Source organism: Prionailurus bengalensis, chromosome A2 (genome assembly GCF_016509475.1).
Source record: "Prionailurus bengalensis isolate Pbe53 chromosome A2, Fcat_Pben_1.1_paternal_pri, whole genome shotgun sequence".
In the NCBI taxonomy this organism is placed as follows: Eukaryota; Metazoa; Chordata; class Mammalia; order Carnivora; family Felidae; genus Prionailurus; species Prionailurus bengalensis.
This window is the reverse complement of record NC_057348.1, coordinates 10,163,302-10,224,249: the sequence shown is the minus strand read 5'-3', so window position 1 is coordinate 10,224,249 and position 60,948 is coordinate 10,163,302. Positions and strand designations below refer to the sequence as shown.

At 55.8% G+C, this 60,948-nt stretch overlaps 2 protein-coding genes and 2 long non-coding RNA genes across 9 annotated transcripts; 2 read left to right on the top strand and 2 right to left on the bottom strand.

Moving 5' to 3' along the window:
• The first annotated feature begins 3,613 nt into the window (after window positions 1-3,613).
• DDX39A (DExD-box helicase 39A) lies at window positions 3,614-12,296 on the top strand. 4 transcript variants are annotated; one of them, XM_043586815.1, is made up of 11 exons: window positions 3,615-3,746; window positions 7,835-8,046; window positions 8,179-8,306; window positions 9,367-9,459; window positions 9,827-10,010; window positions 10,696-10,814; window positions 11,162-11,293; window positions 11,392-11,501; window positions 11,611-11,755; window positions 11,902-12,049; window positions 12,146-12,296. In XM_043586815.1, the coding sequence occupies exons 2-11, from the start codon at window positions 7,839-7,841 to the stop codon at window positions 12,160-12,162; spliced, it is 1,284 nt and encodes a 427-aa protein (XP_043442750.1). In that variant the 5' UTR covers window positions 3,615-3,746; window positions 7,835-7,838; the 3' UTR covers window positions 12,163-12,296. The 4 variants fall into 4 exon arrangements, with proteins under 4 accessions (XP_043442747.1, XP_043442750.1, XP_043442749.1 ...); XM_043586816.1 differs by lacking the exon at window positions 3,615-3,746 and adding an exon at window positions 3,975-4,038; XM_043586812.1 differs by having other exon boundaries at window positions 3,614-3,746; window positions 7,835-8,306.
• An 80-nt stretch (window positions 12,297-12,376) lies between these two features.
• On the bottom strand, window positions 12,377-27,279 carry ADGRE5 (adhesion G protein-coupled receptor E5). 3 transcript variants are annotated; one of them, XM_043586809.1, is made up of 20 exons: window positions 27,024-27,279; window positions 23,844-23,894; window positions 23,519-23,638; window positions 22,823-22,978; window positions 19,589-19,720; window positions 18,865-19,011; window positions 18,259-18,405; window positions 18,124-18,170; window positions 17,902-17,979; window positions 16,709-16,886; window positions 16,531-16,638; window positions 16,084-16,307; window positions 15,342-15,521; window positions 14,440-14,631; window positions 13,972-14,198; window positions 13,804-13,870; window positions 13,590-13,681; window positions 13,333-13,501; window positions 13,108-13,194; window positions 12,377-13,025 (listed from the first exon to the last, which is right to left on the bottom strand). In XM_043586809.1, the coding sequence occupies exons 1-20, from the start codon at window positions 27,061-27,063 to the stop codon at window positions 12,996-12,998; spliced, it is 2,472 nt and encodes an 823-aa protein (XP_043442744.1). In that variant the 5' UTR covers window positions 27,064-27,279; the 3' UTR covers window positions 12,377-12,995. The 3 variants fall into 3 exon arrangements, with proteins under 3 accessions (XP_043442744.1, XP_043442745.1, XP_043442746.1); XM_043586810.1 differs by lacking the exon at window positions 19,589-19,720 and having other exon boundaries at window positions 27,024-27,246; XM_043586811.1 differs by lacking the exons at window positions 18,865-19,011; window positions 19,589-19,720 and having other exon boundaries at window positions 27,024-27,246.
• Window positions 21,666-27,919, top strand: LOC122486988. The gene is made up of 3 exons (XR_006298289.1): window positions 21,666-22,405; window positions 23,509-23,665; window positions 27,604-27,919. It is a non-coding gene; the product is annotated as an uncharacterized LOC122486988 (long non-coding RNA).
• A 24,076-nt stretch (window positions 27,920-51,995) lies between these two features.
• LOC122486362 lies at window positions 51,996-52,893 on the bottom strand. The gene is made up of 2 exons (XR_006298139.1): window positions 52,800-52,893; window positions 51,996-52,369 (listed from the first exon to the last, which is right to left on the bottom strand). It is a non-coding gene; the product is annotated as an uncharacterized LOC122486362 (long non-coding RNA).
• Window positions 52,894-60,948: the final 8,055 nt, after the last annotated feature.

Sequence of the window (60,948 nt, the reverse complement as noted above, 5' to 3'; positions counted from 1 at the left end):
CAGTTATTTGCGTAAGTTCAATAAGAATCTTCTCTTTGTAACAGGACACCATTTGAAATGCTGGTTATTTTATGAAGGCTTTGACTGGAATGTCATATTTGAGAGTCATGTGTAGACCATATAGCTTCAAGGAACTAAGGTTGACCTTATGAAACATGGCAAGTCATAAAGGCCCCTGGAAATGTTGGCCTGATAGCTTGCTTACAGAGTTCCCAGCAGCCTTACCAGGTGACTAAAGAATGTCACTTCCTGGTGGGTACAGGAGCCTCAGGATCTCTTGGGGACCTCGTGAAGAGGAATTCGCTCAAATCAACAGGTATTTCAGGCACACCTGATGGCAAGTACTTGGCTTGGCTTCTGGCCTGGAGAGGCTACTAAACATTCAATCTAGAGGTTCCTTATAAAAAGTCCCAGCAAAGCAAATTATCCAAGATCCATATAACCAATTGCTATTTCTTGATGAACTTAGGTAAATAGGTAGGCCAAGTTAAAATTGTACCTGTTTTACAAATGAGTTTTGACTTGGCTATCTCCAAAACGGGTGATTCTAGAGAGGAAAAACTATGCTTCAACAATGCACCTTTAGATACTAAATTCTAGTTTGGATTGTCTTTAAATGTTTGTTATTTGCCTACGCTGAACAACTTGAGGTAAACAGAAAAACTGTCACAATGTTTCATGTATAGACCTTCTCCTGTGCTTGTTATTCTTTGGGGATAATAACAACACCTCATGGGCATATAATTATTTAAACAACTAAAAACAGGATGGGTTCCCCCAACAATTGTATATCAAAAGCCTTTTCTCACTTTAGACCTATCAATAGATAAAGACGGTGGTGTTTTATTACATTTCTCACTTGAAGCCAGGGTAATTCGTAAATCTCTAAGTGAATATGCAAACCATATCCTCCCTAAACCTGATGGGACCGTTACTAGAAACCCACCCCCTATAAACCGAGGAGACCTGGTTTATTTAAAGGATTGAGGGGCGCCTGGGTGGCGCAGTCGGTTAAGCGTCCGACTTCAGCCAGGTCACGATCTCGCGGTCCGGGAGTTCGAGCCCCGCGTCAGGCTCTGGGCTGATGGCTCAGAGCCTGGAGCCTGTTTCCGATTCTGTGTCTCCCTCTCTCTCTGCCCCTCCCCCGTTCATGCTCTCTCTCTCTCTGTCCCAAAAATAAATAAACTTTGAAAAAAAAAATTAAAAAAAAAAAAAAAGGATTGAAACTCTAATATAGCAGGGGATTTAATTCTAAAACGTAAGGGCCCCTACTGCGTCATATTACGTACTCCCACTGCGGTAAAGTTTAGAGGGGCACTCTTCATGGGCTCACCTACATCGAATAAAACTTGTACCTCCTTCACAGGAAACCAATGAGCAAACTAATGTGCCTTCTCATTCCGGCCAACTCCTCTTCAAACAAAACTGATGGCTGCACATTTTTTTTTTTTTCATTCTCCTTTCCCCAATTTATACTAACAATTCCCTCTCACAATGGGGCATTCAAAAGGATCACCACAGACATTTGAATTACAAACCAGAAAGAATCATCTGATTCCTGCTGCCTGTTTCCACTCCATCTGAGGATGCTTCAAGCTTGACATCTAAAAATCGCACTGGCAGACGCTAAAGTCCATTGCTACCGGAACCTCAAGCCACCAGATGATCCTTTCTGCCCCAGAAGGTTCGTACAACACCGTGGTCCACCGTGGATTCGGCTGCCTCTGCCTTCTGTGACTCTCCTATACCTTCCCCGACTGACCGATGTTGACCCACAGGTAGGGACATCTCTACGCCCCTACTCGGCAGGAAGAACCTAAGGAAGATGAGACCTTCCACCTTCAGCAACCTTAACGATTTAAGGGTCAAAGTCGTTCACGGGGGATATGAGGGAGCATAAGGCAAGCAGAGGGCAAAGCACAAGCTAGCACACGCTCCCCCGCCCATCCCCCCAGGTGGGACACGTGTGACATTCCTCAGGCCCTCCTGGCTGCCCAAGAACAAAGGAAAGGACAGAAAACAAATGGTCAACTGACAGTCTCCATCAGTTTACAAACATCTTAGTAATATTACAAGAAAAGGGCAATCTTCTCAATAGCCTTATCTCCAGGAACCCCCCACTGTCTTACGGAAAATGCTTTGCTAGAGGGAAAAAAACCACCTTAGCTTGACAGTAGCTAGGCCTCCAGTAATCTGGGTCTCCTTTCGCATATGGAAGTCCCTTTAAGAACCTTCCTCTTGGGGCACCTGGGTGGCTCAGTCGGGTAAGCTTCGGACTCTGGCTCAGGTTATGATCTCGCACTCCGTGAGTTCGAGCCCCGCGTCCGGCTCTGTGCTGACAGCCTGGAGCCTGCTTCGGATTCTGTGTCTCCCTCTCTCTCTGCCCCTCCCCTGTTCATGGTCTGTCTCTCTCTGTTTCAAAAATAAATAAACGTTAAAAAAAAATTAAAAAAAGAAAAAGAACCTTCCCGTTGACTTGACCTCCCCCAACTCCCAGTGCAGCTCTTTCTGCCCAGGAGCCCTGTCCCTGTGCTTTAATAAGATCACCTTTTTGCACCAAAGACGTCTTCAAGAATTCTTTCTTGGCTGTGGGCTCCGAACCCCACCATCACTCCCAAACCCCATCATAGCCACAGGGTGAACTACTACTCAGCAAGGGAAAAACAAAAAACAAAACAAAACAAAGCTAGTACATGCAGCACCAGACGTCAAAAAACCAGATATAAAAGCCAGATAAAAGCCAAAAAAGCCAGATATAAAAGACAACCTATTGCATGATGCTGTTTATCTGAAATTTGAGACCAGAACCCATGGATAGTGATAGAAATCCACACAGTGTTTTGCCCGGTTGCGGCTGAGGGTAGACCTGACCGGGGCACAACAGAACTTTCTGGGGGTGACGGAAATGTTCTGTACCTTCACTGGGCTTTCGTCAGTCGGCTGTCAATCTTGAAAAATCAGGGGAATTTTTCCTCAGTAAAGTACAAGACAGGGGGAGGGGGGTAAGGTTGGGAAAATGTAATACAAGGATAAATTAAAATCCAAAACGTCTTATGAGTGAAACATCCTGGTTTGGGTTTTGTGGCCTGAGCCTGCATGGCCACTAGTACAGAGTCTGACCCAGGACAAGACTCTCAGCAAATGGGAAACGTTGATGACGCGCATTTCTCTCTGGGCCCCGAGCGGTCCCTTCCCCACTGCGGGTGCAGCCTGTCCTCTCCACGTTGGAGACATTCCGACCTCCCAGTCCTTCTCAGGACCCTTTCACGGGCTCACCCCGGAGAACCAAGAAGTCGCGAGTTGATGCCCACTTCGAAAGCCTTGAATCCATGCCCAGCGTAAAAACCACGTTAATAGGCAGATGATACACAGCCAACAGGCAAATCAAGCCGGCTTCCGCTGCCAGTACTAAATATGTCGACGCCCACCGACGGAAAAACCCCAATCACGTGACAGCGCACGGGCTCACGTCGGCCTTAGACCAGGGCGCCTACTTTTAGATTGGCCAATGAAGCCGAGGCGTGAGGCACGCCCCCTTTCCTCTCTCCACCAATAGCTTCCAGACGCCTCCTGCAGCATCCAATCATCGCTTCCGCCTTTCTTGAATGAGAAGCCAGCAGTCCAGTGAGCAGAGCCGCAGTCCGACGCAGGAGGCAGGAAGCGTTGTGGCTCGTGTCGGGGCGCGAGACCGGTAGCCAGAGTCGGACGGCACTCCTCACAGCGCGCGGAGGCGAACGGGGAACCAGGTGAGCGAAGCACCCGGAGCGCGGGGCCGCGATGCGGAGACGTCGGACCTGCGGGCGAGCGGGCGAGGGGAGACCCTGGGAGTTGAAGGGAGGATGAGGAGGAGGGGGCGCGAGACAAGGGAGGGGGGCGGTTGGGGCGTCCGCCGCGCGCGGCAGCGGCCGTTGAACGCCATAGCGCATGCGCAAGGCGTGGGGGGTGGGGGGCGGTAGCTGTTGGCGCGCTGGGCTCGTTCCCGCTTCCGGGAGTGGGCTGTCATGGCGGCTCGCGGGTTGAGCCTGACTTGGGGAGAAGGTCTGTCTGTCAGAGGAGACCCCCTAGTCGTTTGGGGAGGGACTCTGGGGGCCGGGCGCCAGGGTCTGGAGTTGCGGTGGGAGAATCCCGACCTTGTAGACGCGTTAGGCTTCTCCGAGTCGAGGGACTTGCCCTCCCTCACCCTGCTGTGCTGTTGCTATGTGGTTAGGGGATTCGGACTTCCAGAGATTTAGAATAAAACAGATGTCACCGAGGCAAACCCTGAAGTGGAAGTCTTCCCTGGGGCACTTGAGAATGAATGGGTACCGTGAGCTAGTCTGAATTGTCACTTTCCGGGTGTCCGCTTTCGAGTTGATCTGTTCCGGGGGCCGCAGCCGTCGCAGCCCCCCCGGGTGGGACAAACGCCCCTCCCCCAGTTCCCTCCCCGTCTCATTTGTTTTCAGTTTTAGAGCCCATGTAGCCACTTCCTAGAGAATTTTGTGCCTCCAACTCAGGCTGTCCCTGAATCTGTCCCCTGTAAGAACAAAAAGACTTCACTTGACGTTTGTGTTTGTTTTGACTGCACCGTCCGCTCTTGGCCACCCAGGTTTGGAGCTCAGGGTAGGCGGCTCCGAGCGGTTATCTGCCCAGGGATTGCCCAGGAGATGGTCCTGCCCTGTTGAGTGTGCCATTTTGTTGTTCCCTCATACCACCCCCACCCTGCTTAATCCTCTCTCCTGGTGACTGGTTTTCCCCGTGGCTGGTCTCATTCCCCGCTCGTCTTCTCCTCTAGAGCAAGTTGCTCTTGGGCCATTACTCCCCTCAGAAACCTCCTTGGTGATTCCCTGTTGTTTCGCAGATAAAGTGTGAGTGCCCTCGATCAGACCGGCTTTCCACGCTTCCTCCTCTGCCTCTGCTTCAGCCAGTCTTGCTCTCCATTCCCCAAAAGGGCGTGGTGCTTTGGAACCGACCTTTCCTGGCTCCTCCCCTTTTCTCGGCTGCCTGGGAAATAGCCCCTTCCTGTTCAGGTTGCCCTTTTCAGCAATCAGATGAGGGCGTACGCTGGCTTTAGCCCCCAAGTTCTGCCTGAAGGCCTCGATTTTAATTTTATTCATTGGGCCTTTGCGAGTGAGTGCTTATCTGTTTTAGGCTCTGGGCTGGGCCAAAGGGCTGGCAGGCATGACCTGAACAAGGGTGCTTTTTTAGCTGGGGCCTGCCAGAAATGTCCTTCTGAAGCAAGAGTCCTGAAGGAAGCGGGGGGACTCACGGCCACTGCCGGCAGTGGGCATGGCAGGTGCAAAGGGGCTGAGGCATGCGTGAGGGGCACAGCAGCAAGGCCGGTGAGTGGGGGTGACGGAGGAGATGAGGTTCGAACGTGGTGTGTGTGTGGGGGGGTCAGTTTGTGTAGGGTCCGGTAGGTCAGGCTGAGGACCCCTGAGTTTTATTCTGAGCCCAGTAGGAGCCTGTGGGGGATTTTGAGCATTTTCCGACTTCGCTTTTAGTGGGCTCCCACTGGCTTTTGTGGGGAGAGACGATGGAGGGGGGTGGAAAACAGGGAGACTGTGGGCCTCATCTAGGCAAGAGATGATGGCGCCCCCAGAGCCACCAACTGACAACGGACAGAGTGGCGGCCCCGCACAGGGGAGTGTTCCGCCACGAGCAGGAGTGAGGTGCTGATGCCTCTCGCAAAGTGGATGAACGTCGAAACGTCGAAACGTGCTGAGTGAGCAAAGCCGGACAGGACAGATGGTTGCATATTGTATGTTGATTCCAGGGAGAAACGGCAGAAACAAGCAAACGGAAAGAAAGCAGGTTAACGGTTGCCCAGAGGACTGAGGGGGGAAGGATGAGAGGTAAAGGGTCTGGTCTTTTTCAAGACTGACTGAAATGGGTAACGAATCCAACTGTGGTGGTCGTTGAACTTATCCCTGACTACATTAAAAATACTAAAAACTGGCTGTCTGACTCTGGATTTCAGCTCAGGTCATGATCTTGCAGTTCGTGAGATGGGGCCCCGAATGGGGCTCTGCTCTGGCAGCGTGGAGCCTGCTTGGGATTCTCTGTCTCCCTCTCTCTCTCTCTTTCTCTCTCTCTCTCTCTCTGCCCCTCCCCTGCTTGTGCACATGTGCTTTCTTGGTCTCAAAACTAAGAAGTTAAAAAAAATACCAAAAACCAATATGTGGGACATTGAAAGTGGTGAACAATATACCATATGAATATCTCAATAAAGCTGTTCTAACTTTATTTTATTAAAAAAATTTTTTTTAATGTTTTTATTTTATTTATTTTTGAGACAGAGAGACAAGAGCACGAGCAGGGGAGGGGCAGAGAGAGGAGGAGACACAGAATCTGAAGCAGGCTCCAGGCTCTGAGCTGTCAGCACAGAGCCCGACGCGGGGCTCGAACTCCCGGACCGCGAGATCGTGACCCGAGCTGAAGTCGGACGCTTAACCGACTGAGCCACCCAGGCGCCCCTAGCTGTTCTAATTCTAAAAAAGAAAGGTGGAGGTAGCTTGGGACGAGTGAGGTAGCAGGGGCAAGCAGTGGCCTAATTGTCCTGTTGGGATTTGTTGGCTGATTGGACAGGGGAGAGAGAGAAAGCCAGTGAGAGAATGAAATTGCCTCTTTTGAGAAGCAGGCCTGCAGGAAGGAACGGAGGGTTTTACTCTTGGGATTTTGAGTTCAGCTTCGAAGGGTCGATGTGGCAGAGGCAGTTGGGTAACGGAGTCTGTTGTTGAGGGAAGCTGTCACCCGATGGAGACACACGTTTGGGAGGCCTCTGCACAGAGGTGGTCAAAGCCCTGGGGCTGGATGAAGTCACAGAGAGAATGAGTGACAGGAGGGCCAGAAAGTGGGCCCAGGACCCTCCACATCCGGCTCAGGGAGAAGAGGGACTACTTCAGCATCCTCGCCGTCTAGACTGGAGGCTGGATGGAGTTGGGAGGGCAGAAGACCATATTCTCACATTTGGGACCCTTGTAGCTTGTGCCCCGTAGGTCCTGTGCCCATACTGGATGAGGCAGGAAGGGAGCAAACTGTATTAATTCTCTTTACCATCTCCGCTTCGTTCTTAGCGGCCTGGGCGCGGTGGGAAGGCTGCTGATGACAGTACTTATTCCCCTGTGCAGACCACAAGTAGCGGGAGGAGATGGGGCAGGGCACGACTCTGCTCCTACAGACTCAGGTCTCTCCAGCGTTCTGGCAGCCACATCTCCTGGTCCCAGGGGTCCTATCCTGTGCAGGCCCGGTAGACTCTTTGCAGAGTGGTGGGGAGGGGGCCTCCTTTGGCTTAGGTGGCCTGAGGTTTATTAGAGTTTTCCTGGTGGCGGCTGCGTGCGGCAAACGCTTGGGGTAGGGGCTTGATGAGCGAGCGGGCAGACAAGGCCGCGGGTGGTTTGAGAGGGGTCTTGTGGAACGAGGTGTGCCGGGGACAACGCACAGGGATGCGAGAGCCATGGGGAAGTATGGGGATCTCACTGTGAGAGCAGAGGGAGGCCCTGGAGCCGGGGGTGTGTGTGCATGTGTGAGTGTGGCGGAGAGGGGCATGGGGAAAGCTGAGGGGGTGCAGGAGTGAAGGTGTGACCGGGACAAGCTGAGGCTGGGAGGTGCTGCCCGGGAGGAGCGGGTGGGACTTTGTGCAGGAGTCTGTGGGGAGTGTGAGGGAGAGGGGTCAGAGCGCTGGCCCCGTCTTGGCTTCATCAGCTGTACCAGCTCGGAAGATGGCTCCGGTGCTTTGTCCCTCCTCGACCTGTGTCCGTAGACTGCAGCTGCTGGGCGGTCTTCTCCCTGGACGGGGGAGTTTTCTTTCTCAAACTCACTCGCTTCCCTCGACCCTTCCTCCCTCCTCTGTTGTCAGCGCCATGGCGGAACAGGATGTGGAAAATGAGCTTCTGGATTACGAGGAAGATGAAGAGCCCCAGGCTCCTCCAGAGAGCACTCCTGCTCCCCCCAAGAAAGACGTCAAGGGTTCCTACGTTTCCATCCACAGCTCTGGCTTCCGGGACTTTTTGCTGAAGCCGGAGCTTCTTAGGGCCATCGTGGACTGTGGCTTTGAGCATCCATCTGAGGGTATGCCTCCTGGGTTCTCCCTGCCAGGAACCTCCTCACCGCCCTCTCTGTGGCCTCCTCAGCCGCCTGGCCAGGAGCCTGCACAGAGGGAGCATCTGGTTTCTGGCCGCTCACACGTGCTCTCTCCCTCAGTCCAGCACGAGTGTATTCCCCAAGCCATCCTGGGCATGGACGTCCTGTGCCAGGCCAAGTCTGGGATGGGCAAGACGGCCGTCTTCGTGCTGGCCACCCTGCAGCAGATTGAGCCTGTCAACGGACAGGTAGGTGGTTGCCCTCCCTGCTGGGCCCGAGCTACATGAGGATCGCTAGCCACAGGTTCCCTTGTTGAAACTTCCTGGTGCTGCGTTCTCTTTGTGGGCTTTTATTTTATTTTTTTTAATTTTCAAAAAAATTTTTTAATGTTTATTTTTGAGAGAGGGAGAGAGACAGGCAGGGTGCAAGCAGGGGAGGGGCAGAGAGGTAGGGAGACGCAGAATCCAAAGCAGGCTCCAGGCTCCAAGCTGTCAGCACAGAGCCCGACGCGGGGCTCGAACCCACAAACAGATCATGACCTGAGCCGAAGTCGGATACTTAACTGACTGAGCCATCCAGGTGCCCCTCTTTGTGGGCTTTTAAAATTAAGTACGGTACTTAGTTGTGACAAAATACTGCCCAAAAATGATAAGCCAAGAGGAGAAACTGAGAAGTGCCCACGATTTTATTCTCCAGATTTTCACAGCTGTTATTTGGTCATGTGCTTTTCTAGAGTGTGTGCGTATTTACCCAGGTGAGATTGTACCTAACGTTTCCTCTTAAGTGAATTTTGTTGGAGGAGAATCAAGGTGCATTCTGGTATTTTGTCACACAGGGACACACGCCCTCGGGCTGCATATGGGTGCACAAGCCCTTGTCTCCTTAGGGTCGATGGAGAGGGAGAGGGAGATTCAGTGGGAGGCTGTGGTGGTTGCAGCCCTTGGCGTCATGGGCCTGAAGGCAGGAGCCGCCTTCGGGTGGTCATGAGCTGACCAGAGAGCAGACTCAGGAAGCTGTTGGTAGGGGCTGCCTCACCAGCTAGGTCTCACTGTGGATCCTGGCAGCAGGAGACAAGTCTCACTCACTAGCTGGGGGGACATAGGGAGTGAATGACAGGCGAAGGGTGGGGAGAAGCTAGAGCATCTGGACCGGACCTTCCAGCAGCAGGAGGTTTGGGGAGCAGCGTGGCAGGCACCCTCAAGGGGCCAGAGCCCGGTGGGCATGGGGCCCCCAGGGAGGGCACTAGAGTGGGCTCTGCCTGGGGTAGGACTTGGGACACTGCCTAAAGTGTCTGTCTTCCGCCTGCAGGTGACAGTGCTGGTCATGTGTCATACTCGGGAGCTGGCATTCCAGATTAGCAAGGAATATGAACGCTTCTCCAAGTACATGCCCAGCGTCAAGGTAAGTCCCTCAGGCTGGACGTACTGCGTGGTCTTCTGCAGCGTTGCTGCCCCGGCTGTAGCCCGGCCAGTGTTTACTAAGCTTGGCCGCAGTGACTGCCTTTGAGGTTTGCGGTGGTTTACATTCCTTAAAAGCTGGATGAATTATGCATGGCCTCCGGAGGCCTGTGCCGGTCCCAGCTGTGGGGCTGCTTTCCACCGGAGTCCTGGCCAGAGTCTCAGGCCACTCTGGTCCCCAGGCACTAGGCCCGGGAGTGCTGCTGGAGCCTGAGCTGGCGGGGCCACGGGCCGGGTGGCCGTCAGTTTGGAGCGAGTGTGAGCCTTCAGCCCTCAGACAGGTGAAAGGAACTTTCTCTCCTCCCACATAGGTGTCTGTGTTCTTCGGGGGCCTTTCCATCAAGAAGGATGAAGAGGTACTGAAGAAGAACTGTCCGCACGTCGTGGTGGGGACACCAGGCCGGATCCTGGCACTCGTACGGAACAGGAGCCTCAACCTGAAGAACGTGAAGCACTTCGTGCTGGACGAGTGCGACAAGATGCTGGAGCAGCTGGGTGAGTGGCCTGCTTGGGTCCAGGAGCTGCTGGAGGCCCACCCCGCCACGCCCCCCACCCCGCCACCCTTACAGCTCCCCTCCCCCTACCCAGACCTCAGAGCCAGGTGGGCCCTGTCAGGGCAGGCCGAAGGTTGCCCCAGGGCAGGGTCACGTGGGTGGCTGGCACACAGGCCTCTGTAGACGACTCCAGGGAGAGTTGTAGCCTTGGCACAGTGACCTGCCTCCGAGCCCGAGCTGAGTGAGTCCGGGCGTGTGTCCGTGCCAGCCCTCGGCATGCTGTGGCCTCGCCGCCCGTTGGGTTAGTTCCGGGCCCCTGCCTGCCCTCCGTGAGCCCCGCAGGGCCAGTGGGAGATGGGGCTTGTGTCCCGGGAGGCAGCTGCAGCTCTCACCCCAGCGGCTGTCTCTGCCTCAGGCTCCCCTCCCTGAAGCGTGGCTCGAGGCGCGCTGGCACGGCTGCTCCGCTCTGGCGGCGTGTAAGTGGATGGCAGCTCCTCCCGCGCCCGCCCCGAGTCCAGCCCCTCAGGCACCTGGGACTCGCCCCTCCCTCCACTCGGCTCACGCCGCCCTCGTCGTGGCGCTAACGACTCCCTGGCACAGGTTGGGAGGAGCTGGGGCTGGTCTCGGGTGGGGGTCGCCGCGCGGCAGGCGCTCACGCCCACCCGTTTCTTGCCCTCTCCACCCAGACATGCGGCGGGACGTGCAGGAGATCTTCCGCCTGACGCCCCACGAGAAGCAGTGCATGATGTTCAGCGCCACCCTGAGCAAGGAGATCAGGCCCGTGTGCAGGAAGTTCATGCAAGACGTGAGTAGGGTGGGACGGCAGCCAGCCACGGCCTCGGCGCGGCACCTCTGGCCCTCCTCGGTTCCGTGTCCTGAGCCGCTGCTGCTCCGGGACGCCCACACTTGCCTCACTGCACAAGAATGCCGGGAGGCCCCGGAGCCTTCCTTCCCTCCTGTGTCTTGTCAGACTAGGAGCTGAGCTTGGTCTATACCTGAGTCAGAGCCGAGCTTAGATCAACGATTGGGAGAGAGGCATTTATCGGGGTACGCAGGCCCCCTGGGAAGCATCGCAACGTGGAGTCCTTCGCCGGAAGGTTCTGGGCAGGCAAGATGCCCAGAAGTAAGCCCCGCCTGCCCCTTCCTGCACAGCCCATGGAGGTGTTTGTAGACGATGAGACCAAGCTCACGCTACACGGACTCCAGCAGTACTACGTCAAGCTCAAGGACAGCGAGAAGAACCGCAAGCTGTTTGATCTCTTGGACGTGCTGGAGTTTAACCAGGTGACACCGCGTGGCTGTCCTGGGGTTCCGGGCCTTGGCGAGGCTGGCGCACGGGGGCTCTGGCCCTGACCGCCGCTTCTTGCCTCCCTGCCTCGCAGGTGGTGATCTTCGTGAAGTCGGTGCAGCGCTGCATGGCCCTGGCCCAGCTCCTTGTGGAGCAGAACTTCCCGGCCATCGCTATCCACAGGGGCATGGCGCAGGAGGAGCGGTGAGTGGGTGCCGCCCTCGGGCCCGCAGCGGGCCCCTCAGCCCCTCACGGGGAGTGCCACTCGGGAACCCCATGTCTAATGGCCGCCTCTTGTTCTTCCTGTGCCCAGCCTGTCACGCTATCAGCAGTTCAAAGACTTCCAGCGGCGGATCCTGGTGGCCACCAATCTGTTTGGTCGAGGGATGGACATTGAGCGAGTCAACATCGTCTTCAACTATGACATGCCCGAGGACTCGGACACCTACCTCCACCGAGTGAGTGCCTCTGCGGAGCTGTTACCTCCCTCACGGCCCTCTCCCAGGGTGGGGGTGAGTGGGGATGTGGCCCTGCTTGTCCTCAGATCCCCATGTTGTGTCCCTGTGACCTGACCCCCCGACCCCCTGCTCCTGTCACCCTGCAGGTGGCCCGTGCGGGACGTTTTGGGACCAAAGGTCTGGCCATCACTTTTGTGTCCGATGAGAATGATGCCAAAATCCTCAATGACGTTCAGGACAGGTTTGAAGTGAACGTGGCAGAACTTCCTGAAGAAATTGACATCTCTACATACAGTAAGTGTTGGGGGCGGGGCTGGGGGGCTGGGGGGCTGGGCCCGGACAGGGGCCCTCTTCCCCGTCTCACTGGCCTCCCCTCTGTGTGTCTTACAGTTGAGCAGAGCCGGTAACCACACGCCTGGTGGCCAGAGTCGCCCTGTTTCCTGAGTGCTGCTTCAAGTCCTCTTTCTAGGCACCAGTGGGGCTTCCCTTTTTACTGTTTAAAAGCTGTAGATTTGTGTAAGAGTAAAGTTTTATTACGGAAGTCTGTCTTCCACCCCGTGTGTTGCTCGGCTCTCAACTTTTCGTGGGTGTAGCAGGCCTGGCCGGGGAGCTCCACAGCAATTTTCTGTATCAGTAGGACTAATTTTATGTGTCGATGTTGAAAAGTTTATACAGATTAAAAACAACAACATACAACATTCACAACTTTCCAAACAAGTGAGAGCCTTCTGCCTCCAGGAGCAGATGGGCTTCTGTACCGTGAGCCTCAGGCAGTGGGGCTGGGAGGGGCCCTGCTTTTCCCCCACCCTTGGCCTCAGTCTTAGCTTAACAGGGAGCTAGAGCCCCAGCACCCTGGCCTCTTGTTCTGTAGCAAAAACAGACGAGGGGAAAGGGCCTGGCTGGGCACAGCGTCCTCAGTCTGACAGGCCTGGGGTAGCCGGGAAAGGCACTGCGGCCCTGGGCCGGACTCCTGCCCTCACCCTGGGTCCTGGCTGGGGTGGGGCAGGGAGGCAGCAGAAGCAGGCCTGGCGGGTCCAACTCTCCACCGGGCTGGGTGTTCTGGGCTTCCTGGGCTTTGGTGCCAGACCACAGCTGCTGCCCCCTGCTTTCTGTGGTGCACATGGGGGCCGAGGCAGGCTGGCGGAGGGAGCAGAGGGGCGAGAGAGGAGGGGACCGTCTTTCAACACGTGCAAAAGCTGCTGAGGCCACAGGACCTCCTGGTCTGGCGGGAGCCGCGCTGTCACATGCCGGACTCCGAAGGCCTGTGGGCCTGGTAAGAAAGGTACACTGAGCACAGAGCCCGGGCTGGGTGTCCTCTGGCCCAGCACCCCTACCCCAGGCTCAGCCCTTACCTGAGTCTGGTTGGATGAGGAGGTGGTGAACTCCGAGTACCTGTTCCCGGTGACCCAGCCGGCCCACTTCCGGTACTCCTCCCTCACCTGTGGGGCCCGGGGAGCCAGGTTAGGGAAGGGGCAGGCCCCAGGCGGGGGGGGGGGGGGGGGGGGGGGGGGGGGGGGGGGGGGGGGGGGGGGCTGGTGAACCGCACCCCCCCGCCCCCCAGCCCAGCCACAGCCCACCTTCTTGTTGAGCAGGCAGTGGAAGATGAAGAGGAAGAAGCCTTGCAGGCAGTTGAGGATGGTGAAGGTGTAGGACAGCACCCAGCTGTGTGGGTTAAAGAGGAACAGGCCGAAGACCCAGGTGCTGCCCAGCAGAAAGAGCTGAGCAACAGCCGTGATGGTCAGCACCCTGCGGAGAGGACAGCGTTGCAGTGGGGGAGGCCCCCCTCGTGTACCCTCTGCTCCCTGCCAGCCCCTTCCCTGCCCTCCACTCTCACCTGGCCTTCTTAAGTTTCTTCATGTCTGGGTTGATCTCAGAAAACTTCTGCGTGAGTTTCCAGACAGTAGTCACGAAGATGACAGCACTGAACTGGGTTGGGGGGAAGGTAGAACTGGCATTAGGGGGAATCCCTGGGACTGTGGGGGCAGGAGGGGCGGGGAGAGCTGGCCCAGTGTGGCTGCGCTCCTCAGGTGTGGGGTGGGGGCAGCTACCAGAACGATGAAGATCACAGGTCCCAGGAAGCTCCAGAGGAAGCCATCTTCTGGGTCCAACCAGCAACTGGGTGAAAAGGGAGGGTCATGTCAGCTCCCCAGAGGGGAAGGACACTGGCCAGGACCGTGGTCCCCTGCCCTCCCATCGGACCGCTCCGCTGCACTCACTAGAGGGAGCGGCCGTAGTGCTTGTGTCTGACGGCCGCCGAGATGGCCACGATGACCAGGGGCACCCCATAGCCGACCAGGTAGAGCCAGCACTTGCTCAGGCCCTGGCCGTGGAACACGCGCACCACCAGGAAGTAGAGCTCCAGTCCCTCGAGGCTCATCCAGCAGAAAGCGGCCAGGAAGCAGTAGTGCAACAGTCCGGCCACCAGGCGGCAGCGCAGCCCCACCTGCGGGGCGGGGGCGGGGCGGGGGCGGGGCGACGTCAGTGCGGGGCGGAGCCGCGCCCCGCCAGGGCCCTCGGGGCGGGCGGGGATGAGCGGCCACAGCTCTGTTATGCCGAGGACCTCGCGCGGGCGGAGCGGGCGGTGGCCACCCAGCCCCGGGACTGGACGGGGCGCTCCCCCTCCCGGGCCCGGCCGGCCTGGGGTTCTGGTGGAGGTGAGACGTTCCCACCGCCCCGGACCTCACCTGGCCGCCTTCGTTCTCGATGCCCGCCAGGAAGATGGCGGAGCCCACGAAGAGGCAGATGCAGAGATGCAGGTGCACGGTGGTGCGCGAGCCCTGGATGGGCCGCACCAGCAGGAAGGTGAGAATGCATAGCAGCAGGCAGACTAGCGACAGCGCTAGCCCCACCTTGGTGATCAGGGCCAGCTTCGGGTCCTAGATGCAGGATGGGGTGCGTGGGGCTCGGTCGGCGCCCTGAGCCCTTCCTGCCCTCCTTGCGGGCCCCACCACCCGGACCCATCAGGGGCCTGCCCTCCAGGTCTCTGGAGATCATGCACTCGCCTCCCCCCACATCCCCTGCCTTCAACGCTTGAACAGGCTTGCTTTGTGTCTCTTCCTAAACACCCACCACCCCACGCAATGCACACACACAACCACGGATGCACCAGGGATCCCAGTTCCTCCTGATGGGCCTCCCCGCGCTAAGCTTCAAGGCCACATTCTTCTTTCTAACACTAATGGTCCCACCTCTCTGACCCTCCTCGCTCATCTCAAGTTCTACCCCTCCTACACCTGGCCACCTCTATCAACTCGTTGAAACCCGCCTTTTTGTCCTTCCTGAGCTTTTGGCTTGGACCAGAGCCTTCCATACTCTGCCTGGCCCATTTCAATTAAACGCGTGGCCCAGCTTCTCTGTGTATCTCTGAAGCCACATACAGAGCGTTGTACTCCCTTTGGAGCTTTTAGCGATTATTTAACCACCGGTTCCAGATGGACAGTCAGAGGGGCGCTAGCCAGAGCAGTTGCTGGGTCCCAGGGAAGGGGCTGGAGGGCATGGGGTGGGACCACTGGGGCTGTGTGACCATACAGCTGTCTGTCTCACCTAAGCCAGGCTTGCCACCTGTGGGCTTTTGAGGGCTGCTCACCTCTATGTCATAGTGGGCCATGAGGACGGCAAAGCTGCTCAGGTGGCTGCACTGGCACGTGGTGCTGTTATTCCTGGTGCCCCGGGTCCAGCAGCCCGTGGTGTTCCAGTGCCCTCCGCCCCTGTCGTCACTCTTCCAGAATGCACACACCAGCCCCTGCCGCGGTCCGGGCGTCTCCATCTACAGGCAGGCGGGAATGGTTGGAGAGGTTAGCCTGGAGCCCACTCTTGGGTCCTGGGCTTGGTTGAGCCCGAGGAGGGCTGTTTTTCATTTGACAGGTATTTACTGAGCGCCTCCTTTGCTGTGTCCCCTGGTCTTGCACACAATGAACAGGGCTGACACAAGTCCCTGCCCTTCTGGGCTCGGCATGCCAGTGGGGGAGACCGATGTAAATAATGAACCTGATAAGGAAACTAGATGGCGTGTTAGAAGGTAGTAAGAGCTTTTAAAAAGAGAAACAGCATAGGGGAAGGTGGGGCATGATTACAGACTGTAATTTTAAATGAGGAGGTCAAGGAAGACCTAAAAGAAGAGGTGACATTTGAACAAAGACTGGAACCAGGTAAAGGACTGAGTCACGTGGGAGACGGTGTGTCTCACACAGAGGGCACAGCAAATGCAAAGGCCCTGAGGTCCATTTGAGGAAGGAGCAGAGTAGGGAAATGAAGGCTGCAGAGGAACCCCTGTGACCCTGGCTAAGGAGTGAGCAGTAGGACTGATTCCTCCCCACCAGAGGACTCACACGGTGGGAGAAGGCAAAGGTGACCGGGGAGTCAAGGTGCTCGGTGTTTGTGTTGCTCAGAAAGACCAAGTTGACAGCTGAGAGGAGCTCGTACTGGGCGCCACGGACAGGACTTTGGTGGAGATCTTTTAGCTTAGCTTTCGTCTCGGGGTCCAACTCCAAGGAGGCGTTGGCCAGCAATTTCTGCATTTTCCAGCTGGAGAGGATGCCCATCACGGTGGGGTCTGGGGGGTAGACAGGCCGGCTACTACCTTCTGCCCTTCCTCCTCCCACGCCTCATCCTCCCTCCCAGGATGTCTATTCAGGCCCTCCAGGACGCCATGATGCCTGGGATCCCTGGCAATAGGCCAGTTTCCAGTTGTTGCATATTTAGAACCTCAACCCTTGCCACATCCCAGCTCCTCCTCCCCTTTCCCACGAGAGTCCCCTCCGGATCCCCGCCGTTACCTGAGTCCCTGGCTGCGGTTGCCACAGCCCAGTCCAGCAGCATCCGTGCATGGCTCTGGCCTATGGTGGCGTATCCGTCCCCTTGCTCCTGGATCATCAGGGACAGCTCTGAGAAGAGAGGGGCAGTGATCGGGGGCTCTGGGTGCCGGATGAGGCCCCGGGCAGGGCGAGGTCTCACCTGTGTCCAAAGGGGAACTGTAGGTGAAGGAGGCTCCAGGCATGGCCTTGGCCAAGGTCCTCAGGACTCTTTCAAGCTCAGAGAGGAGGTGGGTGGCCATCTTGTGCATTTCAGGCAGGGCCAAGGCGTCCAGGTCACTGGGGACTTCCAGCAGCTCATCCACTGACGTGATGAGGCTCTGGGGGGGATGGGTGACAGCTGGTGGGTCACTGCCCCGCAAGGGCTGCCTGACTTCAACCCGCCTCTACCTAGGGGCACACTGCAGAACCACCTGGGGTTGCCTGGGGGACAGGCACGGGCTTCCTCCCAGGCTCTACACCTGCACTGACCAGCAGAATTGCCACAAGCCACACATGGCTATCCAGCACTCGAAATCTGGGTCCACGCTGAAATGGGAATAATTTTGAATCTGCTGGGTTAAATGCGATCTCCACATCAATTTCACTTGTTTACTTTTGTTTATTTTAATGTAGCTACTGGAAATTTTTATTTTTGTTTGCTTTTTTAATTAAAAATTTTTTTGATATATATATTTAATTTTATTTTTTAAATTTACATCCAATTTAGTTAGCATATATAATTAAAAAAAATTTTATAGCCATCTCTACACCCAGCGTGGGGCTTGAACTCACAACCCCGAGACCAAGAGTGGCACGCCCTTCTGACTGAGCCAGTCAGGCGCCCCACTACTGGAAAATTTAAAATGACATGGGCTCACATATTTCTCCCCAGCTTAGCACATAGGCTAAACCTTAACACATCATGCTCACTGTGTGCCAGGCACCGTTCTTTCTTTGAGCTTTACTTCTTTTGGTTCACAGAAACCTTCCAACCCAACTGTGTAAAGCAGGCACTATTTTCAGACGAGGAGAATGAGGCCCAGAGAGGGCGACTCACTACCTGACGTCACACAGCAGAAAGTGGCAATCGGTGGGGCAGGGTGGGTGGGATGGGGGGGGATTTGAGCCCTTGTGGCCTAACTAGGGAGGCGAAATTCTTGACTGCTGTATTCTGTTGGCATTCTGTGCCTCTCCAGTGTGCGTGTGTGCGTTTTAAGGGGTGTATGTATGTTTGTGTTTGTGCTCGTGTAACCCCTGCTTGGGCTGTCTCCACTCACACGGAGGCATCCCTCTGCCACCCCATGCTGTCCACGGGTTCACCCCCCCCCCCCCGCCCCCAGCGCTTGCTCTTACCTGGATGGTGTCCTGAGCCAAGGCCGGCTTGAAGTCTCTGCGCAGAACTTGGACTTTTTTAAAGAAGTTGGAGAGTCTCTGGGAAGAGAGGAGAAGGGGCGGGTCAGAGAGCCTCGCGTATGTGTGTTGGGGTGGGGGTGGGGGGAGCTTGGGGAAATTGGGGGAATTAGGCGGGCGGCACAGAGGGATTCCTGCCTCCTGGTCCCTGCTGGGGCCACCCACCTGGCTCTTGATTCCAGGGGGTTCGGTCCAGGCAGGGAAGGACATCTCTGCAGGCGATAAAACAGCCATTTATTAGGTGTGAGAGTGTCTGTGAGTGTGTTGGGATGGCGGCTGGGGTCAGGTCAGACCAGCTACCTTGACAGGTGGTGTTCATTTGCTTATTCTGGAATCCGGGTTTGAGCTCCCAGCCACGGCGGCAGCGGCACCTGTATGAGCCCACGGTGTTGACGCAGACGGTGGAGTTGTGGCACACAGGCGGCCGGAAGCTGCACTCGTCCACATCTGGGGACACAAAGATGGGACTCGGGCCCTTCTCCTTCTGTGTCCCGCCCCCTTTCCCCATATTAGTACCTCCCACCTTGGCTGGAGGTGACGTCCCCTGCCGACCCCACATCCTGGTGATGCAGGAGTTATGGGAAGTGTGGGGAGGCCTGACACATAGCACGTGAGCCCTGTACAGATGTTCAGGTTGTGAACTATTGAAACACCTTTGTCCCAGTTGGTAATTAGCTGCCGCCTGGGGTCTCCAAGGAGCCTGCTCCTCAGTACCCCGGCTCCTTCCCCAGGATCCCCGCCCCCCACCCCAGATCTTTTCCCATCTAGCCTCAAGAGAATTAACGCTTGGCACAGCAGGGCACCGCCAGCATTCATTCTGCTTGGATGGTGTGGGTGCCACTGAATACGCATGCAATCAGCTGTTCTGAGTGTGGGTCTCCAGGATGTGGCATCTGAGCTCTGGACCTTCACAGACGGTGTTGTTTGGGCCGTTGGGGGACCCAGGAATGGGCTTCCAGCCAGGGCGGCAGCGGCACTCATAGCTCCCAATGTTGTTGAGGCAGTGGGTGGTGTTGTGGCACGGGTTTTGCCCCGAGGTACATTCATTCACATCTGAGGACAAAGCCAGAGGGTCAGGGTCCCCTCCACTGGCTGCACCCACCTCTCACTGCCCAGCATCAGGGACCCTGCTGTTATTGCACGTGCTGCCCCCTGGTGACCTTCAACCTCAATCTCAGTGCACCTTATGATGGCCTCCCTGCAAGATGGGCGTGGCAGGGACCATGGTCCCCGGTTTACAGGCTGTGAAACCAGGGGGGAAACTGAGTCATGGGGACCGGACTTTCTTTCCAAGGACTCTCAGCTACTCCCTCCCCAGCTCTGGCCCAGGCTCCCTTTCCAGGAACTGTAAGCGACACCCTCCCCCTGCTCCCAAGAGGCAGGTGAGGAAGGGGCGAGACCAGGGGATGCTCACAGAGGCGGGGGGCTCCACAAGGGAACCCCAGGCCCGGAAGGCCCTGTTACCTCCCTGCTCTGTGGTGGGCCTTCTGGGGAGGCAGATCCTTGGGCAGAGCAAAGCCCTAGTGTTTCAGGAACCCAAGGCTCTTCTCCCTGCTCTGTGGGCTGCGGGGTCCGCCTTGGCCCCGCCCCAACTCCGGCGCAGCCTCACAGCGTCTTCCGGGGCCTCTACCTGAGCACACGTTTGGGTCGCTCAGGTTGAGCTCCAAGCCGGGTGGGCACCTGCAGGTGTAGTTGCCCTGGGTGTTGATGCAGATGCTGCGGCCTTTACAGAGTCTGGGTTTCCGCTGACATTTGTCCACATCTGCAGGGGGAAGGAGAGGGTGGTGGATGGCTGCCTGCAGCTGTTTCCTGGGATAGAAGCATCTGGAAGGCCCCGCCGTCTCTTCCTCAGCGAGCGGGGGTGCCTTTTCTAATTCACATGGAGGCGTCCTAGGGGCGAAGCATGGTGGCCCAGATGTTCGGTTGTCCAGATGTAGCAGGAAGCAGCCTGAGTCCTCCCGTCTGCCTCTCTGGGTGGTTCCCAGCTGGGGCAGGGATGCATGACCACCTGTGTCCCAGCCTGAGGACTTGGACAAGTCCAGGGTGGGCCTTCCTGGGAGCCGAGTGCCAGGGAAATGCTGCACACCAGACCAGGACCTGTCAGGGCTCCCAGCCATGGCCTTTACCCTGACTCCGCCAGGGTGGCCGCTTGCTGGCTGAATTCCCCTTGGAATCCTGGTCACCCTCAGGGGACAGACGGCACGCTCCCATCCACGCTAACTCTGAGACTCCAGCTCCACGGAGATGGACAGGTCCCACACCCAAACCAGGCCTTTAAAAGACAAGGCTTTTGGGCAGGGGCAGGGAGAGTAAGGATGGACGGTGGGCGCCAGGCTGGGGTGGACGGTGTTGCTGATGTCCAGTCGGGCGGCCTTGGGGCAGTGAAGATGACTTTTTCCCATGAGGGCATTTCCTAGACTGGCAGGAAGCGGTGATGATCCACGTCTGAGGGAGGCCAGCAGCGGGCGAGGACTGGAGGAGGGAGCAGGTGCTGATGGGCGAGGCATGGCAGATGATTGTGTCTTCTCGGCCCTTGGGCTCCCCCCAGGGGGGCAGACACTGGGCCCAGCCGAATGGGGCTCAGCCTCTATCTTCTGTCCCTCAGGAGAGGGCTGGGCCTGGGGTAATGGTCCTGGATGACAGTCTCCCTTGTCATCTGGTCCAGAGGGGGAGCCTCTTGGTTCACCTGACTCTCCAAGTGTGCAAATGGTGGGGGGTGGGGGAGGGTTGCTGTCACCTGGCCCACCCCAGACACAACATCCTCCGGGTCCTGGTCAGCCGGGCTGCCCTCAGGCCCCTGAACCAAAGTTACTGGGGAGGGTGGGGACGGAGCCTTATGCGGGGAAATAGAGGAAGGCCCAGTGGTTGAGAAGGGGTGGGGGTGGTCAGGGCATCAGGAGGGGCCTTCTCCAGGCAGGATGCTGGCTAGGGCAGGGCTGGCCAGGGGCTGTGGGCCTGCCCTCAAATCTCCATCCTCCCGCCTTTTCGGATGGGGTCCCTGGGTCCATCATGGCCAAGGGTCTGAGAGGGTTGCTGATATGGCCAAGCCCGTGAGGGCTCTGGTGGGGGCAGGTCTTGGCCGGGCAGTTCCTGATGGTGGCAAAGAGGACGGATCTTGCCCTGGAACGCACCTCCTGTGAAGTATCTCAAATGCCACCTGCCTCTTGTTTTATGCAAATAAGGTGCCAGGGAGGTAGGGGGTACGTTCCAAACATCCAGAGGTGACCCTCTGTGGAGGGGCCTGAGCCGGGGGTTTCAGAGAGGTGCGGGTCGCCAGGTAGGTGACAAGGACATCCTTTGATGCCTGGGGAGGGCGGGGCAAGGGGCCCGCAGAGCAGCCTGGGTCTCCCCTGCCTGTGGCCAGACACACGGCCACGACATGGGTGATGCGTCCTCGGCTGCAACAGAGGCTGAGCCCTCCATAGAGCTGGGTCTTCAGGTGGCAGGTCCTGGGCCAAACCAGTGGAGACTATCCCTTCCCTGTCACCCAGCTTGAGGTCCGTGGTGGTCCCTCTCCCGTCTCTTGTTATGTGTCTACCCAGCCGCCTGACAGAGTCCCCGTCTCTCAGCCCTGGCCTGTTGTAACACAGCAATGCAGCCCCTCGATAACCACAAGCACCACAACGGTGGGTGGGTGGCATTGCCTGTCCAGGCACACTGGGTGGGACCCATGATCACCATGTGCAGTTGTGCAGGTTGCTTGGTGCACACGGGCATCTGGCCCGGGAGGCAAGTGGGAGTTGAGACCCAGCCCACTCTCCATTCCCCAAACGTGCTATATTCACCTGGAAATGAGGGACCTTTTTCCATTTCCATTTCCATTTCATGCTCTATCCTCTGGCGAGGCCACATGTCTGGGCCACAAGACTGACCCACAGGGGCCCCTCGGGACCAGCATTGCTGGGCTCCACGGAAGTGCAGGTGCCCCCTTCCCTCCCACCAGGGAGGCTCTGCAGCCCTCTGTCTGCATGCAGGGCAGGAAGGGGCTGGGACCAAGGCTGTGGGCTCTTCTCTCCACAGTGGCTGGCGGGGGGTGGGGGGGGGTGCCTTGGACCCTCCTTAGAGTCCTCTGGACCCTCAGCTCTGCCCCGTCCTCACCTCACTTCTGCTCTCCTCCTCTCCTCTCTCTGTATTCTACACTAACCCCCTGTGGCCACTGCTGCCCGCCCCCCAGCCCTCTGAGGATGCCCGAAGCCCCTTCCGCTGCCTGCTGTTCTCCCTGGAAGGGGGGCAAAGCCTGGTGATGCGCGGAGGCTGGCTTCTGGGCCTGAACGGTGTCCTCACTGTGCAAGACCACGGCAAGAGATGGGATTACAGTGGGGTCTCAGTGCCCACCCTGGGCACAGGCCCTGGGGAGCCCATCCCGGAGAGGGTGCATCAGATCATAAAACCCAGCAGCCACCACTGTTCTGTGCTTTGCTGCCTCCCTTCCTGGCAATTCCATGAGGTAAGAACCATTGTCACCCCCCTTTTCTTTTACAGATGGGTAAACTGAGGCACAGACAGGCGGGATCACTTGTCCAAGGTCCCCCAGTTAACAAAAGGCAAAGCTGCTTTTGTTTTTATCTGTAAAAACTAGAGATTCTTTTTTTTTTCCTTAACACAAAATCACGATAATATCATATCTTGCGCATTAACGGTGATTTCTAAATAAGTATCCTGGCCAGGGTCACACACACAGCTATCAAGTGGCAAAGCCAGGATTCAGGCCCTTGTCCCTCCCGCTACCCCGCCTCTCTGTGCCGGTGGCCCAGGAACAGACATACCTGTCCCGACTCATCCCGCCCCCGGGATGCTTTAGCAATGGCTCTGGTCACCCCAAACCTCGTAGACGGGGAGATGGAAGGTGTGGGGTGGTTCTTACCTTGACACGTGTTCTCACTCTCATTCTTGAACATTTTTGCCCCAGAAGCAAGCTGGTATCCGGGGCTGCATTCACAGTGGTAGCTCCCCTCTGTGTTCTGGCAGTCTGCAAATTTTCCACAGGACACTGCCAAGGGTGGCCCACACTCATTGATGTCTGGAACACAACAGGACAAAGGGTCACCTCCCAAACGCATGAGTTCCTGTGGGGAAGAGATCCCTACCCCCGGCCTGACTCCCCAGCATGGGGCCCCACGCTTCATCAGTGTTTCTTAAGAAACGATTAGACTCTTGAGCTCTACGCAGAGGCTGGGCCGCAGCTGGAGCAAGCCGTTCCTGAAGCCTACTCATTCAGCTCTGCTCTTCTCTGCCCTCTGGCTGGCAGCCCAGATTTGAGCACAGCAGGGAGTGCTGAGATGCGGGGTGGGCGGCATCTCAGCATCTTCCTCCTAGTCCTGGAAGGGCAAACTGGAGCATAGACTCCAGGGGTCCTGGAGACCCAGCTCCTCTCTCTCCAGTTTGTTCACTTCTTATTTCCCACCTTTATATCTTTTCCTTTCTCTTTTCTGTGCCCTTGATAAGAGTCCTAAGGCCAAAGGCAGAGACCCCAACCGCCACTCACATCTCCCATGGGCACTGGGCTATGCCTCACCATCTCCATGCCCCACCCCCCACCCCCCACCCCAGGCCCCTGTACCATCACAATTCTCCAAGCGGTTGGTGAAGATGTCCCCAGATAAAGAAGTGAACCCCGGAGAGCAGCGACAGGCCGTGGCGTTGACACATCTGGAGTTCAGGGGGCACCAGCGAGCACAGTCTGTGGGATAGTGACCACAGTTGGAAGGTGAGGTGTGAGCCAGGTGCTGGGGAGGGGGGGGGGGGCAGGATCATCTCCAAAGTTGGGGTTGCTGGGAGGGGCAGCCCTGGCCTTCCCCCTGCGTCAGACCTCTCCTGCCTGGGCTGTGGGGGTCCAGGGCCCCCTCCCCAGGCTGTGGCTGTGGCTGACTTTGCCGCAGACTCACCACTGGTTTTCTGGGATTCAGCTTCGAACAGGGTCCACAAGACACACAGCACTGGAACAGAGACAGAGGGTGTGTGTTGTTGGGGGGGTTGGGGAGGGGACCTCAGAGCAAGGAAGGAATGATGGGGGCCTGAGGGTGACACATCTGAGGGCAGGGGGCTCCTGAGCGCTCCCAGGCTTGGGCTCTGTCCATCGCCTAATGAGAGAGCGGGCAGCCCTCCCTGGACTCCAGCAACCACGGCCAGAGTGTCTGCGACCTGTCGTCTGGGGATGGGTTTTGGACAGGGTGGGGAAGGGACCCAGCTGCGGCAACGGTTCAGTTGGCGACAGGTGGCCTTGGTTCGAATCCCAGACCTTGTTCCGGTTGCCTCACTTTTCGGTGCCTCAGTTTCCCCATCTGCAGAATGGGGATGTTAATTGGCAGCATTTCTTGGAGGCGTGTGAGAATCAGGCTTGTGGATACTGCCTGGTGTGTCCAAGTTTTACCATCGTTATTCCTTCCTATACCAGTGAAGGGGGGACCAGGTGTTCGAATCTCTGATGCTCCAGCCCCCACACCCTGGCTCAGGGACACAGGTGCACGCACACCACACCCACATCTATCAGCCCAACGACCGGCTTGGGACCCAGTGGTGACATTTCACCCCAGGCTCCCTGCACACAGGAAGACGCTGTGGGCTCAGTGTGGGGGGTGGTGCTCGTCTAATGCCGTTCCTGCTGTTCAGGGGGACCCTATTCCCACGGCATGTGTTTGGGGGTCCTCCTCAAGTCAACAGGGGCTCTAGAGACAGGGAGCTCCTTGTTCACCAGTGAGAGAGACAAGGAGATCGTGATGGAAGAGAAGGAGAGGGGGCAGGGGGAGAGACAGGGAGAAAGGGAACAGGACAGGTGGAGGGAGAGAATCAGGCAGAAGTTAAGGCTGTGCTAGAAAGAGATGGACAGAAATCAGGAACTTACGGAATGAGAGAGACAGAAATGGAGAGATTGAGAGCAAGATAGGGAGACGGATACAACTAGAAAGGGGGGTGAATGGAAACGGGAAGGGAGGGAGGGCGGAGGGTGCTTCAGCAGCAGGTGGGGGCCTGGGAAGGGCTGGGGGAGACCTCCACTCCCTGCCAGGCTAGGAATGCTGGCGAAGCTGGGGAGACCCCGATTATCCAGGGAGACCCAAAGTGGGGTGGTGGGTGAGGGGATGGAGACGGGGAGGGAGGGAGGAAGGGAGGGCATGAGTCACTTCCTGGGCCAAGGGGAAGGGATGAGTCACATTGTGTTGCCCCTGGATGGGGCTCCTAGGGGAATTCTGGGGTCCGTCGTTGTGAGCACAGTTGGAAGGGCTGCAGCGGGTGCAGACGGGAAGGTGCCCTGACCCCTCAGTTCCTGTGTCCAGACTTGATACCCCTTAGGCCAAGTGGAGCCAGAGGAGCCCCCCCACCTCCACCTCAGGGCCCTCGAGTCAGAGTAAACTGAGGCTAGAATGCCCTTCCCCTCCCTCTAACGAGGATTCCTTCCTCTCTTCCTCCTCTCTGGCCACAGGGCTTGGCTAATTCCCCCCTCGGCCAGGACCCAGTTCCTCTTTGCAAGACAGACCACAAAATGACCCTCCCTGGCAGTATGGGCCGTGGCTGATCTGTTCCCAGCTCCCAAAGCCCCAAGTAGCCACTGTCATGCTCAGAAATGCCCTGGCAGGTTCTGGTTCCGTCCATTCTATAGATAGACAAACAAGGCTTGGAGCCCAGAAAAAGCTCAGGAAGAATCTGGTGGAAAAAGAGGGGCCAAGGAAGGTGGGATTGAGCTCAAGTTCCCAGACCCTGGCGTGGAGGGGTCCTTTGCACCCCAAAACCTCCACTGAGGCCTGGGCGGGGCTCCTCCCCAACCCCCAAGGCTGCTGGGCCAGGCCGGCTCCATCTGGGGCCTTGGAAGTCACCCAAACAGGAGCTGGGAGAGGAGCTGCTGGTCATCCCCTCTCTGTCCCATCTGGTTTGTATTGCAGGCGATGCAATTCGATTCTTGCTTCGGGACCCTGGGGTGGGGCCGGGGCAGTCACTCTCTTGCTCCTCCCGCTAAGGAACCCCCCCCCCCCCCCAGCCCGTACGTCTGACCCGCCAGTGTCCAACCCAGAAGAAAATAATAACAAATTAAAATAAAAAACTAAAGTACTGTTTGCTTAATTCTTAACTGTCAACTCCACTCCCTGCCAGGAATAGTTTGGGCACAAACTCACTCAGTCCTTAACTCTGTAAAGTGAAGACCAGACTCACCCCATTTTCCTGATGTGGAAAATGAGGCTCAGGGGCTCTGTGCGTGGCCCCAGTGACCCCCCCCCCCCCCATCAGTTGTGTCCCACTTAGACTCCTGTCCCTTGCTCCGGAGGAGAGCAGGGGTAGGGGTGTTGGGGAGGACCTGAGCTCACGCCTGGCACCCTGGGCCAGCACAGGGAAACCCCCTGTCCCTGTGGCCCAGGGAAGCTCTGGTCTGGGCACCCCCAGTGTCATTTCTTCACTCTCTTTGTTGCCTGGTTGCTCAGGCAACGAGCTGCCGATAACCGTTAAAGCCACCCTGGGTGGGGCGGGAAGGGAGGCAGGGTGGGGGTGGGAGGACGCTACAGTAAAATCAAGTTCAAACCCCTAGCGGGCAAAATTCCTTCAACTCACAGGGGAGTCCTGGCTGGGACTGGGGGAGCAAGAATGGGGTCTCTGGGGCTCCCCCTGTCACTGAGATAGTGGGGGACATGTTGGGAGTGCCCCCCCCCCCGCATTAGAGGGGTCCTGGCTCCCAGGTCCCCAGCACTGCCCATGCCCTATATTAAAAGCAGTTGCCTACAGGGCCCCAGCACTTACTTTTTGCCCCCTTCCTTTCCCCATGCCTCAGTTTTCCCTCTTAAGGAGCAGCCTCCAAAGTGTCTCTGGGACAGAGCTTAGAGATCCCTCTGAGTGGGAGTGGGGGGTCCCAGAGCACCTTGGGAGTCTCTGCCAGGGCAGGGGGGTGCCTGGGCACTGCCAGCCCCTCTCTCCATGTGCCCGCCTGGCCATGTGGCTTCTTTCTGTGCCGCGGGCCCCCCCGCCCCCCCCCCCCAAGCTGCCAGCCACACCTTCCCTTTCTCCACGGTGAAGGGAGTGTCAAGGCTCCAAGGGGTGCTTTCCGCAGTCCCCTCGTCCCTCCCGGGGGGTCCCCAAATTCTCACCGTAAAGGAGGAAAAAGACGCTGTGGCCGGTGCCTCCCATGGTCTGAACCCGGGGCCGGGGGAAGCAGAGGATGGGCAGGGCAGGCTGGTGTCCCCAGGCTGGGCAGCTGCGTGGTGTCCCGGGGCTGGCCCAGCCTTTATTAAGGGGGGGGAGGACAGCCGCTGGCCCAGGGCCCTCCCCGGAACTGGCGGGGCAGCTGGAAGCCAACAGGAAAATGCAGTAAAAACACAGATCCAGGGGCGTAGCACGGGCTCTCTCTCTCTCTCTCTCTCTCTCTCTCTCTCTCACACACACACACACACACACACACACACTACCTGCCCGCAAATCCTCTGTCTGCTTTTCCACCATTTGAGCGGCTGACAAACTCTGGCCCCGTGTGTGTGCGCTGAGCGTATCCAAGGGGAAAGTGGGGACGTGTGGGCAGGAGTGGGGAGGGAGTCTTTCCCAGGGCCCCCTGGCTTTTTGAAATAGCTTGGGGCTCCCGAGTTGGGCATGGCCCTGTGCTCACTGCCTTGCCATGCCCGGGTCCCCAGTGTCGCATCGAAGCCAACCGTAACCCCCATCCCTGTTTTCCAGGTGAGGAAACAGGTCCAGAGAGCCCAGAGTCCCACGGGAGCTGGAGAGGCCCGAGGGGCCCTTCATGGGTGCTAGGCCGGCACCAAGAAGAGAAACGGCAGAGCCTCGGGGCCTCCATGCTTCCAGAGCTGGCCTTTCTGGGCCAGCGCTTACCTCGGTGGGAAACTTGTATTTCAGGGGCTTCTGGGCAGCAACAGGGAATCACAAGATAGAAGAGTTGTTTTCTTTCCTAATAAGTCACATGACTGGCTTGTCTCTTGAGGCGTCTACTAATTTTTTAAAAACGCTATTATTTATAAAGTGCTTCTTCATCTCAGCCAGGCCTGATTCTCCTAGAATTATCTATGCATCTATTTGAGTTCATTCACTTTGCAAAGCACCTGCAAGGCAGGCGGGACTATGATTCCTAATTTACGGAGGGGGAGACTGAGGCACGGGTAGAAAGGGGCTGAGCAGAGACGCATATGCGGGCAACCCAGTCCCTCCAGTCCCTGCCAGAGCTCCAGAGGTCCAGAAGAAAGTCTCTACTGGGTGCTAATTTGTCTTTAATACCTTGGCGCCCCTGGGGCCCTGGGGTTGGGGGGGGGAGGGGGCAGTATCCACCTGGAGGCCAACCAAAGGGTTTTGCGACTAGGATGTCAATCTAAAGTTTCCTTTTTAATGTTTCTTTTTTCTTTCCTTTTTTTTTTTTTTTTTTTTTTTTAAATGTTTCGTTTTGAGAAAGAGTGAGAGCAGGGGAGGGGCAGCAGAAGGGCAGGTTCGGGGGACAGAGGATCCGAAGCAGGCTCTTTGCTGACAGCAGCTAGCCTGATGTGGGGTTCTAACTCACGAACCTGAGCTAAAGTCAGACGCTCAACGGACCCAACCACCCAGGCGCCCCTCAAGTTACCTTTTTAAATGAATGGTTTCAGGGCTGCAAAAGTGTCGAAGATTAAAGAACATAGGAAGTGCAGGATAGGTCGAAAGGGAAGGATAGTTGGTCATGGAAAAAAAAAAAAAGGTCACCAATGGCTCAAAGCAGAGAAGCATTATCCCAGAGATGCTGGAGCACCTCTGCCCCGGGAGTTAACCCCTTCCCCTTCCGGCGCTCTCCCTCCCCTCCCCCACCGTCCCTTTGTCTTGGGTCGGGCCTGGGAAGGCTTCTGCCGCAGGCACCCAAGGGGCTTGGAGGCAGAAGAGGACCTGGCTGGAGGCTGGGAGGGGAGGGGGCCAGACCAGGTCTGGAGTGGATTTGGGGCTTTTTCCCAGAATCTGGAAACCAACCTCAAGGCTGGACATCACCTCCCCACAGGCCTGCAGGCCAGACAGCTGGGTATCTGGAGAAGCTGGGGTTTGGGGGTTCCTGCCTGGGGGAGGCGGCAGGTATTGTCCCCACACCCATCCTCGTCCTCGGGGACCATCTATTCTTTGGGCTTTTCCTCCCTGGTATGTGTCTTGGGACCTTGGAGCAGGTCTGACCTCCCTGGGACTCAGTTTTTTTTGTCTGGTGAATGGGATTAAAATGCCTGCCAACTGGCCTCACAGAACAGGGTAACAGGAGAAAAGGCTTCAAGATATTGGCTGCAAGCTTGGGGAAGTCATGAAGGAGGACATCCTTACCACCACCGCCACCACAATCTGGCCCGTCAGCAAATCCTGTGGCCCTGCCTTCAGATAGACCCAGAATCTTCCTACCTCTCCTTCTCATTGGCCTCCACCCTCGTCTAGGCCCATCATCTCTGGCCTTGGTGTTCTGGCTCCTGCCTACACTCACTTCCCCCTCACAGTGGCCCGAAGCTACCTGGGAATGCCCAAGTCAGGTCACATCCCTCCTCTGCTCAAGAACCCTCCGTAGCTCCCACGTCACTGGTAAAACCCCAAGTCCTCCTGCCCGATCTGCCCTGTCACCTCTCTACCCTCACCTCCTCCTGCTCTAACCTTGCTCACTTGCTGCAGCCTTCCTTATGGAAAACACTGGGCACAGTCTGACCTCAGGACCTCAGGGCCTTTGCGCGGACTGTTGCTGCAGCCTGGAGCATTCTTACCCTAGATGACCTCAAGGCTCCCTCCCTCCTCCCCTCCATGTTTTTGCTCAATTTCCTGACCCAGCCCTCAAGTCCAAATGTAACCCCTACCGTCCTCAGCACCCCACCTCCTCCCTGTTTTCTCGATTCTCACCAACTCCCATCATGGAATATACCTACTTACCTTATTTACTGTCTGGGCCCCACTAGACTCTCCGCTCAGGGGTCAGGACTTTGGTCTGTTTGTGTCTCTGCAGTGCTGGCACAGAGCCTGCACCCCATAGACTTAGTAACACCCCACACAGGCCGCTGTCGCTGCCCCCCCACTGACGGAGAACCCCTTCGGGCTTCCTGATCTGGCCCCTGCTGGGGCCTCAAGTTGTTTCTCCCCCTTCCCTCTGCCCTGAGGCTCCAGCCCCGCTGACCTATTTGGCAGACCCCCGGACAATCTTGTGACCTCTGTTCCACAACAGGGAGGCAGGGACGTGGGTCCCTATTTGTCAGATGGGGAACTGGCCCCTGGACAGTTGGGCCACCGGCACAAGATTCCTCAGCTAGGAGGTGGCCGAGCCAGGATTATTCAGCCAATAATAATAATAATAATACTCTTTATATTGTCTTGTACCGTTTTGTGGTCTATATATATTTCTTATTATTATAGCTACAACAGTAACAAATCATGGTGGTGGAAGATGGCACTCATCCAGCGCCTACTGTATACCTGGCCCACTCCTAAGCGTGCTACAGGGATTGAACTCACTTTTCTTCCCAATAGCCCTAGAAGGCAGGCGCTGTGATTTCCATTTGACAGATAGGGTAACTGAGGCACGGAGCGGTGAACTGACTTGCACAGTCCACAGGGCATCCCCATCTCATATCAGAGGTCCTGGACAAACCCGATCTCTTCCTCTTTTGGATCGTGTGGTCTCGGGGAGGTGATGTCCCTGGGCCTCAGTTTCCTCGTCTGTGAAACGGTCGGAAGCTGGCCCAAGCGCAGGTGAGGGTCATAAAAGAGAGGGTCATAATCGCAGGGGCATAGCTGGGAGTGGACGCTCCGTGAACAGCGGCTGTGGCTGTTAGGATGCTCCCCCTTCTCTTCGCTGCGGTGGGGAGGGAGACCAGCATCCCCAGTGTCCTGCCTCCTGGTTTCTTGTGCTACCTGCCTGTGCCCAGCACCCACGCAAGCTCAAGCTCATGCTGAGGTAGGGGGTCAGATGGGGTCTCTGGGTGGAGGGGGGCTAACAGGAAGCCCCCTGCCTGGGAGACAATGGCAGAGGAAGGGGCCGGGCCAGCCCCCACGCGGATGAGCCCAGCTGCTGGCTCCGGGAGGGCGGCACAGCTATTGTGAGGCCAGACAGCTGTCCCGGAGCCAGGAAGCCAGGGAAGAAAGTGGGAGGCCACTGGCCGACCCTGACCCCCCAAACCAGGGCAGGCCCGACAATGGGCCCTTTGTCTCCTCCTGCAGGCTGGACACCTGGATTCGCCAGGGCCGGGACCCCCAGCATCCACCTGCCTAGGGGCTCCCGGTGCAGAGCCCGGCCCAGCCCAGCCTGGGGAGTTAGGAGGCAGCGCTAAGTTGGGCCATATTTATAGTTCCCTGGCACCGCTGAGCAAACTTCTAAATATAGACGCTAAGCTATTTGGGGCCTCAGCCCCGGGGCGGAGTGGGAGTGAAGGCCACCACTGCACGTGTGCCTCCCTGGCCTGGGCCCCCGAGACTCCCTGGGCCTCTGTCTCCTGGGGCTGAGGCTGTGGGCGGTCTTGGGGGGGCAGTTTGTCCGCTTGGATGGGGGTACACAGAGAGAGACGCGGTGGAGTTGCCCACGGCCACAGCCCAGGCTGACAAGAGGCTGGGACGCCTGCAAGGGGCGGGCACGCATGCGTTCCAGGCCCAGGAAGAGGGCACGCGTTTGTGCCCGCTGTCCCCAGCGCCCCGTTCTCCCACCTCTTCCACCCCAAGACCCACTGGGGTAAGGCAAGTGGGTGTAGCTGTCACTTCAGTGTTCTTGGCTCTTCTAGGAAACAAAGGCCCCCAGGAAATGGCACGGGCACCCATAAGCCGCAAACAGACTCCAGCTCGTAACCTATTTCCCCTTCCCCATCGGTCTGACTTCACTGGTGGCCTGGGTGGGGGGCCGTGACGTGGCTGGGGGGGGGGGGTGGAGCTATAAATAGCCGGTTTATAAGCAGCTGCCGAGCTAGCCAGGCAGGAGGTGGCCCTGGAACCTAGGGAGCTTCTCAGGGGCACAGCTGAACCCCAAAGCGTCCCCAGCTTCACGCCTTCCCAGCAGTCTCCAAGGTTTAGGGAAGTGAGGGGGACGTGAGAGACAAGCTGCTTAAAGCCCGAGACGTCAATGATTCTTTAAAGCAGCACCTTCACACCCCGGCCATTAAGACTTTGATGGAAGCTTAGTGGGTTCAGCAACCGTCTAAAGGGATTGGAGTTTCATACAGCCAGTGAGAGAAGCAAGGGCGGGCCACGAGAGGGGCTGGCTCTTAGCAACACGCCCCTTTCCTTCTTTCTTTTTAAAGCTTGCTTATTTATTTATTATTAAAATTTTTTTAATGTTTATTTATTTTTGAGAAAGAGTCAGAGCGTGAGGGCGGGAGGGGCAGAGAGAGAGGGAGACACAGAATCCGAAGCAGGCTCCAGGCTCAGAGCTGTCAGCACAGAGCCCGAGGCGGGGCTCGAACCCACTGACTGAGATCATGACCTGAGCCGAAGTCGGACACCCAACCGACTGAGCCACCCAGGCGCCCCTATTTATTTTGAAAGAGAGAGAGAGAGAGAGAGAGAGCGCACATACATGCGAGCAGGGGAAGGGCAGAGAGAAAGGGAGAGACAGAGAATCCCAAGTGGTCTCCTCACTCTCCCTCTCAGTGCGGAGCCTGATGCTGGGCTCAAACTCCCAAACCGTGAGATCATAACCCGAGCTGAAATCAAGAGTTGGTCGTTTAACGGACTCAGCCACCCAGGCGCCCCAACATGCTCCTTTCTTCATTAAAAAAAAGAAATTGAGGGGCACCTGGCTGGCTCAGTCGATGGAGAGTATGACTCTCATAGCAGGATTTTTTTCCAGCTCTCCTGCGGTATAACTGACAAATCAAATCGGGATATACTGAAAAGTGCACGATGTGATTGTGGTAGGAGCCTGAGGAAAAAAGCAGTGCCCAAAGCCCCCCGTGAAAGCCACCTTCGTCATAAAGCTCACACACAGGAAATGAAACAAGGTAAGGGCTCGGCATGTAAACACACATAAGAACACTTTAACCGACTGAGCCACCCAGGTGCCCCATCATAAGAACACTTTAAAAGAAAACAAACGGACTCCACACTAAGTGCAGAGCCTGCTTGGGATTCTCTCTCTCTGCCCTTCCCTGCTCGCTCTCTCGCTCTCAAAATAAATAAAACATTTAAAATAAATAAAAATAAAAATCAAATGGGGAGAGAATAAGAAACAGAACTCAGGGTGGTGGAGGGAGGGAGCAGGGTCACGTCGCAGCTCACGGCGGGGGGGCCCCTAGGTGTGCCTTATGGAATTAAAACAATTAATGCATAAAGTAAATTAAAGTGGGTCATGAGTAGACTGATGGCCACGACAATGATCTGTCATCGATTCTGGGAACCTGAGGCCTTGTAAATGTTTTTTCTTTGGAAATTTAAAAATCTTTAAAGGCTTTGGGGCGCCTGGCTGGCTCCATCGGTTGAGCGTTGACTTCGGCTCAGGTCATGATCTCGCGGTTTGTAAGTTCGAGACCCGCGTCGGGCTCTGTGCTGACGGCTGGCTCGGAGCCTGGAGCCTGCGTCCCCCTCTCTCTCTCTCTCTCTCTGCCCCTCCCCTGCTTGTGCTCTGTCTCTGTCTCTCAAAACTAAATAAACGTTAACATTTTTTTAAATGTTTAAAGGCTTTCATGAGAAGCAGTTAGAGACGGTGCAGGGGGCTGGAAAGCAGTGCTGAGAAGCAGTGGGGCTGGCAGTGGGTGGTGTGGGTAGAAGCTGGAAGCCACCAACAGGAAGCCCTGCAGCGAGAGCTGGGAGCGCTGGGCGACAGTCAGGGGCTTGCCCACCTCTTCCTCCCGGCTCTCAGCTTCTTCCCCATTCCGCAAGGGCTTCGGGGGGTGGGGGGCCGCGGGCTGACCATGCCCAGGGAGGGTGGGTTCTGTCTCCAGGGTGCCAGCAACGGGGGCCCCCCAAGGTGGGGCAGGGCGGGAGAGGAAGAGGGTTCAGGCTGACCGCCCACATCAACGTCTCCCCATGCCTCAGTTTCCCCTGTCAGATTGGGGTCTCCCTTCACCACACTGGAGAACTGTTTGGCCCCTCCTGACGTTAGGCAGAGTTGCCCTGACACCCAGCAATTCTGCTCTTAGGTACGTGCCCGAGAGAACCGAAGCCAGGGACTCCAACAAATTGAGGGGGAAACAACCCAAGGGCCCATCGACGGGGGAAGGGATCACCAAAGCGTGGCGCAGCCACATGATGGAATGTTACTCAGTCACAGAAAAGGAAGTTCCGATCGTTGTTACGACGTGGACCCAGGTGGTGGTTGCCCAACATCGTGAATGTGCTCAGCACCATTGGATTCACTCTTCAGTGGTTAATTTTATGTCGTGGCAGCCTTACCTGAACGTAAAAAAAATCCTGAGTGGTCTGGGGCAGTGTCCCCCACCCTCCCACCCCGGGTATCTTTCCTGTCGCAGCCTCTCCTTCGTGACTCCCAGCACCCCCCTCCCCCACCGCCTCGGTTCACCTTTCCACTGCCTTGAGAGGAAGCAGTCACGACCCTCCTCCTCTAACAGACCTGACAGTCGTACATTCACTCGGGAAACAATGCTTGACAGGCACCAGAGGTGCGGGTGTGAAGAAGTCAGTCCACACCTCTGCCCTGTGGGGCTGACATCCTGTCCCAGAGAAGACTGTCCCAGAGAAGGCTGTGGAGGTCGTTAAGGACGAGAAAATCAAGCAGGCTGACAACGGAGGGTCGTGCTGGGGGTTGCCCAAACTAAATAGGGCAGTTGGGGAAGGCCTCACCAAGAAGGTGACATTTGGGGAAGGACCTGAAGGAAGTGAGGAAGGAGGGGCGGTGAAGCTATCTGAGGAAAAGGGTTCCAGGCAGAGGGGACAGACTGTGCAAAGACCCTGAGGCAGGAGCAGGCCTGGGGTGGAACGGCAAGGAGGCCGGTGTGGCTGAAGCTAAATGAGTGAGAGGGGAGGGGAGGGGAGGGGCGATAAGGCTGGAGAGGTAATGGGGTGAGATTGTGCACAGCGAGCAATGAAGTCAGAGGTGATATTCAACACACTTAATACCCAGCAAGGCATGGCAGCTGATCAGTTAGAAGAGCACCGTCAACCCCACATGGCTTCTCTCCTGTCCCCTCGTTTCCAGTGGACTCTGCTGAGCCCTTGGGGGACCCGGACCTTCCGCTTGTTTCCACTGTTCACTGTCCCGCCTCCTTCCTGTGCACCTGCTACAGGCAGGGCTGTGTCCCCCGCCCCTTCAACAGCACCTGTTCAGCAACGGTTTCATGGATGAATGTCAAAGTCGTGTTTATTGCGGCTGTATCTTTCACAACTTTAAACATCCCGGTAATCTCTTTCGTTTTCATTTATACGTTTTCCTTTTTGCCATTTTCTCCCTTCTTCCTTTCTCGCTCTCTCTCTCTCTTTCCCCTCCCTCCTTCTTTCTCTCTTTCAACAGAAAGAGCGGTCCCTTTGCTCCACCGCTGAACTAGAGGGCGAGGCCATGGCTCTCAGGTTCCTAGGAGTGCAGGCCTAACCCTGAGAGCCAGCGACCCCCTAACTTTTGCCCCTGGGTGCCTCCCTGTCCCCATCCTAGTCTTAGCCCTGAACCTTCCACAGGCAGCAGCCTTAACCGGATTGACTATCACCCGCCTCCACCCCTACCGATGTAGCTCTTTCTTTCTGTCGCTTTCTTCTTCTGGACGTGGCTCGGCTTTCCTTTCGTGGCTAGGGCAGAAAGGTTACTTTCAAAAGAAATTCATTTAAGAATTAAAAGGAAAGGAGAAGCAAGTTGATCGCAGGAACAATCTGCGGCCCACGGAGAGAGGAATGGACGATGTTTCTGAGCTGCCAGGCAGCTCCCTGGTGTAGGAGGGTTAGGAAAGGGTGGCTCGCCTGGGTTCTGTGTGCAGGTGGGAAGCCCCCTGGGCCAAAAGTGTCCTCTGTGCTGCTACTGGGAGCCAGGAAGAGAGGGCCCCTCTGGACAGACAGCATCATTTTCTTCTGAGTGGCCCGAGGAGGGACTTGTCTGAGAACGTTTCAGGTTGGCCCCCTGTGTCTGGGGGCAAGGGTGTCACAGGGGATCTCCCTGGCCCCCGGTCTTGTGCCCAGTGACCAAGTTCAGTGGCGCAGTTCAGCGGCACCTGCTTCTCTCCCCCAGCTTCTGCCCAGCCCAAGGAGTCAGTCCTGGGGACGCCGCAGGCTGCTCAGTTGCCCACGGGGCCAGGCAGCCGTGGCATTGGCAAGGAGACTGGCCCCCACGTCGTGAGGTTTCTTTGAAACAGAGTCGCTAAAAATCCCCCAATGACCAACAAGCACACCAAAAGATGCTCGACATCCCTACTCACCAGGGAAATGTACATCAAAACCACAGCAACGTACCTCCTGCAGTATTTCAAATGGCTACTATTTTTTTTTTTTTAATTTTTAATGGTTTGGGGGTTTTTTGAGAGAGAGAGAGACAGAGTGTGAATGGGGGAGGGGCAAAGAGAGGGAGACACAGAATCCAAAGCAGGCTCCGGGCTCTGAGCTGTCAGCCCAGATCCCGACGTGGGGCTCGAACTCAAGAACTGCGAGATCATGACCTGAGCCGAAGTCAGATCCTCAACTGACTGAGCCACCCAGGCGCCCTCCCCTTTTTTTTTTTTTTTTTTTAATTTTAGAGAGAGGGGAGAGGCAGAGGGAGAGGGAGAAAGAATCGTAAGCAGGCTCTGTGCTGAGTGCGGGGGCTGGATCTCAGAACTGTGAGATCGTGACCTGAACTGAAATCAAGAGGTGGACGCTTCGCGCCCCTCAAATGGCTACTATTAAAAAAAATAATAATAAGTCTTGGCCAAGATGTGGAGACGTTGGAACCCTTGTGGACTGTTATTGGGAGTGTGAACTGGTGCAGCTGCTGTGGACAAGAGTCTGGCTAAAGGGTCACACGTGGAATTAGCACATGATCCAGCAATCCCTCTTCTGGGTATGTCTACCCAAAAGACTCGAAAGGAAGAGCAAGTTGCACACCCGTGTTCCCAGCAGCGTTATTCACGATAGCCGAAAAGGAGAAGCAACCGAAGTTTCTATCAACGGACAAATGGATAAATAACACGTAGAGTCATACAACGGAATAGTATTCAGTCTTAAAAAGGAAGGAAATTCTGACACATGCTGTGACATATACGAGCCTTGACGACATCATGCCGAAGGCAAAAAACCAGTCACTGAAAGACAAATACTGTCTGATTCCACTTATATGAGGTCACGGAAGTATATTCACATTCATAGAAACAGAAAGTAGACTGGTGGCTGCTGGGAGTGGGAGGATGGTGGGGAGAGAGGCGCACGGGGACCTGTTGTTCCGTGGGTAGTGAATTTCAGTTTTGCAAGATGAGAAGGATGGAAATCTTTTTCAAGATGAAGAGGTCGGTTTCACAACAGTGCAGATATGCTTAACCCGACTGAGCAGTACATGTGAAAAGGGTTAAGCTGATGTTTTATGGTCTATGTTTTTTAGCACTTGAAAATTTTTGGGGGGCGCCTGGGTGGCTCAGTGGGTTAAGCGTCCGACTTTGGCTCGGGTCATGATCTCACAGTCCATGAGTTCGAGCCCCGCGTCGGGCTCTGTGCTGACAGCTCAGAGCCTGGAGCCTGCTTCGGATTCTGGGTCTCCCACTCTCTCTGTTCCTCCCCTGCTCATGCTCTGTCTCTGTCTCAAAAATAAATAAAAACATTTAAAAAAATAATTTTTTTTTTTGGAAGAAAGGAAGAACATTCTGACCCAGGCTACAGCTTAGACAAACGTTGAGGACAATATGCTGAGTGAAATGAGCCAGTCACAAAAACCAGATACTATATGATTCTATTTGTATGAGGTCCCTAGAGTGGTCACCTCCACAGAGACAGAAGGAGGACCGGTTGGGGAGTCTGTGTAATGGGGACAGAGTTTCAGTTTGGGAAGATGAACAAGTTCTGTGGATGGACGGTGGGTTGCACGACAGTGTGAATGTCCTTAATGCCACGGAGATGGACACTTAAAGATAGTTGGGGTGGTACCAAAAAAAAAAAAAGGGTTGGGGTGGTAAATCTTAGACTATGGGTATTTCACCGCATTTAACAAATAAAATGTAGGGGGCGCCTGGTGGCTCAGTCGGTTAAGCGTCCAACTCGTGATACTGGCTCAGGTCATGATCTTATGGGTTCATGGGTTCAAGCCCCGTGTCAGGCTCTGCACTGGCCAGCGCGGTGCCACCAACTCGAGTTTGCCCCTCCCCAAGTCGCGCATGCGCGCGCTCTCGCTCGAAATAAAGAAATCAGCTGAAAAATAAATCAAGTCCAGGAAGAGAAGGTAAGACAGGGCTGCTGCTGGACCCACCAACCCAATGGGCCTGCCAGGGGTCAGGAATCTGGGACAGGCCCCCCAGTGAGTCAATACCAATTATACTTGGAAGCCTTTTACGTTTCGGTCCCTCCCTGGACCTTCCCGCCTAGCCCCGGACACCCAGCTGCCCCCTAGGCCTCACTCGGGGGTCTACAACGGTCACTGGGGCCAGTCACCACCATTCTCGCTTCCCCCCCCCCCCCCCCCCCCCCCCCGCACAAGGAAAGAAACCACTGCCCCACCCACTTGTGTGGCCATGTGACTTGCTTTGGCCAATGAAATGTGAGCAGCTGGCTATGACACGTGTCACTTCCGGGCGGAAGCTTTACAAGCCGGTTCGCCGCGCTGATTTCTTTTCCTTCTGCTACAGCAACCTGCAGGGTGCCGTGCGGTGGCCGAGTGGGAAGTAAGATCTGTGATTTGTTTTTTAAAGTGTATTTTTTTTGTGGGAGAGAGAGGTTACGCATGCGCGGTGGGGGGAAGAACAGAGAGAGCGGGAGAGAGAATCCCAGGCAGGCTCCGTGCCGTCAGCACAGAGCAGGACGTGGGGCTGGATCTCACAACCGTGGGATCATGACTTGAGCCGAAATCAAGAGTCCCACGCTTAACCGACTGAGCCACCCAGGCACCCCCAGATCTCTGATGTTTTAAGCCCCTAGGATCTGGGGCTCGCTTGTTACCGCAATGGAACCGAGCCTGCCCTGATTCTGAGGCGGCAGCCGACATCTGGGTCCCTTCCTGGGTATGCTGATGGGGTTCTTCTGTGAACCCCAGGGCTGGACCTCCGGTAAGAAGTGAAGCACTCACCTCAGAAAGCAAAACTTAAGGGGGTGCCAAAGAACTCAAACAGTCAACATGAAGACTGTTCTGGGGCACCTGGGTGGCTCAGTCGGTTAAGTGTCTGACTTTGGTTCAGGTCATGTTCTCATGGTTAATGGGTCAGGGCCCCGCGTCAGGCTCCGAGCTGACAGCTCAGAGCCTGGAGCCTGCTGCAGATTCTGTGTTTCCCTCTCTCTTTGCCCTTCCCCTGCTCTCTCTCTCTCTCTCAAAAATAAAACATTAAAAAAATTTTAAAAGATGAATACTGTTCTAATGCACTGTTTTAAATAATCAAAATTAATGCAAAATATCCATGATAAAATAGGAAAATTTCAAGTGAAGATAGGATCAGTCACAGTGATGTGCTGAGACCTACGGGAGCCTGAGGCAAAGGGAAAAATCAATGTATGCCTCACTCACCTTACTCTAGTCCCCCGCTCCCCCCCCTCCCCCCTGTAAACACCCGTCATGTTTTGCTCGAGGGCTTTCTATGGCCCCTGTGGATGCAGGTCGGAACTGGGAGGGAACTGACATCCTGGGACCAAACCTCCACCAGTTTCGGCGGGTCAGTACCCCAGCTCCCTCACCTCTCTTGTGGGATAATGGAGGTGCATGTCCTACACAGTCTCTCAGAGGTCCCTGGAGGGTGGGGTGGGGTGGGGCTGAGTCCCGGTGTCTGCAGAAGTAATGTACACATTCAAGGTCTCTGTATTTGCTGCCTGCCCCTCCCCACCTCACTTCCCAGCTTCTCCACTCATGCTTTCTAGGATCCGCTTCTCATAAAGTACCTGCACTCAGATCCTTGTCTCAGGCTCTGCAATTGAGGGAGGCCCACCCAAGGCAAATGTCTGTTACAATTTTTTTCAACACGGCCAACACTGTAGCTCCTGATTCACCTCCCGACCTCTGGCCAAACCTGCTAGGCTAGTGATTTATTGCTGTGTAACAAATTTTACTCCAAATGTGGGGGCTTAAAATAACAGCAAACCATAGATGTGCGTCAGGAATGGGGTCTGGATTCTCTGGGTTCTTTGCTTCAGGGTCCCTCACAAGCTGCCATCCAAGACTTCCCAAGGGGGAAGTCTCAGTCTTGTGTGACCTAATCTTGAAAGTGACATCCCATCACCTTTGTCTTACTCTGTTGTTACAAATGAGTCACAAGGTCCTGCCCACAGTCAATGGGAGGGGATTACATGGGGTGCAGACACCAGGAGACAGGGATCATGGGGTCATCTTGGAGGCTGTCCCTTCTTAGCGTATGGCTCCACCACCAGCTCAGCTGTTCAGGCTGCAACTGGGGGTACCCTCACAAGCACTTCTCTTTCTGCAATCCTGTCCACAAGGCCCTCTACCCTGGCTCCAGATGGTCAACTCTGATCTCACCTCCTTCCCTCCCCCTGGGCTGGCCATGTTGGCTTTCTTCCTATTCTTGGAAGCCCAGTCCTACCACAGGCCCTTTGCACTTCTTGTTCCCTCTGCCTGGAATTCTCTGCCCTCAGACATTGGCATGGCTTCTCTTCCAGGGTCTCTCACCAGACTGCCATCCAGGTGGCAGCTAGGGCTGTGGTCTCATCTGAAGGCTCCATCAGGTAAGGATGCCCTTCCTTCTGGCCTTAGTTTCAACATGAAATCCTTAAAGATGCATTCCTGGCCTACCGTAACATTTAGCCCTGCTCACTAGAGTTAACTCTGCGGGTTTGGGGTGCTTGAATCCTGTACGTTCTGTGTGCAGGACTGGCCCTTGCTCTGCTCCTGGACGGGCATCTTTCAGCCCCCGGAGTGTCCTGCCTGATAGGAGTGTCTGTATACCTAGGACCTTAGCCATACCAGATGGTCCATGGTCACAATATGATTTATGGTGACGGCCTTGGGCCACCATGCGGCATCAGCTTGACCTCCAGAGTGACTGGAGTCTGAGGTCAGCCATATGAGTGGTCAGCCTGCCTATGTGACCGACTCCCAGAAAAACCCCAGACACCAAGGCGAGCTTCCCCGGTTGTCAGTACTCTGCGTGTGCCGCAGAGAATCAAAGGCTGTCTGCGTGACTCCACGGGGAGGGGACACCTGGGAGCTCGTGCCTGGTCTCTCCTGGATCCTGCCCTGTGCACCTTGATCCCTTGATTTTAAGTGCATCCTTTCCCTGTAATAAACTGTGACTGTATCTGCTTTGCTGAGTTCCGGGAATCCTAGGGAATCGTTCGCCCTGAGGGTGGTCCTGGGGACCCCTGGCCCAAGCCCTCAGGATCTTTATCGCCCTTGTCACTACTAAATGGTATGTTCTTGCATGTTTGGTATTTCCTGTCTGTCTCCTCTGAGATCGAGGGCTCCAGAAGGCCAGGACCTTGTCGGTCATTCTCATGAGAGGCTAAAAAGCAGGGCGGTCAGGGGTCTGGTCCTGGCTACTTTCTGGCAGTGTGCCCTGGGTAACCAGTTAACCCTCTCCATGCTCCAGTCTTCTTGTCTGTAAAGAGAGAACAGAAGCACTTATTCCTCTTTGGGAGGTGGGCGGACAGGATTTATTAATGCCTACAAAGTTCTTGATAAGTAGTAGCTTCTAAGCACTGGTCACTGTGTCTCCCAGTAGCCTGACCAAGGTCGGGCAGGTCAGCGCTCATAAAGGGCAAATGAATTCGGGAGGCCCTTCGGAGGCCTCTGACATAGGGAGGCACGCGGGGACCAGAGACGGCCCAGATGGTGGGGAGGAGGAGGGGCTCAGAGGCCAGAGGATGGGAGAGGTGCCAGGGAGGGTCAGATGCCCACCCTCTAGCTCCGGCCACACGCAGGCCCTGCCTGCCTGGGGGGGGCTGCCTGGGGAGCCGGACCCACTGTGGCAACCAGGGAGGGGGCCCGTGGGAGTGGCAGGCTGGGTAGGGAGGGAGAGGGTGGGAAAAACCTAATCCCTTGGTCAGGGCTCCTAGGAGGAAGTGTGTGGGAGGTCTGGGGGGGTCAGGGCAGCTGGAACCGGGGCCGTGGGCGGGCGCCGGCTGGGCCCCAAGGGAAGTCTGTGCTGGGCGGCCGCCGGTCTGGCCTGGCTCGGGAGGAGGCCTCCCTGCTGCTGGACACCCTGGAGATGCTGCCAGATGCGGCCCTGGCCCCCCAGGAGGAATGTGCCCCCCTCGCCACCCCCTGCCTCTCGACTCTTCCACATAAGGCTTTTGGGGGGTGCTCATGCCATATGAGTTCAGGACAAAGGAATCAGAAGCACATGGGCTGGATTCCCCAGGGAGGACAAGTTCTGGAAACGAAGACTGAAAGGAAGAGCCCGAGGGGTACTGGGATCGGACTCGGGACGCAGGGGGCGGGGGTGCCTGGCTCGGAGCAGCCTCCGCCCCACGTGGTGCCCCCCTCGCTGGGCGCTCAAGTCACAGCCAAGCCTTCGCCACCACGGGGGCCAGGCGTGCGGCCTGGGTGCCTTCCTCTCTCTGTCTCAGCCTCCCTTTCTTTCCCTGGTGGCCCAGATGCTCAGCTCAAGTTACTGGGAGTTATCCACGTCTCTGTCTCTGTCCCCCTCCCTCTGTCCCTCTCTCCTGCACCAGCAAACCCTGAGGGCTCTACTTTTTATTTTGAGAGAGAGAGAGAGCAAGCTGGGGAGGGGCAGAGAGAGGGAGACAGAATCCCAAAGTGGGGCTCGAACTCACAAACCGTGGGACTGTGAGATCATGACCTGAGCTGAAGTCAAGAGTCCAGATGCTCAAAAGACTGAGCCACCCAGGCGCCCCCTGAGGGCTCTGCTTTCAAAATCTAGCCAGAATCCACCTGCCTTCCACTGCCTCCAGGGCTGGGCCTGGATCGCCCCATCATCTCCCACTGGGATCAGTGCAGTCACCTCTGCCCTGGTCCTCCCACTCCCACGCTCGGCCCCACAGCTGTTCCCCCAGCAGTGGCCAGAAGGCGCCCTGGAACACCTGAGTCGGGTCCCATCCCTTCCCTGGTCAGGAAGCCTCTGTGGCTCCCATCTCACTGAGAGCCAAAGTCAGAGTCCTCCCCATGACCCGAAAGGCTCTGCCCATTCCCCTCCCTGCCCTCCCCTCCTCCTCTCCTCCTCCCTATTCCCTCCAGCCCAGTGGCTTCCTCGCTGTTCCCACTGTTCCCGGCATGCTCCCACCCCAGGGCCTTTGCACTTGCAGTTTCCCCTGCTTGCTGCCCTCCTTCCCTAGATCTCCACATGGCTCTCTCCTCACTTCCTTCAGGTATTGGCTCAGACATCACCTCCGCAGAGAGCCTCCCCTGACCCCTAACTGAAAACTGCACTCGCCCAGTACCTGAGCCCCCCAGGCACCCTCCTTAGCATAGAATTTGCCCATCGTATGCATACAGTTCAATGATTTCTAGTACATTTTGCTGAGTTGTGCAACCATCACCACAAACCAGTGTCTGAGAACACTTCTGTCACCCCAGAGTCCCCTCGTCCCCCTTGCAATCTCCCTCCACTCTCCTCCCCGGCCTCTCGTCTGCTTTCTCTCCCTATGGCTTTGTCTTTTCTAGAAATGCCACACAAACGGAGTCATACACTCTGTAGTATTTTGTGCCTGGCTTTTTGTATGCGGTCTGTTTCTGAGGCTCATCCACGTTGCCGCAATTATCAAAAGGCTGTTCTTTCTCGTTGATGAGTAATACTCCATGAGACGGATGGACCATACTTTGTTTCTCCATCCCTCTGGTGACGGACATTCAGGTCGTTCCCACCTCTTAGTTGTCGTGAACAATGCTGCTGTGAACACTCACGTCCACGTATGCTTTCATTTCTGGATCCTGTGGTCAATGTGTGTTTAACTTTTTAAGAAACTGTCAGATTGACCCGTATTTGCCATCCAGATGTGCTGTTTGCCAAAGTCTCTGCTCAAATCCTTTGCTCATTTTCAAACTGGGACTCGGGCTTCTTTTTCTTTAGCGCAGGCAGGGGAGGGACAGAGAGAGAGAGGGAGAGAGGATCGCAAGCAGGCTCCGAGCTGCCCGCGCCGACCCCGAGGCAGGCCTTGAACCCGGGAACTGTGAGATCATGACCTGAGCCAAAGCCAACAGTCAGACACGTAGAGCCACCCAGGTGCCCCGGGGACTCTGGTTCTCTTACTGAGTTTTAAAACAATTCTTTTTCAACTGCTTGTTGCTGGTGTAGAGAAATAGAATTTATTTTTGCATACAGACCTTGTGTCCAGGAGCCTTGCTAAATTCACTTAACCCCATTAGTTCATCAGTAGATTTCGTTATATCTGCCAGTTACTAACTGCGTCACTCAGAAATGGTGAAGATTTTATTTATTACGTTTCGATCTGTACCTGTTCTCTGGTCTTTTCTTTCTTTGTTGCCCCGCCTGGGAAGCTCTAGTGTGATGTTGAAAGAAGCGGTGACAACAGCGATTCTTTTCTTGTCCTGATCTCCAGGGGAAATCTTTCACTATTTCACAACCAAGTTTTACATGTGCTGTGGTCTTCCCCCTTTTTCTCTTCTTTTCTTTTTTCTTTTCTTTTCCCTTTTTTTCTCTTTTCTCTTTTCTTCTCTTTTTTCTCCTTTTCTTTTCTCTTTTCTTTTTTTTCTTTTTCTCTTCTTTTTTCTTTGATTCTTTTCTTTTTTCTTTTTCTTTTCTTTTCTCTTTTCTCTTTCTTTTATTCTCTTTCTCTTTTCTTTCCTTTTTCTTTCATTCTTTCTTCTTTCTTTCCTTCCTTCCTTTTTCTTTCTCTTTCTTTCTTTTCCTTCCTTTTGTTTCTTTTTCTCACTTCTTTCTTTCTTTCTTTCTTTCTTTCTTTCTTTCTTTCTTTCTTTTTCTTTCTTTCATTCTTCTCTCCTTCCTTCTTTCCTCTCCCTCTCTTTCTTTCCTTCTTTCTTTCTTTTCCTTCTCTCTTTCCTTTTTGTAGGTGCCACATCAAAGTTTAGAAGTTTCTTTCTATTTCTACCTTGGTTAGAGTCTTAAACACGAATGAACACTAAATCTTAGCGTTGGGTTTGAGAACTCTTTATATACGCTGGATACAAGCCCCTCACCAGAGGTACGATCTGCACATATTTCCCCCAAGGCTGCGGGTTTTCTTTTCATTTTCCTTAAGTCTTCTGAAGTGCACAAATCTTCATTTTGACGAAGTCCAATTTACGAACGTTTTGTTTCACGGAGCGTGCTTTTGGTGATAGAGCAAAGGGATCTTTGCCTAAGCCAAGGTCGCAAAGATTTCTTTGTATGTTTCTCTCCCAGAGGTTTTATCGCCTCGGGTTTTACATTTAGGTCTACAGCCTGTTTAGAGTTACTTTTTGTGTAGGACGCGAAGCAGGACCCAGGTCGCTGTTCTGGTTCTCTTCTTGCAAGTGTCTGTCCTATTCTTGATGGGGGTGGGGGGGCTATTCCTGTTTTAACATTGGCTCCCAGCTCCCCTGCCTGTACTTCTCCCACCAGGGCCAGGCCAGGCCGCTGGAGAGAGAGCCACAGCAGTATGCCCAAACAGGATGTTGCCCAACTCTCTCAGGGCTGAAATCCAACCTCTAGGGCCCTTATCAGTACGTCCATCACCAGCTCTGAACCCAGCCCGACCATGGGGCCTGCCACCCCACCCTTGCCCCTTCCAGTAACTCGGGGCTTGTGCAGGAGCCTTGATATCCAAACAGAGCAAGGTGTCAGCGGGGCCAACAGACCCCTGTGCCTTCCTGGAGGGGGCAGCTCCTGTCTCCTCGGCCTTCCCCTCCCAGGTTGGCCTCTGGGTGACCCAGCTTCCTTCCTTTCCCAAACCTCAGGCTGGGTTGTGCCTCCGGTGCCCCCAGCTACACCTGTTGTCCCCAGCATGAAGAGGGCAGAAAGCAAACATGTCTAGCAGCCATGCCGAAGCATGTCCTGGATTGGGGTGTTGTGGGGGGTTCCCTGCCTCATGGGGAGGGGGACTCCCAGGGACCTGTCCTCCTGGGCAGACCTGTGGAGGCCATGCGGGATAGAGACCCAGCCTTTGGTGAAAGACTAGCTCACAATGAGGACAAGGCCAGTCGTTTACACATAAAATCTATGTGTGTGTGTGTGTGTGTGTGTGTGTGTGTGTGTGTGAGGGCCACCTTGTTGGGCTGACCATCATTCTTCCTGTGGGCACCTGAGTCAGGTCAGGTCCTGTCCCTCCTCTGCTCAGAATCCTCTGCGACTCCCACCTTCCTCAGGATAAAACCCCAAATCCTCTCAAGGCCCACAAGGCCCTGCATGCTTGGTCCTGTTGCCTCCCACCCTCCCTCCAGCTGCACAGGCCTCCTTGCTGTTCCCCAAACACATGGGGCATGTTCCTGCCTCAGGATCTCCTCCTGGGCTGTTCCCTCTGTCTGGAACACCCTTTCCCAGATATTTTCACTCCTTCTGCCTCTTGTCTTTGCTAAGATACCACCTCCTGTTAAAGTCTCAGATCCTTTCCCCGCAGCCCCTGTCCTTTTTTTCTGCTTTAATTTTCCCCGCAGCACACATCCCCTTGGGATGGCGCTGTAATTCACGTATTTACCTGGAGTGTCAGCCTCACAAGGGCAGGGGCTTTTCTGCCTTGTTCACTGCTGTATCCCCAGCACCCAGACCAGGGCCAGGAACACAGCAGGTGATCAGTAAACGTTTGCGGAATCAATGCTTTCCTTCCCCTCTGCCAGTCTGGTGGGGCTGGACCCACCCCCAGCACCAGGAGTGATCACCTGTCTGGGGCCTGGCCAGTGAGCACATTCCATCCTTTCTGGCCACAGTGATTGGTTTCTGAATGACATGTGACCCAGAGTCTGTCCAATGAGAGGTAGCCACCAGAGTTTTGCTAGCACTCTTGGCCAAGGGGCTTCTCTTTTTTCCCTGGAGTTTTGTGGCTGATGAAATAGAAGCCAGGGATTGCTAGGGCCATTTTATCCCCGTGGGAAATCGTTGCCTGAGAGTAAAGCTCCCCAGAGGAAAGCTTAGTCGACAGGGGGACCTTACTTTGCTTGAGAGCCTGGATCCAGCTATTCCTGAAGCCAACATTCCTTAGACTTTTCAGTTACACGAAGAAATAAATTCTTTTTGTCTTAAGCCAGTTTGGGTTTGGATTTTTCCTGGCAACTGAAATACTCCTGTTCAATTCTTTCCTTCCTTCCTAATTTCCTTCTCTCCTTCCATCCTTCTCTCCCTCTTCTCCCTCTTTCTCTTCCCCTCCCTCCCTGTCTTCCTCTCTCATCCACCCCCCCTTCCTACACGTCCTCCTTCCCTCCCTTTTGCCACCCTTCTGTCTCTAATTTAATTCTTATTCCGTCCTGGCCTCAACCCCACCCTGACAACACAGCCGAGTCAAAACTCTTCAACTTTCCTCCAAACAGCCCTCCTGCATGGCTCCTTCTCCTTACCTCCCCAGGCTACTCCTCCCCCATCCCATGCGGGGACTCTGCCAAATGGGGCTGTGAGTCCTGGCTCCCCCACCGGAAGGCTATGTGCCCTTGGTAAGTGCCTTCACCTCTTCCGTGAAACAGTGGCCTAACCGCCTGACCACCGGTCCCAGGTGGGCCTTCTCTCTAGCCTGTTCTGACTGACTGGGCCTCGGAGCCTCCCTTGCCTGCTCTGGTCCAGCTCACCAGTCCTCGAGCTTTTCTCAGAATCCCCTGGGTCTATCCTGTGACCTGCAGAAAGTCCTAGTGCATCTGGGGCCACCACAGTCAGCGGCCAGGACTCTGAGGGGACCACAGATATCAGGCCCATTTTACAGATGAGGAAACTGAGACTCCAAACAGGCCCCCTAAGCCTGGAGCCGTCAGCTCTAGCTTCTCCAGGAACAGCAGAGTTCTGGGTAGGACAGAATCTTAGGAGCCCTGGACCCACGGGGGATCACTTAGGGCCCTTAAGAGCAGCCCTCAGCCTCCTCCTCTAGGAAGTCCTCCTGGCTTTTTCTGGCCAGGGCCTTCCCTTCTCTGAATTCAGCTCTTGCCTGTGTCGGGCTCGGCAAGTGGGCTCTTTGAGGGCAGACTGGTGGTTTCTGGTTTTCCCAACTCTGCCCAGCTCACCACACACTTCCATACAGACAAACTGAGAAGATCCAAAGTGGGGGCTGGAGGGACGAGAGTGGTGGAGGGACTGGGGGGCTGGCAGCTTCTGGGAGGGGAAATATTTTGGTTCTCAGAAGGCTCGAGAATTGCCTGATTCCCAACAGATTAGGGGTAATTAACCCTTCGAAAGGCAGTAATTAAGTCTGTGCCTCTGAAACCATAATTAGAGGCTCCAGGAGGCTCCGCCCCCTCCCCAAGAGACAGGCAGTCCCAAAGCGGAAACCAGCCAGGACTGGGGGACGGGGGACGGAATCTGTTCCCCTCATGGTGCTGAGTGAGCCCACAGCTTCCGTCATGGCACCCAAGGCAGGGATCCGGGGAATGGCATTCGCGGAACCCCAGCTTTTCCATGCACAGTCATTTTGGGGGTTGTCCGGCAACACGGGGGGGGGGCACTTTGCTCTTGGAGGGCACGAAGGCAGGGGAACTGGGCTCAGCTGGGATCTGGGGCGTGGGACTGGTGACAACCCTTGAGAACTTTGGTCCTGGTTGAGGGCAGCTGAAACAGAGACCCCAGCCTCAAAAGGGGTTGAGGATGCCAGGGACACAGGGATGGGACAGTCTGGGGGCTCCGAGAGGACAGAGGATGCCCTCTAGTGGGGGTGCTCACCTCATCTAAGGGGGCACTGGCACCAGGAGGCAGGCTGGCTCTGTGGTTCCTGGGTCTCCCGTTCAAGCGGCCGGGGGGCGAGGTGGGGGCTTTGCCAGAAGCGCCGACCCCCTACCCCTGTGCCCATGAATGGCTGGCATGGGGCAGCTGGCATAAAAAAAATCCTGAAACATGCTGGGCCACGTTTTGCCCTTATCCCAACAATCTAGCCCCTGGCATCCCCCAAGGAGACGTTTGAAGGCAACTTTGGGTTCCCCCCCCCCGCCCCGCCAAGGCCTAGGCCACTCACCGAGCCCCATTTCTGTCCTCTGCACATGCCCCTTGGTGGTGTGACTGGAATGACTGTCATCAGAGGCAAAAGCCCAGGGGAGTGAGATGTGGTGTGGGGATGGGGCTTTTCTCTGCGGGGGCCACCTGGTTCTGGGCTGGCATTGTGGGTGGGGAGGGGATCCGCGTGGAGATGCTTGGTGAAGGATGGCTTTCGGCTCAGAGTGAGATTTATTCTTCTCCACTCAGTAGAGTGGGGCAGATTTGCTTCCAAAAGGGGCCCTGCCCTCCTTCCCCACCTGTCCCTCTCTGCTCTGGCCACCCTGACATCCTTTCTTGGCCAATACCCGGAACTCCTTGCTGCCCCAGGGTCTTTGCACTTACTGTGCCCTCCACTGGACGGCCTTGCCCCCCTGACTCGGCATGGCAGGGGCCATATCCCTCTCAGGCCTGCGTGCAAACACTGTGGCCTCAGAGAATCTCCTTGCTCACCTTATGCAGAGCGGACTCCCCTTCCTCAACCCCTAGTTCCATCCCTCTGTTTACGTCCTCCTTTAAAACACTTAACCAGCCGTGATCTTGTAAGTTGCTGTCCCCTTCCTCTTCTGTCTTTGCCGCTGACGGTTAAGCTCCAGAAGCGCAGGGAGGTTTCAAGTTCCGTCTCTTCTGTGTCCCTGAATGCCCGGACACAGTAGTAGGTGCTCAATAAATGTTTATTGGTGGTGGTGGGGTTGAAGCGTGGGAACAGCGCCTGGGTAAACGGTACGTAGAGGAGAATTCCATGGGCGGGGGCTGTTTCCAATGTTGCTCCGGGAGGGGCGGGGGCCGGGTTCCCTGGGTGGGGAGAAACCGAGAGGCGACCCACTTTCCCGGAGTCGCGCGCACCTCTCCTTGGTGACCCACAGGTGGCGCTCGCTCCCCGCGCTGCGGCGGCGGGAAGCAGAGGTGGGAAAATCCAAGCGGTGGGGGGGGGGGGGGGGGAGGCACCTCCGGATTTAGCCCGCTCCCCTGTCCGCCTCCTGGTGCCAGGCCCTGACCCCGAATTTGGACGCCAAGCCGTGGGACGCAGCACGGGTCCCAGCTCCTGGGGCCTGAGACGCACAGGGATGGTGTGCTGGAGGCGGGGGGGGGGGGGGGGGGGGGGGGGAGTGAGGGCTCCCCCCTCCCCGCATTCTCCCGCTCCCCACAAAACTAGTTAAGCAGCCCCACGCTTGGCAGAAGGTGGAGGGCAGAGGGCGCTTACGACGTGTCCCTCCCGCCTTAATCCTGTATAGGCCGGAGCTGGGCAGGGGGCTGGGTCCTCAGCGGGGGCCCATGAAGCACCCTCGTGCGGAATAGTGAGTGGGCGGACCCCTGCTTTACAGACGGGGGAAACTGAGGCTCAGGGAGGCTACATGGCTGGCCCAGGATCACAGAGCCAGAACCCGGTGAGGCAGGGGGTGGAGTCCCAAGGTTTGTCCCACTCGCGGGTCCGCTGGTGTAAAAAAAAACGTTTAAACGTGGATGTTTTAGTTAACCAAGGGCTGCAGGAATCCCTTGGGAAAGCTAAAGCCTTCCCTGAGCCTCCTCACCTCAGCCCCCAGGCGGCAGGCAGGGTCCCCTTGCAGCTTGCTTTTCCCGCCTTCACACACATGTGACATATCCTGCCGCCCGTGTCTGGATTTCTAGCTGGGTCACTGGGCATGCGCTTCCCCCCTCTGGGCCTCGGTTTCCTCATCTGTAAAATGTGCCTAATTGTCATTGAACCATCTCGGGGCCGGGGGGGGGGGGGTGGCTGGGCGGACTGCATGAGTTATTCTCACAAGAAGCCGTTGGAGCAGAACCTGGCGTGGGGCAGCGCCCCCTGGCGGTCTACACATCCTTGTGGGGAACGTCCCAGGCTCGCACGTTCCCGCTGGTTCCCTGGTACGAGGGCCTGGCGCCCAGTGCGTCGGTGTGGTCTGAGGCCGCCTGCGCATCCCTGTGCGTGTCTGCATTGGGCGGCCGTGCGAGCCCTCAGCTCCTTCCGCGTGGGGCTCGGCGAGGCGGGCGGCCCACGGGGTTCCTGCGGGCCAGGGTTTCTCAGCCGCAGCCCTTGACGTTGCAGGCCGATCGGTCTCCGCGGGGTGGGGGCGGGGGGCTGTTCTGGGCCCTGTAGGGTTTTTAGCGGCCTCCCTGGCCTTGACTCCCGAGGTGCCAGCGGCCTCCCCCGACCTCAACTGCGACGACTACACATGTCTGCACAACTCGTCAAACATCTAGCGCTGGGAACCTTCTGGCCAGCGTGCACGTGCACGCCGTGAGGCGGCCACAGTGTCGGTCTTGAACTTCCCAGCCTCCAGAACTGGGAGAGGTCCGTGTTTGTCGTCCCCAGGCCCACCCAGTCTGTGGCTGCGGCGGCCCGAGCGGACTAGAGCGGGAGGCCCTGGCAGGGAACTTGGGGAGGGGGAGAAGGAAGGAGACTGAGGGCCTCCGGGAGACCATGTGGACCACGTGGGCCGTGCACCTGCCGGAAGAAGGAGTACGGATATTTTTCCACCAGGTTCCTTCTGTCGTGGGCCGAGGGCTGCTCGGACGGGGGTGGGGGGCACCCACGCCCGCGCTTGTGGCTTCTGGCCATGTGCACTGCGGGGGTGGGGGTGGGGCAGGGCCCAGATGTGGCTGGGGCTCAGCCCCATCCGGACGGGAGGTGGGGGGGGGGGGGGGTGTCGCCGTCTTTCGTGTGGCCGTTGCCGGGGGGTCCTCCGGGCTGCCTGAGCTGGGCTGTGCCGGCCCACCCCGATCTCCGCAGCCGGCTGTGTGTGGATCTGGTGTGCCAGTGTGTGTTTATCTGCCGTGCGTGTGTTTGAGTCTGTATTTATCTGGCGCTAGTGTGCGCGTCTTTGTTTTCCCTTCTGCTCCGTCTCCGCAAACGTGGGGGAAACTTCTGTTTTTAATCAGGGGCCAGGGAACTGTCTCGTCGCCATGCTAGCAATGGTGTGATTAATTAGGCTGTTTGGAAGTGATCTTCATGAGTGTTCCCTGAGATTGGGCCTGAGGTGCCCCGCCCCCTCCTCGTGTGCCTGAAAAGGGAAACTGAGGCACGCGGGGGGGGGGTGCTGTGCGAGGCCTCCCTGTGGGCAGCCAGGGAAAGGAAGTTTTACATGCAAAGCATTTTACACGCATGAAAGCTTGATGGGTCCCCCCACACATTGAAGAAAACGAATTCCCATCCCGTGCACAGAGGAGGAAACTGAGGCACGGAGGCGGGACCCGGAGCTCGTGGGCCTCCAAGGCTGGTCTCCTTGTCCTTTCAAGTGGCAAGCAGTTTTTTGAAGCTGTCCAGGGCTGCTTGGACCTCACCCGTGTCTCAGTTTCCCCTTCCAGTCACTTCCCCTGCCCCACTAGCCAGCTTGTGCCAGTCTGAATAATCCATGTTTCTTGGCCGGGTGCCAGCGTTCTCATATTTTCCGTTCTCGGATGCTCCAGGCCCAGGGGCCTGGCTGGCTCTGTGAACACAGATATTAATTAGCATTAATTAATAACCCCTGAGGGGTGAGGGAGCTGCCTGTAAATCCCCAAGCTCCGAAGGGCCTAGAGGCTGACTTGGGTCCTTGGTGTGTGTGGCTGTTGGAGCCTGAGGTGGGCCCCGAGGTGGGCAAGGTCGGCTGTGCCCTGGCTGCGGGATCCTGGCATGCTCTGAGAGCGGGACCCATGGATCGTACCGCTTGTGCCCCCTTAACGGGTCAGGGCTGCTGCTCCCAGGCCCAACCCCCAGAGGCAGGAGGCCCTGTGTGGCCCCATGGAGGCAGAGCAGCGCCTGGGCCGGAGGGGACCCTCACCCCGTCTGCCAGGGGCTGGAGTCCACGGTTCCCCGAAAGGCCGCATGTTCAGCTCACATCTGCACACCTACCGTGTGCCCTTGGCCAAGTTACTTACCCTTGGTCTCCTCGTTCATGACATGAGTGTGATTTCCAACGGCTGATGGAAAAAATAAATGGCCGTGTGTGCATTTCATGGCAGGTGCACACTGTCACCATGGTTACGGAAGTCGTAACCAGGAGCCACAGTTGTGACAAAAGGCCCCGGGGGCCAGCTCCGCCGCTTACCAGCCGAGTGACCTGGAATTGGGATTCGGCGTACCTGGGTATCAGTCTCCACATCTGTCAAACGGGACCGACACGGTATGGACTTCACAGAATTGTTGCGAAAGCTGAATAGGATAATGCCCCTAAAATGCTCAGGACAGGGGTGAATACGCTATAAGGTCGTGACGAGTGGTGGCTGAAACGCGGAGAGAGGACGCCTCTGTGGCTGCGTTAGAGCGTGGGGGTGTGGGGTTGAGGGCGGGAGGCCAAGTCTGGTCACCTTAAGGGAATGATTAGTGCCGGGGCACTGGGGCGGGCTGACTTACGTCTCCACGAAAAATATGCTCAGGTCCTCACCTCCGGTACCTGGGAAGGTGACCTTATCTGGAAATAGGGTCTCTGTAGGTATAGTTAGTTAAGTTAGAGGTAGGTCATCCTGGACTAGGGTGGGCCCTGAATCCAATACAACTGGTGTCCTGGTTGGAAGAAGACGGGAGGGCACTTGGGTGGCTCAGTGGGTTAAGTGTCTGGTTTCAGCTCAGGTCATGATCTCGCGGTGCGTGGGTTCAAGCCCCTCCTCGGGCTCTGCGCTGACGGCTCAGAGCCTGGAGCCTGCTTTGGATTCTGTGTCTCCCTCTCTCTCTCTCTGCCCCTCCCCCGCCTACACTCTGTCTCTCTCTGTCTCTCAAAATTGAATAAACGTCAAAAAAAATGTATTAAAAAGGAAAAAAAAAAAAAAGAGGAGACAGGAACGCAGAGAAGGCCACGCGAAGACAGAGGCTGAGAGAGGAGAGATGTGGCCAGAGGCCAAGGAACACCCGGCCTGCAGCCCCTGGCCGGGAGGGAGGGAGGCCTGGGACCGATTCTCCCTCTGAGCCAGCCCGGCCCACGTCCGATTCCAGACTTCTGGCCTCCAGAACTGTGGGAGAATCGATTTCTCTTGTTTGCAGCCACCCGGTTTTATGGCGCTTTGCTTGGTCAGCCCTAAAATCCTACAGCAGGCATCTGTCCCGTTTTCCAAAGCTGCGTGGTGCCCCCGGCACCGTGGCTAAGATTTCCTCATCCTTTGTCCGTGGACCATGGGTCCTTTCCCGCCCGCACGGTGGCCAACAAGCCTGCCAGAAACATCCCGGCTCCCACCTTCATGCTCGAGAGCAGCCTCTGCCGGAAAGGGAGCAGATGGTAGAGGCCCGGTGCACTAAATGGGGCCAAGCGGCCCCCCAGAAGTGCCAGGAAGTTTACCACCCCCTCCGAAAGGGACCACCCCAAGAGCCTGTTTCAAACGTGGGTCCAGCTGCCCAGGGAGGCTGTGGCCTGGTTAAAACGACCCTCCCGTCCTAGGGAAAGCTGCAGGAGTTTCGTAGCCCGTTCTTCGGGCGCTGAGCAGGGAAGAAACTCTCTTGGACTTCCTGAACCTCCAGAGGGGCCAGAGATCCGGGCATGGTGGATTCTGGTGGGAGGTGACCCCAGGAAGCACGGGAAGGGGAGAGAGGGGGAGGGAAGGGAGGGATGTCGGGGAAGTTGTGCTCACAAGCGAGTCTCCACTGCTGACAGGTGGGGCTCAGTCCCCCCGCCGGGACTGGGGACACTGAGACACCAGAGTGAGCACACCCTCAGAGCTTTCCCACCAGGGGGCAAGGGAGCTGGGGTATTTATCCCGCACTCCCGTCAGTCTCACCGGGCAAAGGCCGCTCCGACACTGCGTTTGCTCTCCAGAACTTTCCACTGGCCCTGGGAACAGTCCGGCTGTGGGGGTTGGGGGGGGGCTGGCTGTTGGAGGAAGGGGGTCCGCTCCCAGGAGTGCTGTGGGGATATGGGCAGATGCTGACATTCTGGGAGAGTGAAGGTAGGTGATAAACAGACCAAATAAATCACAGGGTGTACTCGGAGGGGTGTGTGTGGAAGGAAAAAGATGAGTTAGAGCGGCCAGGGGTAAGGTGACAGTGCAGTAGGTCAAGGTCCCTGACACCGAGCTCAGCACCCAGTAGGAGACTCGTGAATAAACCATGCTAGTCTCTAGTGAAGAGAGGGAGGGAGGGTGGGAGGAGAGAGAGAGGAGAGAGAGTGAGGGAAAGGGGAGAGAGAGAGAGAGCGAGAGAAGACAGAGAAAGAGGGAGGAAGGAGAGAGAGAGGGAAAGGGGGAGAGAGAGGGGGAGAAGACAAAGAGGGAGGGAGGGAGGAGAGAGAGAAGGAGGGGGGGAGGAATGAGGAGGAGAGGGGGGGAGGGATGAGAGAGGAGGAGAGAGAGAGGAGGAGAGAGAGAGGGGGAGAGAGAGAGGGAGATATCGAGGCTGGCCGGTGTGGAAGGAACAGGCACCTGGGCAGGGTGGGGAGGGAGGGAGAGGCTGGTAATGATGCTGAAAAGTAATCGGCCCTTCTCTCTGGGAGGCAGTGAAACTCTAATTAGAATGAAAATGTGGTTTAATGAGGATGAAAACGGTAATTGTGCTGGGCAGCAGTCCCCACGGTGCCACTTTCCCAGGGGGCCCCTCTGGGCCTTGGAGGGGCTGGGGTACGGATTTGGGTGAGGACAAGGAGGGTCGTTGGTGGGGCCTCAGTTCCCCCGCTCCCAGGGTCCACCCAGATGGTGCCAGGTAAAGACGGGTTCCAGGTACCCCAGGGCCCTGTGTTTCCATCCCACACGTAATCCTCAATAATTATACAATAAACAGGGGCACCAGTGGTTTGAGGGTCCGACTCTTGACTTCAGCTCAGGTCATGATCTCAGGGTCGTGAGTTCAAGCCCCACATCGGGCTACATGCTGAGTGTGGAGCCTGCTTAAGATTCTCTCTCTCCCTCGGCCCCCCTCCCCTGCTTGCACTCTCTCTCTAAAATAAAAAGAAATAATAGTACAGCAAACAGTGACACTAAAACAGTGATATTGTTTACTGAGCACCTACTATGTGCCAGGCACCATTCCAACCCCTTTACAGAGGCTGACTCTTGTGATCATTCACATTATCCCCACTTTGCCGATAATAAAACTGGGCACAGAGAAGCCAGATATAAGAGTATATGAAGAAGTGGGTGAGGGGCGCCTGGGTGGCTCGGTCAGTTGGGCATCCGACTCTTAATCTGGCTCAGGTCACGGTCTCATGGGTTTGTGGGTTGAAGCCCCTCATCAGGCTCCGCACTGAGGGTGCGGAGTCTGCTTGGGATTCTGTCTCTCTCCCTCTCTTTTTCTGCCCCTCCCCTGCTTGCACTCTGTCTCTCTCACTCTCTCTCCCAAAAATAAGTAAACATTAAAAATAAAATAAAATAAAATACACCGACACCTTTGTCCCACTCCCACCCAAATTGTCACACACACACACACAAAAAGTAGGTGAGAAAAGTAGACAGGCCCCAGGAGGCGGGGCCTTCTTTCCTTTATGTGGAGGGTGCTGGGGGCACCAAGGGGTTGCCAGCCATGGAGGCCGGGGACCCCTCCTGCCTGCCTGCCCCTGGTACAGTCTCCCAGACCATGCTTGAGATGCCGCTCATACCTCTTCTGTCTGCCACTTCCGCTCTACTCTAGGGGGTGGGCGTGGCTTGGAGGGGGTGGGCGTGGCTGGACCGCCCTGGGTGGGACAGAATTCGCAACACCTCTGACTGAACCTGGAGGAAGAAGCCCAGTCAGTCATTGCAGTTGGGGCAGAAAGTTGGGGCTCCTGACTCCTAGGCTTGAACTTTCTTGCCATGGAAAGCTGAGGTGTTGTTCAAACGTCAGTTTGGATGAGACTGAGGTTTATAAGACCTCGGGGTCTCCCCTTTCGCTTCTGGAGGCACCAATAAAACACAGCCTGCAGCAAAGACACGTCAGAACAAAAACATTCATTGAGGCCAGATGGGTAATCGAAGCAGACCTGTCTGGCCTTCAAAGTGGTCCCAGGTCAAGTGGTCCTAGAGTAGATTCTTGGCCATGTATATGGCAGACAAAGCGCTAAGAACCTTAATATACAAAGAGCACTTATGAATCAATAGGAAAAAGACAAATATCCCACGGGTGAAATGGGCACAGGTCATAAATAAAAGGCTCACAAAAGAATAATACAAAGTCAACAAACCCCTTGCAAGGATGCACAATTTGACAATTTATCCACTAAAGACTCATTTTTATTTGTCAAGCTTATCAGCATGTGTGAAGTTTGGGGGATGCACACCTGCGCACCCTTATGGGAGTGCAGAATGATACAACCCTCATGGAGGGCGGTCCAGATGTTTGTGTTAAACATTTAATTGTGTGAACTCTCCGACCCAGCAGGAGGTCCATTTCTGGGAACATGCAAAGATCTAAGTGTCATGCAGGCTGGTTAAGAGCCCCATAATCAGACGGCTGGGGTTCCAATCCTGGTGCTGCCATCTGTGAGCTGTGTGCTCTCAGGCACATAAATTAATGCCACAGAGCCCCCATGTTCTCACCTGTACATTGGGCACGTCGTGAGGACTCCATGAAATGCTCAGTGCCTCACTGTTATTACACCACGATGAAAACCCTTAAGGAAAGCTGGAAGACAAGGAAAGTGTCCGTCTCTACGAGGTTGATTAAATAAATAGCAGAAAATGAAAATGAGCAAACGTACATTCGTCGATATCGTGTGACCTCACGCCTCACGCCTCAAACGAAATAACGGCTGTATATTTTTAAAAATTATTTGTTAGTGTTTATTGTTGAGAGAGAGAGACACACACAGAGTGTGAGCAGGGGAGGGGCAGAGAGATAGGGAGACACAGAATAGGAAGCAGGCTCCAGGCTCCGAGCTGTCAGCACAGAGCCCGACACGGGGCTGGAACCTACGAACTGCGAGATCGTGACCTGAGCCGAAGTCGGCGCCTAACCGACTGAGCCACCCAGGAGCCCCTATAATGGCTATCTATTTAACACGTAAATGTTGAATACAGATAAATGTGATATATGATATTCAAGGTTTACATAAGACATCTTTAAATTGAATGTAGGTGCTATAACAGATATGTGTGAAAATATCAATTGTTTGAACATTGTACAAATTTAGATTTACTTCATATAAAACCTAAACACAGGCTTCTCAGATACCAAGTGACTGCTGAATTTCTTCCAAACAGATATTCAGGGACCCAGCTGGGTTCAGTTTTGGGGTATGCCGTAATAAACATGGGACTTCAAAAAAAGAAGAGAGAGGAACAAAAAGAACAAAGGTTTCAAACGTCATATGTAGCCACGTATTTCAAGCATTTTGACCATGCATCAGAGCATTAATTTTTCACAACGCAAGGCAGTCTTACCCCGGTTCAGAACTGAAGAAAAGTTTCCCGAAGCATATTTATCCTATTTCTGTGCACTGAGTTCTGATATTTTCTATTCTCTTCTGTTCCATTTTGAGAGGCAGGTCGTTCTCACAAATACAGTATTTTTCTCTTCAAGGCTCTGGTTGATGTCACTGGACTCCTATGTAGCGACTGGGAGAAAGGACTGTGGGGGTGGGGCAGGGTGACTGATGGTTCTGACCAACTGGTTCGACTTCACACCCGTTAGTGGGTTGTGGCGTGTGTGTGAGAACTCGTGCGCATGTGTGCATGCATGTGCATAAGCGTGTGCATACAGGCGTGTGCACGCAGGTATGTGAGCATGTACACGTGTGTGTGCACACCAGGGTTGAGATGAAGGAGTGGCAAGTGAGGAGCAAAGTCTAAGGGGGTGTCAGAAAACTCCACCATCAAGATAAATTTTAAAAAAATTAAAAAAAAATTTTTTTAACGGTTATTTATTTCTGAGACAGAGAGAGACAGAGCATGAACGGGGGAAGGGCAGAGAGAGAGAGAGACACAGAATCTGAAACAGGCTCCAGGCTCTGAGCCGTCAGCACAGAGCCCGACGCGGGGCTTGAACCCAGAAGCCATGAGATCATGACCTGAGCCCAAGTCGGACGCTTAACCGACTGAGCCCCCCAGGCGCCCCAAAGCACCACATTTTCTTTTTTTTTTTTTTAATTTTTTTTTCAACGTTTATTTTGGGGACAGAGAGAGACAGAGCATGAACGGGGGAGGGGCAGAGAGAGAGGGAGACACAGAATCGGAAACAGGCTCCAGGCTCTGAGCCATCAGCCCAGAGCCCGATGCGGGGCTCAAACTCACGGACCGCGAGATCGTGACCTGGCTGAAGTCGGACGCTTAACCGACTGCGCCACCCAGGCGCCCCGACACCACATTTTCAAATACAGCCAGGACTGGCCCTGGTTTCAAAGATCGGCCTCACTTCACCCTAACCCTGGTCCCGTGTACATGCACGTGTTTGCACGTGTGTTTGCATGCACGAGTGCACGGGTCCACAAGCAGCTGTGGGTGTGAATGCACTCGTGTTTGCATGCTTGTGTGTGTGTGCATTGTGTATGCATGACTGCCAGCATGTGCACATATGTAGGCGTTCGTAGGCCTGTGTGCACGTGTGTGTGCGTACCTGTGTGTGTCTGCACACGCACGCCTGCACGCCCAGAGAAACATCCAGAAAGATGCCCTTTGAGCTAACCATACTTTTCTTCGACGAGGTGAGAACCCAGGTATTTCTCTCTCTTTGTCCCTGGTACGCGTCCTCTTACAACCAGAATAAAAACAGGGAAGCCATTTTTACTCCGGAGGGAAGGTCTTGGGCAGAGGTGTTTCCCTCAGGGAAGCGCACTGAGAAGGAGGGATTCCGAGAGATCCCCAAATATACTGACCATCAGTAGTTGCTGACATTTACTGAATATTTCGCCGTGGGCCAGGAACTCTTTGTTCCTCGCTCACGGCTCTGTCTGCGGACGGTGAGCGGTGCTGAACACGCATTTGTTGGACGGATAAGTGGATGAAAAAATGACCGAGTCCATCATCCCAGCCTTGGAACCAGGACTGCCATCATTGGCCTTTGCCTTTCCTTCTGCCTGGAACGCCCTTCCCGATGGTTCTCACATAGCCAGCTCCTTCTTGTCATTTAGACTCCAGTTAATATCACCTCCTCTGGGAAGCCCTCTCTACTGACCTGTTTACAGCAACCCATCAGCTCATTTAAATTCTCTAAATAGCACATTTCTTGTTTTTATCACTCAGCTCCCCGCTGAGGACAGACCTCGTCCCTCTTGTTCGACGCTATCCCCACCCTTCACGCTCAGCTCCTGGCATATAGTAGATACTCAGTAAATATTTGCTAAGTAAATGAACGGCATCCCTCTCCCATTACAAATGAGGAAATTGAAGCTCAGAGGTTCAAAGCCACCTGCCCAAGGTCACCGTGTTTTTCGGGTGGTGAGACCGGGATTTAAACCCTTGTCCTTCCGATGCCAGAGCCTGGGCCATCCACTAGGACACGGCCCTCTCCTCCAGATGGCACCAGACCCTGTTCCTGATGCTCTGGCAACATGAAGTCTGGCTCCCAGAGGCTGCTTACAAGTGGACCACCTGCCAGGAGAGGCCCTGGGGATGATGGAAACAATAGCTTCTGTTTATTGAGCACCTACTGTGTGCCGCTGACATGGGCTCAGAGAGGCTGTACCACGTGCTGGGGTCCCACGGCTGATTCGTGAGACGTGGCCTCATGGGTTGTGGGTTGAATTGTGCCTCCAAAAAGATATGTCCAAATCCTAACCCTTGGATCATGTGAATGTGGTCTTTTTTTTTTTTTTTAAGTTTATTTATTTACGTTTGAGAGAGAGAGAGAGAGAGAGAGAGAGAGAGAGAGAGAGAGAGAAGGCACGGGGCAGAGAGAGAAGGAGAGACAATCCCAAGCGGGCTCCATGCTGTCAGTACAGAGCCCGATGGGGGGCTCGAATTCATGAACTGTGACATCATGACCTGAGCTAAAGTCAGGATTCTGACGCTTAACTGCTTAACCGACTGAGCCACCCAGGCGCCCGGTGAATGTGGTCTTATTTGAAAATAGGGTCTTTGCAGAATTAAGATAGGAACAATATAAGAGCATCCTGGATTATACAGGTGAGCCTAAATCACTGGCAAGTGTTCTTATAAGAGACAGAAGAAGAAAAGGCCAGGGCACCTGGATGGCTCAGTC

Bases quoted from the DNA above. Each gene is read 5' to 3' on its own strand.
- DDX39A (XM_043586812.1), top strand. From the start codon at position 7,839: ATGGCGGAACAGGATGTGGAAAATGAGCTTCTGGATTACGAGGAAGAT. The intron at 11,294-11,391 runs GTGACACCGCGT...CCTGCCTCGCAG, and splicing joins ACGTGCTGGAGTTTAACCAG to GTGGTGATCTTCGTGAAGTC. The intron at 11,756-11,901 runs GTGAGTGCCTCT...GTCACCCTGCAG, and splicing joins CGGACACCTACCTCCACCGA to GTGGCCCGTGCGGGACGTTT.
- ADGRE5 (XM_043586809.1), bottom strand. From the start codon at position 27,063: ATGGGAGGCACCGGCCACAGCGTCTTTTTCCTCCTTTACG. The intron at 18,171-18,258 runs GTAGCTGGTCTG...TATCGCCTGCAG, and splicing joins AATGAACACCACCTGTCAAG to AGATGTCCTTCCCTGCCTGG. The intron at 14,632-15,341 runs GTGAGCAGCCCT...TCCTGCATCTAG, and splicing joins TGGCCCACTATGACATAGAG to GACCCGAAGCTGGCCCTGAT.